Source organism: Cricetulus griseus, chromosome 5, assembly GCF_003668045.3.
Source record: "Cricetulus griseus strain 17A/GY chromosome 5, alternate assembly CriGri-PICRH-1.0, whole genome shotgun sequence".
NCBI classification, from domain to species: domain Eukaryota; kingdom Metazoa; phylum Chordata; class Mammalia; order Rodentia; family Cricetidae; genus Cricetulus; species Cricetulus griseus.
Genome location: NC_048598.1, coordinates 70,235,645 through 70,307,733, shown reverse-complemented (window position 1 = coordinate 70,307,733; position 72,089 = coordinate 70,235,645). Strand labels below are relative to the sequence as shown.

General features: G+C 44.0%; 1 protein-coding gene and 1 pseudogene across 1 annotated transcript; both read right to left on the bottom strand.

Moving 5' to 3' along the window:
- Positions 1 to 8,103: 8,103 nt before the first annotated feature.
- LOC100758922 lies at positions 8,104 to 9,214 on the bottom strand (annotated as a pseudogene).
- A 54,363-nt stretch (positions 9,215 to 63,577) lies between these two features.
- Positions 63,578 to 70,398, bottom strand: Tsn (translin). The gene is made up of 6 exons (NM_001246675.1): positions 70,276 to 70,398; positions 69,089 to 69,182; positions 68,080 to 68,176; positions 67,090 to 67,205; positions 66,668 to 66,747; positions 63,578 to 64,106 (listed from the first exon to the last, which is right to left on the bottom strand). Exons 1-6 carry the CDS (start codon positions 70,339 to 70,341, stop codon positions 63,873 to 63,875), a joined length of 687 nt encoding a protein of 228 aa, NP_001233604.1. The 5' UTR covers positions 70,342 to 70,398; the 3' UTR covers positions 63,578 to 63,872.
- Between the last annotated feature and the right edge of the window lie 1,691 nt (positions 70,399 to 72,089).

Below are 72,089 nucleotides of genomic sequence, written 5' to 3'. Positions count from 1 at the left end.
TGGTTAGACCACTAAAGAAAATGTCTCTTCCTTCCCAGCAATATTAAATGCCTTTAGAAAGGCAGAGGGGTGGCGCACCACATCAAATTTTTCACATCCATGTTCAGATTTATAGCTCAGTACTGTGCAGTACATTCATATGTGTACCCATCACTATCATCCATGCACAGAACTCTTTCTTATACATTCCATTTTAACCCCATTTCTCCCTTCTGCATCTCCTGGGAACTGCGCTCTACTTCCTGTCCTATGAGTTTGCCTGGGTTACCTCATATACATCAAATCCTATAGTATTGATTCATTTGTGACTGGCTTGCTTCACTTAATGTCTACAAGGTTCATCCATGTTGAGGCATGTATCAAAATAATACTCTATTGTGTGGCTGTAAAACATTTTGTTTATCCATTCATTCACCAACGAACATTTTGTTATATGAATAATGCTACATGAGTGCACAAATACCTCTTCGAGACTCCACCCTCAATTCTTTGAGTAAAAATTATTATGGGTTTTTGTAAGTTGTTAATGGAATCGTGGTTACGTCACTTAAAACAAGAGAAGATATAGCAGGTCTTTCTTTGGACAGTCAGAAAGACTTCTTATTAATTGTGAAAGCTTGGCCTAGGCTTGTTTCCCAACTAGCTCTTAAAACTTAAATTAGCCCATTTTATTAATATATGTTCTGCCATGTGGCTCATTACCTCCCCTAGGTACCATCCATCTGACTTACTCTGAGTTTGGCTGGTGAGTCTCCTGCACCTCTGACTCTCTCCTAGAGTTCCTAGCTCTCCCTGGAAGTCCCACCTTTCCTCTCCTGCCTAGCTATTGGCCATTCAGCTCTTTATTAAACCAATCATAAGGTGCCTTAGGCCGTTGAGGAAGAACAGAGACACATCTTCATACAGTGTACAAAAGGATTATCCCAACAAGAAGATCCCAATATCTTAGAAATACATACTAAAGTATTTGTGGGAAAATGTTATCTTAGATTTACATTTAACCCAGTAGGATGGGAGAATATAAAATTAAGCCGAATTGAGGGATAGGCAGTGGGAGTTCCTCATCTTGGCCTCTACTATTAAATATGATTGAATTGTGTTTATTTTAAAAGAGTTATAAATATATTCTTGTAATAAGTCCAAAGAGTATATTCATAGCAAAATGAGAAACAAACTAATCATAAAATAATGAGACTTTGTCAAATACAGGGTATTTGGCATACCCCTTTAATAACTGTAACTGTTACAAGAAAAGATACATATAATGTTATGTGCAATACTAGAAAGAAAGACTACAAAAAGATGTGGAACAGGCTAGCAAGATGGAAGGCTCAGCAGTCAAGAGTACTTGCTGCCCTTTCAAAGGACCTGAGTTCAGTTTCCAGAACCCACATCAGATGCCTCACAATAGCCTGAAACTGCAGCTCCCTGGGATCTGACACTCTCTTCTGGCCTTCATAGGCACACATGCACACAAATGCATATACAAAAATAAATAGATAAACTAGTATTTTTAATTGTGTGAAACATGTTACCACTTTTGTTTAAAAACAAGTATATAGGAACTATAGATATGGCTCAGGATTAAGATCACTTGATCCACAATCACAAGGACTGAGTTTGGCTCCCAGCACCCACACCACCCATAACTTCAGCTCCAAGTTAAAGCTTGCTAGTCTTCAGGTCAATCAAGAAAATGTGTTTCCCAAGTTCAGGAATGAGACCTTGCCTCAAAGGAATGGGTAGAGCATAACAGAGGACACCCAACAGACACAGTCTTCTGACCTCCATACATACAAATGCCCAGACACACACATGCACATATACTCATACACACAAAACACATTTGGTATCAGAAGTAGAGTTGTTGTTCCATTTTGTGTGCCTTGAGAAACTATTCCTCTAACAGCCTCCATGTGATCACCATGTGATCTTGAGTGATGTTAAGTGAAAGGAAGCTGCCTGCTAGTTTGGTAGGAGCCAGAGCACAGTGTCACACCTGACCTGATGGTGCCAGGTCCCATAATTTTAGGCATAGCTCCTTGCCTCTGGGCCTGATATGAACAGTAAAGAATTGAGACTTATGATCCCCAGGCCTCTCCATATCTAAAATGTACTAGTTCCAGTCTATGATTTTATAAGACCTGGAACTCAAGCCATTGTTAATAATGCTCTTCACCACTGTTGTATGTGGTCAGTTTGTCTCTACACACTGACTGAGGAGAGAAAGAAAACAGCATTCAATTGATTTTTGCAAAAAAAATCAATTGTAGAAAAAAATTAATAACAGCTTTCAAAACTGTGTAAACTTTCTAAAGAACTGAATCCAGCCAGGGGGTTTCTTCTTCTAGCCAGGCACCAGTCTGTCACTGAAACTCTACCAGGCTTTTGCATCCCAGGAAATGCCTCTTGCTTGCTATTAATGTATTTGCATAATCCCAGACTGGATGTTCATTTGTTAGTCCTCTTCCTCAGCTCCTGATGCCTCCCAGCTCAGAGTCATCTGTGCCTACATGGAGACCCATTGGCCTCTCCCTCCTTGATCATTAATAAAATCGTGTAAGGAAGTAGGATTCTGCAGCTGCACAGGAATGACATATGACTGCAAGTTTTCACCTTCCACCTCCATCTCTGTCTGTTCCTAAACTGAACTTTCTCCTCCTGCTGCCAGAGCCCATGGAAACCATCACTTCTCAAGGAGTCTCCACCTCCCAGCAGCATCTACTTCCTCCCATTATCTGTTTTCACCAGATATTCCATTCTGTAGTTCATGTTTCCACATCTCCCTGTCTTCTTTAATATGTGAGTGTGTGTGTGTGTGTATGTGTGTGTGTCTGTCTGTCTGTCTGTGTGAGTGTGTGTGTGTCTGTCTGTCTGTGTGAGTGTGTGTGAGTGTGTGTGTGTCTGTCTGTCTGTGTGAGTGTGTGTGTGTGTCTGTCTGTCTGTGTGAGTGTGTGTGTGTGTCTGTCTGTCTGTCTGTGTGAGTGTGTGTGTGTCTGTCTGTCTGTCTGTCTGTCTCTGTGTGTGTGTCTGTCTGTCTGTCTGTCTGTGTGAGTGTGTGTGTGTGTGTGTGTGTGTGTGTGTGTGTGTGTGTGTGTGTACATGTGGAGGCCAGAGGTTGATGCTGAATGTCTTCCTCAATTGTTCTCCACCTTATTTTCTATGGAAGTATTTTCTCAATTGAGAGACCCTTGATGCAAGACTCTAGCTTGTATCAAGTTGACAGAAACCTATCCAACACAACCTGTTTTTTTTTCTTTTAAGGCAGGATGTATAGGAGTGATAGTTCAGTAGTTAAGAGCACTTGTTGCTCTTGCAGAGGACCCAGGTTTGGTTCTCACAATCATCTGAAACCCAGTTGCAGGGAATCCATTATCCTCTTATGACCTCTGCAGGTACCAGGCATTCTTATGACACACACACACACATTCAGACAGACACACACACACACACACACACACACAGAGAGAGAGACAGACAGACAGACAGACAGACACACACACACACACACACACACACACACACACACACACACCACTCAATCACATAAAGCATTTGTTAAGCCACCAGATGTGGCATATACTTGTAATTCCAGCACTAGGGAGGAGACAGGCAGATCCCAAGGTCTCACTAGTCAGCCATCCTAGCTTGTTTGGTGAACTCCAGGTTCAGTAAGACACCTTATTTGCAAAAAGGGAGGTGGGGAGTCAGTTAGGCAGCTCAGCACTTGTCACCAAGCCTGATGATCTGACATGGATCCCAGGAACCCACATAGTGGAAATGAATGAACTATTGCAAGTTGTCCTCTGACCTTGACATTCACACACACAAACAAACCAATACATAAATAGACAATATTGTGAAAAGTAAAAAGATGGGTGTTACCTGAAGAACATACCCACAATTGACCTCTGGCCTGCACACACATGCACACACACAAACATAGGAGGCCCAATTGCATTTGAGTTTGCTTAGGAAAAACTTACACTATTTATTGAATTCTAATGCACCAAGTGTCCTTCCTTTGACCTGACAACCCTCATAGAGTTCTCAGTGCAAGGTGTTTTGATATTTTTTGAGTCAATTATGAAGGCTCCAACCTGCCCTCCATAGCAGAAAACATTCTGAAACTCTGGAGAGAGCTTCCCCCAACTTCTTTGTAACTGGGCTGGTGTGCAACCTAAGCACATTGGGAGTAAATATGAATCTTTCATTTTCCCAATACCTGCCACCAGCCAGGCTCACTCACAATCCTCCTTCCCATCTCCTGCTGTGAGGCAGCTCTCTTAATGACATCACAGTTGGATCCATACTCTTGTGATCATTTTTGGCTAATTAAAGCAATCCCATACTAGTTGCAAAGGCTTGATGCTACTCATTTTAGAACTTCAATCTAATTTTTAATTCAAGTTACAGCTCACTCTCAGCATAGGGCAAGTTCATGAGCCTTGGGGGAAGGCAAGCAGAATTGAGTGTTGGATTATTTTTCTGTTGCAATGAGAAAACATCACGACCAAAGCAACTTAGGGAAGAAAGATTTCCTTTTGACTTACAGTTCCAGATGGGTAAGAGTCCATTGCAGGGGAGCTGGCGCAATGGTTCGGTGTTTGAAAACACTGGCTGTTCTTGCAGGGGACTAGAATTCAATTTCCTGCACCTGTATGGAAGCTCACAACTGTTTGTAACTCTAGTTCTAGGGGATCCAATGCTGTGTTCTAGCTTCTCAGGACACTGCACACACATGCAGGCAACACACACACACACACACACACACACACACACACACACACACTAAAATAAATTTTTAAAGAGTCCATCATGGTGGGAAGACATAACAGCACACAGCAGGCATGGCTGTAGGAGCAGGAAGCTGAGAACTCATATCATCAACAGCAAGCAAGAAGCAGAAATAAACAAACTAGAAAGGGCATGAGGCTTTTCATCTCAAAGCCCATGCACAGTGGCATGTCCTGCAGCAAGCCACTCCTAAACAGCACCACTTGATGGGGACAAGTTTCCAATTGTCTGAGCCAGGACATTTTCCTTCAAACCACAAGTGCTAAACTCCTCCTGATCATCCCCAGTGTTTGTCCCTCTAGGGCTGGGATGGGAAGAAAGGGAACTCCCCTTGTGTGAGCCAGTCTCATGCTATTTTAGTTAGGAGTTGAACTCTCATGAAAAACACCAAACCTTCCAAATGAACTCCAGCTATGGATAGTCCTTCAAATTCATGACAACCCTCCCACTTATTCTTCAGATTGACATCCTGGGTCCATCCCATCAGTACCCAGGGGGCCTATTGAACACGAACAGCATCCAGTTCCCTTGTCTTGTGGGACTCAGACAACAGCTGTCTACCAGCTGTTACCCAATTTCTATGTGCCCATTTCCATCTACACCAGATGTCAATGTGACATCTAGCCACACAAAGCTGGGAAGAGATGCTGTGGTGGTTATTCTTCATTGTCAATTGTCTGGAGTTGGAGTCATCTAGAAGTCTGGTATAGGCAAACCCAACCCGTGTGCATCTGAGGGTGTTTTCAGAGATCATCTAGAGGGAAGTCCTGAACATAAGAGGCAGCATCCCATGTGCTGGGGTCCTAAGCAGAGGAAAAAGAAGGAAGTCACAAAGCTCCCAGCTCAATAGTCAAGCAGTGTCAGCCGCGGTTGTGAGTCGAGTTCCCAGAGATTTGCTAAGGATTTCTGAGCAAGAGAATTATAAAGAAGATGCACCTGTTGGGGTGGGGGAAGACAAAGAAGGATACAGACAAAATCAAAAGAAGGTCCTGTTTAATCAAGAAAACTAGGGCTTGGGAACCAAGGCCAAGAGCACCTTCCTGCTCTTGAATAACCCATAAGCTAAGAGTAATTTTTCAATCTTTACATATTACATGTGTGTAAAGCATATATTAGTAAACATATACATATAATAGTAATTAAACTTAACATATTAATTAATATAATATATGTAATATTTTAAAATCTAACCAAGTATGGTGGTGCACACTCTTAATCTCAACAGTAAGGATGCAGAAGCGGGTGAATTCTACAAGTTCAAGGCCTGTTTATTCTACATAGCAAGTTCCAGGCCAGCCAGGGGTTCACAATGAGATCTTGTCCACTGTCCCTCCAAAAAAATCCAAAACCTTCTTTAATTTTGAATGTTGACTGCAAACCCAAAAAAGTTGCTCCCTGGCCTTTTCTATAGTAGAAACCCTGAGCAACAGACTAGGATAAATTAGTAAGGTAAAAGTTTGTCACACAAATATAAGGGCCTGGGTTTAAATGCCCAGCACCCATATCAAAAATCTAGACACAGTGGCACACGTGTGTAACTTCAGTGCTGGGGATGAGCTAGAGACAGGAGAATCCCTGGGGTTATAGTGGCAAGCCAGTCTAGAACATTCCAGATTCAGTGATGCCCCATCTCAAAAATAGGGTGGGGAGTCCAGCAGGATACCCAGTGAGGAAAAAATGTTTACTGAGAAAGCCTGACAACCTGAGTTCAATCCCCAGAATCTACAGTAGAAGAAGAGAACCAACTCCCCAGATTTATTCTCTGAACTCCACATGTGTCACGGCATACAAGTCCCTGCATACATGCACACTAAAAATTATAACTAACATTTGTAAATTAATAATAAGATAGATTAAGACACCTGATGTCAACCTTTGGCCTCTACATGTATGTCCATACATATAAACACATGCATACAAACACACACACACACACACACACACACACACACACAAATCCCAAACCAAAAACAATGAAATATAAATGGTAAAGAGTCCTTGTCTGTTCCAGGTTTGAATGTTAGTAAAACATTTTGATAGTAATTTTGAAGATGTTACTATGAAATCATGTTGGCTACATTAGATAATCTGCTGGAGATGTGTGCTTAATTATTTAGGGTTGAAATGTCACAATGATTGTAATTTACTCTAAATGCTTCAATAAAGCAGATGAGGCAAACACGGAAGAATGTTAATGATCATTAAGTTGGGGTGATGGATCTCTCCCTACCAGTCTCATTATCATATGTGTAAAAATCTACAATTAAAATTATGAAATTAATGCTCATCTTTAATTTTTCACCTTCCACAGCTAATCCATCATCTAAGTCATGTCTGTCTAACTCTCTGAATTGATTCTCAAGCTCTCTTTTCCATTACAACTGCCACAGCTTTAGCTAAGCCCCCACCACAGATCACACAACCAGAGTTCAGGTTCCTAAAGATTTTACTTTATTTTTCATTGTAGTTGCATACATAAGTGCAGGTGTCTGCAGGGACCATAAGATGGCGCTGGATCCTCTGGAGTTACAAGTGGTTGTGAGCCACCCCATGTGAGTGCTGGGAACCAAACTCAGATCCACTACAAGAGCACCTGAACTGCGGAGCCATCTCTCCATGCCCAGCGCAGGCTGTTTTCTATGGCAGTAAAACTGCAGCAGCTTGAGTGAGGACTCCTTACAGCAATGACAGAGCAGATCCCAACCTTCAGAAATGGTGACATTAGTCCTGCCAACTTCATGGGATCTAGAATCACAATAGAAACACATCTCTGGGCATGTCTGTGAGGGAGGAGAGCACCCACTCTAAATGTAGGTGCCAGCATTCAGTAGGCTGGAGTCCTGGACTGTAAAAAGGAGAAATAAACTGAGCACCAGCGTCCATCTCTCTCTACTTTCTGACTGCAGATGCCATGAGAGCAGCTGCTGTATGGACTGTGACCTCAAACTGTGAGCCAGAATAAAACCTTCCTTCCTCAAGCTGCTTCTTAAAATAAAAAAAAAGAGGTGGGATCTTTTATTTATCTTTAAAGGCATTAATAAAAATCTTGACACAGTAAGAATGTTACAAGTCCACAATTGTGCTGAATCAGGATTCTGGCATATTGACTTCCATGCCCTCACATTTCCACCACCTGGTTCCTCAAACTGTTTATGCCCCACTGGTTGTTTAGGTACAGAAACCCAGAACAGGAAAAAGCTGATGATGGACCACTCAGCCAAGTGTCCACAAAGATGACAGTGAAACTTCTGTTCACATCAACAAGGGACACCAACATGCCACCTCCTTGGGAGAGAGCTGAACTGCTTAATACGAGCACTTGTTTTGTCTGAAACCCATATAATTATATAACCAGTGTGACAGCCACTCGTGTACCAAGAGATTAACATCCTTCCCAGGCATCGGTGCCATCCAGACAATCTGGAGCTATGGGAGGGAGTGGGAGAATTATTGGTGGTCCCAAAGGGAATAGAGGCATCCAACATAGTAGGAAGGGAGCCTGGAGGTGGTGGTAGTGATGAGCCACTGACCTGGCTTTCCTGGTCCAGGTCCTGACCCCGGCGTTGGGAGTGATGAAAGGAGGAAGGATTTCGGTGGAGCAGCTTTGAACTTGTGCGGTTTACTCCCAGGAGATCCAGAGGAAGCTTAACCTTCATTTTCATTTTCCTGAGTGGCCACCTCTGCATTAGTAGCTACTCCACAGGTTGGGGAAAGTAGATCAGACAGATCTTGCTCTGCTGATTCTCTGATTCCAAATCCAATATAAACCACAACACAGGCTTCTCTCTTTAATCAACTGAAGTGACAGTAGCTGAGTAAATGCAGTTGCCCTCTGACCGACAGTAGAACATTTATCCCCAACTTTCCACTGTTTGCAAGGGAGTTGGGACATTCTTCTCTAGGTTTTTGCTCTCCTTAGTGAGTTTTCTAGCTGTGCCTTTGGGTTTATCTGGTTTCACAAATGTCACCATTCTTTAGAGTACTTTCAAAGGAAGCCACAGCTTTATTGTAAGCTTTTATCAATGTTAATTCATCCCAAATGCTGACATCACTCTAGCCAGTGCCATGCCACAACAGCACCCCATATCCCTGTTTCAAGACCGCTCAGCCACTACCCATCACTGTGGCCCTTAAGTTGCTTCTTGTCAGGCATTTTGTCACAGAAACAAGAAAAGTAATGAATGAGAAACTGCAGCTAATCACTTCTAGACATCACGCACATCTAGAAGGCTATCTAGAATGGCTATCTCCCTGCTTCAAACCTAGGTTTTTGTCAGCCACCCCAGAAACAGTCTATTAAACATGCATTGTTTACATTGCCTACAGAAAGTGATACCCTTTCATCCTCCTTGAGAGGCTGATGTCAAGAGTCACCCACCAGGACTGTGCCCTCAGGTCCTCCCTCCACATGCCACATGGTTCTACACAGTGGTGGGCTAGTAATATTTTACTAGTGGCCTTTTGGGACTAGAGAGGGAAAAACACAACTTTTTTGTGTGTGAAAAGCAGAAAAAAAAGGAGATGTAATCAATGCACACTGGAAGAACAGAGAGAAGGGTGTGACAACTCTGGTTTTCTTCTACGAACTGACAGTAGAGAATTCCCCCATTTGTGTGTGTGTGCCGGTGTCTTTACCTCTCCGCCTCTCTTCCTCTCTGCCTGTCTCTCGGTCTCCCTCCCCTCTCTCTACCTCTCTTTTCTCTTCTGCTGCTCCTGTCCCTAGAGGCTTATCTTCTCTGTCTTCCTCCCCCTTTTCCCATTCACTTTCCCCTAATAAAAAAACCTTCCACCCAAGCTTTGTCCCATAGCATCTTTCTCTCGAAGGCTGCTTTTTAAATCACAACATATCATGGTCTGAATCTTCTGAAACCTTGACCCCAGATAGATAATGTCTCCATTATGATGTTTCTGTTAGGTGTTTGGTCACAGCAAGACAAAAAGTAACAATAGAGACCTGGAGGCTAGGGAGATGGCTCAGCCAGTAAAGTGCTTGCCATACAAGCATGAGGAGTGGAGTTAGAGCCCTAGGATCCAAATAAAAGCCAGGCATGGTATGTTCCCATGGGCAAACAGAGATAGGGCTTCCCCAGAACTCATTAACCAGGAAGCCTGGCTGAATGTGTGAGTTCCAGGACAGTGAGAGACCCTGTCTCAAAAAATAGAAAGGATGGACCTAGGAAACAACACCCAAGGTAGAACTGTGGCCCCTACACACATGGACACACACACACACACACACACACACATGCACACACATACTTACACAATGACTAGCATGAACAGTATTTCTACCGTAGAGTTATGGATGATGTAATAACCTCAGAGCATCCCTAATGTTAAAATAATCACAAATGGCGTGGCTTGAGTATTTATTACCTTTTTTAAATGTAGTATGTATAACTGAAGTTTATATCATTTGATTTATTTTGTTTTACTCATCTATGTATTTTATTCACATATATGCATACATATATATTCTATATTTTATATATACACACACGTATATTTAGAATTGAGGACCTTGGGCATACTAGAAAAATACCCAAGCTGTTTTTCTCTTTGAGACAGGTTGTCCCATTATTATAGCAAAATATCTCATTATTCTTCATTATGGTGACAACATACTCAACAAAAACAGTTTAAGGAAGGGAGAGTTTTGTCCAAAGCTAATGAATTGAGATCAAGGGTGACATGATCTGACAATCCAGGCAATGGTGGAGAGGACAAACTAAAAGCCCTTCCCCTAAAATGAGATTGATGACTACTCTTTATGCCATCCTAGAGCCCTCATCCAGTGGCTGATGGAAGCAGAGACAGACATCCACAGATATACACTGAGATGAAGTCTGGAATTTAGTTGAAGAGAGGGAGGAATGAAGATCAAAGGGGTCTGTACCAGGTTGGAGAAACCCACAGAAACAGTTGGCCTGAACAAGGGAGAGCACATCGACCCCAGATGCTGTCTGAGAGACCAGTACCCTGAACTGATCCAGACCTCTGAACATAGATGTCAATAAGGAGGCCTCTGCACTCCAGGGAGCTTCTGGTAGTGGATTAGTATTTTTCCCTAGTGTAAGGGACTTTGAGAGCCCATCCCACATGAAGGGATGCACTCTTGGCCTGGACACATGGGGAAGGGCCCAGGCCCAGCACAGGAAGATTTGGTGGACTTTGCAGAGCCCCTGTTGAGGGCCCTACCCTGCCTGGGGAGTGGTGGGTGGATGGGGTTGGGGGTAGGTTGGGGGTGGGGGAGGATGGATGGGGGTGAGGGGAAGGAGAGGGAGAAGGGACTTACATGTGAAACAAGCTTGTTCCTAACTTGAATTAATAAAAAAAAAATTTAAAAAAAGGAAGGGAGAGTTTGTTCTGGCTCACAGTTTGAAGATACATCTCATCATGGTGGAAATCATGGCAGCATGAGTTCGAAGCAGCTTGTCACATTCCATCCACAGTCAGGGAGCAGAATTGGAAAGCCCAGAAGATTGTGCTACCTAGACTCAGGGTGGGTTTACAAACCTCTGTTAACCCTATCTAGAAATTCCTTCATAGGTGTGCCAAGATGTTTGCTTCCAATGTGACTCTAGATCATGTCACATTAAACGATTATATTAACCATCACATTGTCTCGCTGTGGAGCCATCCCAGAATAGTCTAGAGCTCTCATCTGGCTATGCCACTTAATTTTTTATAATGGTCAAGCATAACAACTGACTTACAAAACAGCTGGCCCCAAACTCTCTATGTAGACCAGGCTGGCCTAGAACTTGGGGAAATCAGCCTGTCTCTACTTCCCAAGTGCTGAGATTAAAACATACACCATCACGCCCTGTGCTAAACTTTTACTAGTCAGCTCTCATGGGCTAGCCTGAGCCTGCTCCAGCATGTTAATGGAGTGTCTGAGGACACTGTAGACATAAATCCATGGAGTTTGCCTGCACTGGCATCTCTTTAGGTATCCCACTCGGTATCTTGGTCTTCAGTCTGAGCCAACCTGAAAAGCAGCAATAGCACAGGCCACTCTCACCCTGAGTCATTCTCTCAGGAGCATTCCTGAGGTCTGTAGCAGAGCAGTCCAGATTACTCCCATGAAGGCTGCTGTCCTAAGTTAGATGGTTTGGATAAACAGCTGGATGGTTAAGAGCATACTCTCTCCTCTTATAGAGAACCTGAGTTTAGTTCCTAACACCTATGTCACGTGGCTCACAACTGCCTGTAACCCCAGCACCTCTGGCCTCCACAAGCACCTAACATGCATGTACCCACACACATATATACATACATACATATAATTAGTAAAAAAAATTTTTTTCATTAAAATTTAAAACTTTAGACTGGGCTATGGTGGCACACACCTTTAGTCCCAGCACTTGGAAGGCAGAGGCAGGTGGATCTTTTGTGAGGTCAGGGCCAGCCTGGTCTACAGAGAGAGTTCCAGGACAGCCAGGATGGTTTCGCAGAGGAATCCTGTCTCAAAAAACCAAGAAAAAAATTTAAATGTAAAGAAAAAAAAGGCCATCCTCTGCAAAACCACACACAAACCCTTCTTTAATGGCTGTTTTTAGTTTTGTTTTTAAAGAAAAATAGGAGAGGAAATAGACCAATCAAAATCTAAGAATTATGGGCTGGGGAAACGGTTCAGTTGATAAAGTGTTTGCCACACACGCATGAGGAAAGCAGGAGGACCTGGCCTCAAACATACATAAAAATGGAGGGCGTGGTGGTGCATGCCTGTCGTCTCCAAGCTGGAGAAGCAGAAGCAAGTGCAGCCCTGGGGCTTTGCTGACCAACCAGTGTAACTAAATTGGTTGAGTTCCAAGTAAAAATGAGAACCTGTCTCAAAAAAAAAAAAAAAAAAAGGAAGACACTTAAGGAACAACATCTGGGGCTGTCCTCTGGCATACACACACCTGAAAGGAGGCTGGGAACCATATAACTAGAGCAACATGCAAACCAATGACAGCCTAGCAGACACCCCAGCCAAGATGTGCAAGAGCATCACTGGTGAGCCCTCCCTCACGCTGGTAAGCTCTGAACATCCACCTTCAACAAGTAGGTCTTGAGGGCTTCAGGTGTAGCTCAATGGTACAGCACCAGAACAGCATGTCCAAGGCTCTGCCCTCAATCTCCAGCCCTGTGAAAAAGACATAAGAGAGGAAGGTGGAGGAGGAGCAGGAGATCCAGGAAGGTGGAGGGAGGGGAGATGAAAAATGAAGGGGAGAAAGGAAAGGAAGGAGAGGAAGTGAGGAGGAGAAGCTCTTGAGCTGGGAATGTAGCTTAGTGGTGCAGCACTTGCCTGCCATAGGCCATCCCCAGCACTACAGACCAGGAGGCCTTTGAGAGCATTTCCTGACAGTGCACACTCTCTGTTGCATTGAAAACTCCCATCCTGATCTAGGCCACCACAGACTTTGTCTACTTTTTTGTTTGGGGGGTTCTAGGGGTTTTTTTGTTTGTTTGTTTGTTTGTTTTTTCTGTGGTGGGAGTTGCCAGTTTTCCTACAGCTCATAGCTTCAGAGGTTGACTGCTGTGTAGAAAGCATGGCCCTTGACCTGCCAAACCCCTCTCATTACTGTGGCAAAACACCCAACCAAAGCAGCTCTTCCCATCTCTGCCACTCCTGGGTAGCTACCTGAAGGAATCTGTGTTGGCAGAACACAGAAATGCTGGCACACCTTAATCAGTACTGCCTTTTTCATACTAATCACATACAGAGTCAGGCTGAACAGGTGATCATAGATGAACAAATCAATAAAGCCCCAAATTGAAGCCCCATCGCTTTGCTTTTCCATTACTTGACCAACGCCATGACCAAAAAGCATCTTGGAAAGGTATGTGCATGTTTCGGCTCATAGTTTATAGTCCTTCACCAAGGGAAAGCAGGACAGAAAATCAAGGAAGGAAGCTGGGGGCAGAAACCGGATAAGAGACCATGGAGAAACACTGCTTTACTGGCTTGCTCCCATGGCTCTCTCAGCTTGCCTTTTTAGACATCCAGGAACTCCTGCCCAGGGGTGTCACCACTCACAGTGGCTTGGACCCTACCACATCAATAAAGAAAAATATCACACTGACTTGCCTACAGGCCAATCTAATAGAGGCATCCTTGTAGCACAAATAATAAAAACAAGACAGACGTTGGGGTTCAGGTCAAAGATCAGAAAAGCAAAGCAGCCAGCTCATACCTCTACCAAGACTGAAATGGAGATTTTGTCTTCCCTATTGAAAGGTTCAGGCATTAATGCTGGCCTGCTTGTACCTCTTTAAGACAGACCCTGCTCCCTGATAATGGGTGGGGCATGCACAGTGACATACCACGTCATCACCACATCACTCATTACACATTATAGACCTGCATGAGGACTCTGCAGACTCTGCAAATTCGTGAAACCTCAGTGCACATGCTCAGCTTTCCCTTTAAAGCTCTGTACTCTCTCTCTCTCTCTCTCTCTCTCTCTCTCTCTCTCTCTCTCTCTCTCTCCCTCTGTTTCCGGTGAACGTTGACCACTAATTCTTCTCTCTTACTCTCTGCCCTGCTCTCTTCTTCCATTTCTGTCTCTCCCCCTCTCACTCTCCTGCCCTGTAATAAACTTTATGTTTAACGTGCTCTCTATGGTTCGTGTTCCATCTCCATCTCGAGAGTTCTAATTTAAGCAAAATAACAACACCTATAACTACTGAATCTCCCATGAGACCCTTTGCTTCTTCCTTATATATCTCTCTAGGGCTGAGATTAAAGGCAGTGTGAGCTCTGATTCTCTTTTAGACTGATTCAGTCTTGTGTAGCCAAGGGCGGCCTTGGACTCATAGAGATCCATCTGCCTCTGTCTCCTGAGTCCTGGGATTAAAGGTATGTGCCACCACTGCCCAGCTTCTATGGCTAACTAGTGTGGCTGGTTTTGCATTCTGATCCCCAGGCAAGCTTTATTAAATCATAAACAATATAACATCCCTCATCCTCTTGTTGTTGTTGTTGTGGTGGTGGTGGTGGTGGTGGCAGTGGTGGTGGTGGTGGTGGTGGAGGTGATTTCAAGACAAGATCTCACTATGTAGTTTTGACTGTCCTAAAACTATGTAGACCAGGCTCACCTCAAAATCAGAGATCTGCCTTCCTCTGCCTCCCTAGTGCTGGGATTAAAGGCATGTGTCACTACACTCAGCAGGAGGCATCTTATTGAGGTTCCTTCTACCTAGCTTTTATCAAGTTGACAAAACTAATCAACATGGGCTGCCTTTTTTTCCCCTTGAGCTTTTCTTACAGGCTGAGTCATTCCTCTTCAATATGATGTCCTGGAATGCCATCCTCCAAGCACCCAGGTACCTTACTCATCGGATCCCCTGTGCCTGCTTGCAAGAGACCATCAAAGCCTGTGGAGTGTTGACATTCTCTCGAGTAAGCCAAGAGGATCATTTCCTCTCAGAATCTCAGGAGGCCCTAGCGTATAACTGCTGTGGAAGGCTGATGAAGAAGGATCCATCTATTACTGTGGGGAAGCCATTTCCTGTGCCTGATAAAGACATCCCAATGCAGCTACTTTGGAAACCAACCACACTCCTGCCAGTAATTCCTCACCCATGTAAGCTCAGTGAACTCACTGGTTCCTCAGGGGGACTCAGGTGGAATCATACCTTGGTTTGTCACTGGGACCTTATAGGAAGATCATTTACATCTCCCCTGGGAAGAAATGCTCACATCAGTGGGAAAGCTTGCTCTTCTTCCCCTCCAGACTGCTTCAAGACTCAACACCCAGAAAGAAACATCCAGAGAAAGAGCTAGCCCCACAGCTTCCTGACATCAAGAGTGAGCCCCACAGCTTAATAACATCAAGAGTGAGCCCCACAGCTTCCAGTCATCCATGTCAAGCTCCTATGAATTCATTCAAATCTCAGAAACTTGTTCCAGGTTTGCCTTAGAAATAGTAGAGCAAAATGAAAATCACTCCTGCTCTCCCTTTCCTGTGCCCTGCATCCTCACAGTTATCACAGGGCAGGGGAAAGGGGTAGGGGAGGGAATGGATGCTAGAATCTAAAGCATAGCCATCTCTACTTAGCAAGACTCACCCGTCATTAAGCAAGACTACATTTAGGGCAGAACATTCTTCACAGAGAGTGTGGTCCTGCACCTGCTTGGCATAAAGAAATGTGTCATTCTCTTTTAGAAAAGGTCACCAGGCATTATTCTTGGAGAGAGAAATAAAGCAAGAAGGGGAGGGATCTCTCAGAGACATGCCCATTCACTTGTCTCTAGGTGACTCTAGATTCTCCCGAGTTGATAACTGATATTAACCATCATCTCTACCTTCAATATGAGTAAGAAGGAGAGGGCTCCCCTGTACAGACCATAACCTCTAAGAGGAGGCAAAAATAAAGCAAATTCCCAACAATAATAACCCAGGTATCAGGGCACAGCGGACATCACACTAGCAGGGCTTAAGATGGATGTTGGTACCATCTTGCACATTCCATTAGCATGAACCTCCATGAGCTCAGGGACCCCTCAATAACCAAGCTTCATTTGGGCTCCTCTGAGCCTTATTCTCAATTAGGTGTTCCCCTGGACTGCTGGGTCAATCTACCCTTAGTAAGAATCCTCTGAACCAATCAATTTATGAAGAATTTTCCACCCAAGATGGACAACCAAACTCCTTGTCCTCCGCCCTTGATATCTAATCATGCTTGTCTCAGCAGGTTTCCACTCATTGCCTGATCCTGACCACTGGCCCAAGTCATCTCTTGTCTCTGTTGTATTTAAAAATCCTATAGAAGACTGGGCCTGTTGTCAACAATCAATCATGGATCAAGGAGGGGCTCATGGGGCCCTACCCCTCCCTGCTGAACTACTGACAACTAATGGATTCTGGGGTAGGGAACCATTGCCTTCAGTAAACTAAATGGTGAGCCCATCAGGCTCTGATGGATAGTTCCAAGCCCATGGCCATCCTGGTTCAAATCTGTGGTCAAAAAACAAAATATAGAAAAGCATGAATGTGGGAAAGAGAGAGGGATGAATGACATGGGTGAAGGAAGATAAGATAGGGTGGGACAAAGTAAACAGAATGCACTGTGTACAGACATGAAATCATCAAATGTGATCAATAAACTGAAAGATTTTTTTAAAGAAGTAGGAATAGCCAGGCATTGGTGCTGCATACCTTTAATGCCAGCACTTGGGAGACAGAGGCAGGCAGATTTCTGTGAGTTCGAAGCCAGCCTGGTCTACAGAGCAAATTCCAGGACAGGCTCCCCCCCAAAAAAAAAAAAGAAGAAGAAGATGAAGAAGAAAAAGGAGGAGGAGGAGGAGGAGGAGGAGGAGGAAGAGGAAATGTCCAGGTAACCTAAGAAAAAGAAAGAATATTCCAAGATGAGAACATGTTCTACCTGTGTTATCACTACTCATAAAAAGCAGAAGCCTAATGTAAGGGTGCCCAAGAACACTGCCGACTTTACAATAAACACAGTGGGGACAGAGGCAGGTGGATCTTTGAGTTGAAGTCCAACTGCTCTATTTAGGAAGTTCCAGGACAGCCAGGGCTACACAGTAAAACCTTGTCTCAAGGGAGAGAGGGAGGAGAAGGGGGAGGGAGAATAAACACCATGAGGCCTGGAGAGTTGGCTGAGTGACTAAAGGCACTTGCTGCTCTTTCAGGGGATCAGAATTCAGCCCTCCAAACACACATTGGGCAGCTAACAAGGACTTGTAACTCTAGCTCTAGGGGATCCAATGGCCTATTGTGAACCCAAATGCACATGGGCACACGCACATGGGCACACACACACAACACACACACACACACACACACACACACACACACACACACAAATAAAATAAAAAATTTAAAAGAATGAACACCAAGAAATACTAGATGACTACATGAGCACCCCTTTCAATCACAATGGAGTCCTACAGAAGTGTGTGGTGCTTCCCAGAAGCCAAAAAACTCTTATTAGCTTTTACTGTGACCATGTGGCCAGGAGGATTGGGATTTGGTAAGCGCTATGAGAGCTGGGGCTTGATGCTCACAGAGAGTGAAATCTGACAAAGAAAGTACGAACTTGGAAAGAAAAATCTCTCACCAACTAAGTTGATAATAAAAAAGAAAGAAAACTTAGCTTTCACTTTAGAGGGGAAAATAAATAACTCAATTGATAGATAAACAGACACTTCCCTGGGAATTCATAACCACAAACCTGCATTCACACAGATTTGGGGCTCAAGTTTATATAATCCTTGTTGATCTGGGAAATCCCAAGGTAAGAAGAAGCAACACGCAACCTGGTTCTCAACTAATGATGTCCCAGGGGACTTGACCAAAGCCAACACTCGAGAGTTGGCTATGTTATAGAAAGACATAATATTAAAAACATATCTATCCTCTCGAAATAGATTCACAGAGCCAACAAATTCCATCAAAATCCTAGCAAGTGTTTTCATAGAAACCAATGCCTAACAACCTGAGGTCATTGCCACCATCACACAAGGTTGCAGGAGAGAAGAGACTCCCCAGAGTTGTACACACACACACACACACACACACAACACACACACACACACACACACACACACACGTGCACCTGCACATGTATGCACATAAATAAACAGAAACAGATAAATAAGAACTTTAAATATAAATCCAAAAAGTATGTGGAGAGACAGCTCAGTGGTTAAAAACACTTGCTGCTCTTGCAGAAGACCCAGGTTCATTTCCAAGCATCTACATGGTGGCTCACAACCATGTATAACTTTAGTTTCGGGCTGGAGAGATGGCTCAGAGGTTAAGAGCACTGACTACTCTTACAGAAGTCCTGAGTTCAATTCCCAGCAACCACATGGTGCCCTCTTCTGGTGTGCAGATATACATGGAAGCAGAATGTTGAATACATAATAAGTAAATAAATAAATAAAATCTTAAAAAAAAAACTTTAGTTTCAAGGGACCCAACACCTTCTTCTGACCTCCTTGGGCACCAGGCAGACAAGTGATATACATATATACATGTAGACAAAAGGCCCATATACGTACAATAGAATAAATATATAAATAGATTTTAATGTAAATGTAAGACAGCCAAAATACAAAATTCCAAGGTAGCCAGGTAGAAATGCCCAAGTAAAGAAAGACAACTGCACTCCTACACTTCAATGATGGCCAAGGGACAGCCAAGAAACCCAACAGGGCTGAGGCTGATAGCACAAAAAGAACACAGCCCATTGGCAACTATGACCCGGCCTCCCCAGCCAAGGAGATTTACCTCCTGGTTCCAGGGAAAAGGTTAAGCTGGGAGTCCTAGAAGATTCAATCACCACAAACACTGGCACGTGCTTAGTAAAAAATCCCACAGTCACCAGGGGCTTAGATCCCAGTTGTGACAACAGCCTTGAGTTTACACAGTAGTTTCATTTCAGAGAAGGAAGTCTCCCCATCACTCACCCAGTCACTAGACACCAAGCTGCTAGAACTGTGCCCTGAGAAGAGAAGCTGCTGTTGGAAACAGTACTGCCGTAAAGGGCCAAAGCCTCTGCATCCCTGTCCGGGGGCACAGATACCCTGCTACACTATCAAAACCCCTGTTTAGGAGCTAGAGAGACAGAGCCCAGACTATACAGTGCTTGCCATGCAAACATGAGGAGCTGAGTTCAGATGCCCAACACCCATGAAAAGCCAGGTGTAATAGCATGTACCTGTAACGCCGACGCTGAAGGAATACAAGAGGGGGTCCTGGGAGTTCACTAACCAGGCAGGCTAGCCAACCACAGTGCAAATCTACATCGAGGCTCCTCCGAGAACTAAGACTTGTATTACCATATGATCCACCTATGCCATCCTTGGGGAAATATTTGTGTTAATTAGTTTTTCAACTTGATGCAAACTAGAGGCGTCTGGGAAGAGGGAACCTCAACTGAGGATTTGCCTCCATCAGACTGGCCCATAGGGAATTCTCTTCGTTAATGATTGATGTAGGAGGGCCCAGCCCACTATGGGTGGTGATACCCTGTGCGTGTGGTCCTGGGGTCTACAAGAAGGTAGCTGACCCAGCCAGGGTAAGCGAGCCACTAAATAGCATTCTTCTGTGGTCTCTGCTTCCATTCCTGCCTTCAGGTCCCCGCCTTGGTTCTTGCCCTGGCCTCCCTCTGTGATGAGCTATAAAGTGTAAGTTGAACTCTTGTCTCCTCAAGTTGGCTTTGGTAAGTGTTTTATCATGGCAACAGAAACTTAACTAAAGGAATACCCAAAGAATTCTAAACAGGCAAACCTCAGGGATACCTACACGTCCATGTTTATTGCTGCTCTGTTCACAAAAGCCAAGATTTACAGAAACACCTTAGGTGCTCATTAGTCAGCAAGAAAATGTGAAAAATACACACAATGGATTTTTATCCTGCATGTAAATAATTAAATTACATCATATGCAAGAAAGTAGATGGACCTGTGGATTGAAATAGAGTATGTACAGAAAAGTAGAAGGGAAACTTTGCATGGGGAGGAAGGAATTCATGGGGGCTGAAGGGGAACAAAAGATAGTAAATGGAGGAGAAAACAGAAAACATCACAGGTTATCTCTCACTGAAAGAATATAGATTTAATTGGAAGTCAGAGGGTGGCCAGTGAGATGGTGAAGCTGCTTGCTGCCAAGCCCAACAACCTGAGTTTGATCCCAGGTCCCACATAGGGAAGGAGAAAACCAACCCCTGTAAGTTGTTCTCATCTCCACACATGCTGAGTGCTCTCTCAGAGGGGACTGTCTAAGGGGAAGAAAGGGACCAGGGATCTGAGAGGAGGGCAGGAGGAGGGGTGATGTGGATAAACGAGTGAAATACAATAATGTGTGTGTGAAAATATCATAGCAAAACCCATCTGGGGTATAGTAAATAGAACATAATAAAGAAGGGGCTAGCAAGACAGCTCAAAGAGTAAAAGAGCGTGTCATCAAGCCTGATGATCCAGTTAAATCCCAGTGAGCTACATGGAGAGAGGAAAGAACTAACTCCTATAAATCATCCTTCCACTGCCACACCCTTGTGAAGGCATGAAGTGCACGCACTCAGACACACATGAACACACACGCACACGCTCGCACATAAATAAGTAAATGTAGTAAGAAACCTTAATAGATTTCAAATAAACAATATTACAATTCAGTGAACTAAGAAAAAAAAAACATAACAAGCCAAAATTAAAATTAGTAAGTGAAATAATAAAAATGAAAGCAGAAATAAACTAGAAACAAAAGATCAATGAAACAAATAGTTGGGCTTCTCCTTTTTAATGATAAACATAATTGAAAATCTTTACCCTAGCTAACCTAGAGGTGGGTGGGAGGGACAAAGAAAGAGAACACAGAAATACAATTACAAGAGTTCATTAAGGACAATTACCAACAAACATACAGCAGCAAACTAGAAAACAGAAAAAAAAAAAGATCAATTTCTGGACATGTGTGATCTACCAAAACTGAACCAAGAAAACACAAGGCACTGGAACAGAACAGTAGTGAGCATCCAGGCTGAGTCAGTAATGAAGTCTTCCAGCAGAGAGCAGCCCAGGGCCAGATGGCTTCACGGCAGAATTATATAAAACATCTGAAGAAGAAACAGTGCCAATCCTTCTCCTACTATTCCAAAAATTTGAGAAGGGGGAAACTGCCAAAAGTGTCTGACAAGGCTAGTATTACTATGATCACAAAGCTAGAGGACCACATAATGAAAAGGCAAACGTGGAGAGTTGGCTCAGCTGAGTTTGGTTCCAGCACCCATGCTGGACAGCTTAAAATCACCTGTAACTCCAGTGCCAAAGGATCTACCACCCTCTTCTGCACACTATATACACACATACATGTGTGCATGTGTGTGTGCACACACACACACACACACACACACACACACACACACACACACACTTTAAAAAGGAAAATTATCAGCTAATACCCCTGATAAACATAGCTGTAAAAATTCTCAAACCAGGTGGTAGTGGCGCACACCTTTAGTCCCAACACTCAGGAGGCAGAGGTAGGCAACAGAGCAAGTTCCAGGACAACCAGAGCTACAACAGAGAAACCCTGCCTCAAAAAAACAAACAAATCAAAAATTCTCAACAAAATGCTAACAAACTAAAGCCAAGCATCGTGGTGCATGCACATCTTTAATCCCAGCACTCGGGAGGCAGAGGCAGGTGGACGGATCCCTGTGGAGTTTGAGGCAGTCAGAGCTACATACTAATGTCCTTTCGTCTTGGAGGAAGAAAGGAGAAATATCTGTGTGTGCATGTGTGTATGTACCTGTGTGTATATATGTACATATAAACACACATACTAAATCTAACAGCACACCGGAAAGGTTACATACCCTGGTCAAGAGATTTATCCTAGAGATTTAAGGATGATCAATACACACAAAACAACAAAAGCAGTATGTGAGATAGAGCACACCAGTAAGTTCAAAGACAAAACCTACATGGCCATCTTACAGAAAAACCTCAATAAATCAGGTCTCGGAGGAGTATACCCCAACACAAGAAAAGGTACATATGATATAACATTGCCAACAAGAGACATAAAACTTATTAAACATCTCCACTGAGATGCAGAACAAACACCAAGATTTCCACTTTACCACTCCTATTCAACAACCACTAAACATCTTCTACAAAATATTTAGGCAATAGAAATAAGGTGCATTCCATTCAGACAACAAGGACATCTGTTCAACCATGTCCATAGCAGCACTGTTTGTAATAGCCAGAAGCTGGAAGCAGCCTAGATGCCCCTCAACTGAAGAATGGATAGAGAAAATGTGGTACATTTACACAATGGAGTACTACTCAGCAGAAGAAAAAAAAAATGGAATCTTGAAATTCGAAGGCAAATGGATGGAACCAGAAGAAACCATTCTGAGTGAGGTAACCCAGTCACAAAAAGACAAACATGGTATGTACTCACTCATATGTGGATTTTAGACATAGAGCAAAGGATTACCATCCCACAATCCACACCGCCAGAGAAGCTGGGAAACAAGGATGACTCTAAGAGAGACATACATGGTCCCCTAGAGAAGGGGAAAGGGACAAGATCTCCTGAGCAAATTGGGAGCATGAGGGGAGGGAAGAGGAAGCTAGGAGAATGAGAAGGGGAGAAGAGGAGGGGTGAGGAGGACATGAGGGAGCAGGAAGTTTGAGTTGGGAGAAGAATAGAGGAGAGCAAGATAAGAGATACCATAATACAGGAGGCACTATAGGTTTAAAAAGAAATCAGGCACTAGGGAAATGTCTGTAGATCTACAACGATGACACCAACTAACAAACTAAGCAACAGAGGAGAGGCTAAATGCCCTCCCCTGATAATGAGATTGATGACTGACTTGTATGCCATCCTAGCGCCTTCACCCAGCAGCTGGTGGAAGTAGAAGCAGAGACCCACAGCTAAACACTGAACTGAACTGGAATCCAGTTGCAGAGAAGGAATAGTGATGAGCAAAGGGGTCAAGACCAGGCTGATGAAACCCACAGAAAGATCTGGCCTGAACAATGGGGAGCTCTTGGTTCCCAGACTGATAGCTGGGAAACCAGCATGGGACTGATCCAGACCCCATGAACTCGGGTGTCAGTGAGGAAACCTTGGAAATCTACGGGGCCTTTTGTAGTAGATCAGTACTTATCCCTAGCATAGGAATGGACTTTGGGAGCCCATTCCACATGGAGGGAGACTCCCTGAGCTTAAATACATAGGGGTGGGCCTAGGCCCCATCCCAAAGGATATTACAGACTCTGAAGACCCCCTATGGAAGGCCTCACCCTCCCTGGGGAGCAAAAAGAGTATGGGATAGGTAGGGTGTTAGTTGGGGGGGAGGGAGGCAGAGGCAACTGGGATTAACATGTAAAATAATTTTGTTTCTAATTTAAATAAAAAATGGAGCAAAAGAAAAAAAAGAGAAATAAGGTGCATTCAAATTCAAACCAGGAGTACATGAGCACCTGGTTTTAAATCTCCAGAATCCACATAGAGCAGGACATGGCAGCATGCATCTGTGTCTTAATTTGCTTCTCTGTGGCTGTGGTAAGACACGGATAAAAAGCAAGTGAGGGAGGAAAGGTTTCCTGGCTAGTTTATAGCAACTTGACACAATCTGGAAGGAGGAAACCTCAACTGAGAAAATGCCTCTTTAAGGTAAGGCTGTAGGTAAGCCAAGCCTGTAGATATTTTCTTAATTAGTGATCAATGAGGGAGGACCCAACCGCTTGGCTGGTGGTGTTGGGTTCTACAAGAAAGCATACTGAGCAAGCTAACAAACAGCACTCCTCCATGACCTCTGTATCAGCTCCTGCCTCCAGGTTCCTTCCTGCCCTGCTTGAGTTTCTGCCCTGACTGTTGTCAATGATGAACAGTGATGTGGAAGTGTAAGCAAAATAAACTCTTTCCGCCCCCAGTGACCATCGGCCATGTTATTTCATCACAGCAATAGCAACCCTAACTGAGACAGAGGATTTATCTGGCCAACAGGTTATAGTCCATCAGCAGAGTAGTCGAGTCAGAAACTGAAGGAGAAACCACAGAGGAGTGCTGCTTACTGGCTTGCTCCCCCTGGCTCAGCTACTTTTCTTACACAGCCCAGGATCATCTGTCCAGGGATGGTGCCACCCACAGAGGGGTTGGCCCTTCTACATCACCTGGATATCAAGAAAATGCCCCCACAGACATGCCTACAGCCAATCTGATAAAGGAAATTGTGTCTTCCTCTTGCCAGTTTGTGTCAAGTATATATATATATATATACAGATAATATATATATTATCTGTAACACAAGCACTCTAATGGAGAGACGGGAGGCAGAGACAAGAGAATTGGAAGAAGTCTGTGGGCTAGCTAGCCTGGTGTACACATTGGGGAACAACAAGAGACCCTGTCTCAAACAAGGTGGAAGGTGATGGCTGGCATCCAAGGTTGTCATCTTATCTCAATCACATGCTGTGGCATGTGTACACCTGCACTCACATACCATGAGCATGCACACACACACACACACACACACACACACACACACACACACACACACAGTGGGCTGACTGTGCAGCAGGTTCAATGAGAGACCCTGCCCCCAAAATAAATTAATTAAAATAACATGATGTGCAATAGAGGGAGACATCCAAGGTTGACACTTGTCCTCCATACACATAGGCATAGGAAAGTGCATACACACACACACACACACACACACACACACACACACACACACACACACACACACAATGAGTGCTAAAGATATAACTCAATGGAACAGCACTTCTCCAGCATGTTCACTGCCCCAGTCCCAAGCACAGAAAGAGAAAGAGAAAGAGAAAGAGAAAGAGAAAGAGAAAGAGAAAGAGAAAGAGAAAGAGAAAGAGAAAGAGAAAGAGAAAGAGAAAGAGAGGGAAGGAGGGGGAAAGAGAGATCACCAGTTTGTTTCTCCCCTGGCCTCTGGAGTGCCCAACCCAGCATCATCCAGGATGTCATCACTACCTGGCGGGATGCCCCACTTCCGTGGGGGTTTGGCTCTCCAGAGAGACACTAAGCCAGCATATAGAGCCACACTGCTCTTTGATGACACTTGCAGAGTTCAGTGACAGCCAACTGATTCCCTTGTACAATAATTTTCCCACTGATCGAGAGAAAGGAGCAGCCTTTGGCTTTCTCCTTCACTGACAGTTACTTAAGATTCAATGTACATGACACTGGGACCAAAAACAATTTCTTAATTTTCCTTGATTAGAAGTTGATGCACCTCTCTAGTTGTATCCCAAAAGTCTGTATTTTACCTACTCTGGATTTTGATGAAAGGAAGTGACTGTTTGATTTGTGGACTCATGCTGACAATCTCAACTGACATCAGGGGGAAGAGCAGGGATGCCTGCCTGAGAGCCAGTGTGAACTCTGTGAGTACCTGAGTCCCAGAAGGCTGCTGATTCAATATGCGAGGCTAGGAAGATGGCTCCTTCAGGAAAGTGCTTGCCAAGTGAGCTGTGGGGCCTAGGTTCAGTTTCCCATAACCACATAAAGAAGCCAGACATGGCTCACAAACCTGTAATTCCAACACTAAGAAGGTGAAGACAGGGCAATCCAGAGGCTCACCCACTAACCAGGGGAACCAAATCAACAAGCTCCAGGCTCAGGAAGAGACCTGTCTCAAAAAATAGGTGGAGGCTGCCAAGATAGCTCAGTGGGATGCTTGTTGCCAAGCTTGACAACCTGAGTTTGATCCCCAGAAACCACATGGTAGAGGGAGAGAAGCAAATCCCACAAGTTGTCCTAAGTTCCCCATGGCATGCTCCATCCACACAATAAATCAATAAATGTTTAAAAGTCTATAATTAATAAATAAGGTGGAGATCAATTGAGGAAAACACCTGAAGTTGACCGATAGCCCCCACAGGCATGCATGTGTACACAAATGCAAACACACACAAATACACATACAAACATTTTCATTATGACACTGTTGTCTATTTTATATTAAAGATTGTTTTTCAACTTGGATCCCTGTCACTTTGCCCTACTAGCCAGCTGGAAATGAGTATAATCTCTCAGCTTCAAACCATGTTGAACAAGGATCATATCTAGGGACAGAGATGGTCCTGTATGGATCACAGAACTCTAAGAAGAACCAGTACCAGGCAGGTGGTATACAGCTTTGATCCAAGCACTCAGGAAGCATAGGTGGGTGGATCTGTTGAGTTCCAGGCCAGCCATGGCTACACAGTGAGATGAAGTCATACACACATGCACACACACACACACACACACACACACACACACACACACACACACACACACACACACGTCAGTCCCAGATTAATAAGGGGGCCGACCTCTGCAAAGCCTCTCCAGGCCTCTTAGCTGTCTGCAGCCTTCTCTCTACTCAGACCCCACTGCTCCTGTTGGGGAAAAGTCACCCTGAAAGCAGGAGCATCCCATCTTGAATGGATGGGAAGGTTAGTCTCAACTTCACGACTAGTACTGTGGCTGGGGAGACAAGGTTCATTCTCCTCACCAAGCCTCAGTTCTACAAGAACAAATGCAACTCACACTGATATTATCTCATGAAGGGCTGTTGATGTAGCTCAGCCAGTAGTGTTTACTGGGTGTGCATGAAGCTCTGAGTTCAGTCCCAAGTACTGCATAAAACTGGGCATGGTAGTGTAATCCAGAGATGAAGGTAAGGAGAATCAGGAATTCAAGACCATCCTCAAATACATAGCAAGTTTGAGGCCAGCCTGAGATACATGAAACTTGTCTCAAAGTGTGTGTGTGTGTGTGTGTGTGTGTGTGTGTGTGTGTGTGTGTGTGTGATTTCTTAATAGAAGACCCACTGTATTTCACAAGCAATTAACACAATGCCTGTCCAGGAGGAAGACTTATTAGTTCACTAAGTTATTATTGCTGCTGCTGCTGCCAGGTATGAACAGTTTACCAGGTACATCTGAAAGAACCAAACCTCAAAAGGAATAAATAAAGATCATACTTAAGCAATCTCACCATTATCCCAAAGGGTGCTTTCTGCAAATTAGAAACAGGGTCCCACAAGACACACTTCCACTTGCCAAAAGATTGTCACCATGACTCCCAGACCTACTAATGGGGACTTCCAGAGTAGCCCCAGAGGCGTGCAGAAAGGCAGGCACACATGCACAGAGGCATGCAGAATAAGGCTGTGAGGAAACACGTGAAAAGAGTTCACTGCCAGGATAAAGGGTCATAGTCTCCCAGGGGAGCTCAGCTGCAGCCCAGAGTTCACAGAGGAAAGCTACATGGCCATCCACTGTGCTGGAACTAGAAAGCAGAGGAGTGTTGAGATGAGCCCCTCTCCAAGGGTCAGTCCACCTCTTTGAAACAGATTCTTCCTTTTTCTATTTGGCTATATAACATCAGAGAGGAAGAAAAACAGTAATACAGGTTGATCACCCCAAATATTGAGAATTTTCCCACCAAATGTTTTCTGTTTCTCTCCTTAGAAAAACAGAAACAGAGGACCAGGTGTGTGTCAGTTGGTAGAGGATCTGCCTACTATGTACCCAGCTCTGGGTTCTATTCACAGTATGTAAGAGTCATAGACATGACTGGCTGCAAACCCAGCCCTTGGGGAATGTGAAGGTAAGAGGGAAGTTAAAAGTCGTCCTTGGCTATACAGACATTTAAGAACAGCCTGAGTGAGGGGTCTTGTAAATAGATAATCAATGCAGAGAAATTAAAACCAAAAAAATAGGCAACTATTTTTCCCCCCGAATAATTCAGATCAACTGTAACTAGAAGGCCTGTTCTCAAATGATGCTTGGCAAGGACACGACAAGGAGAGATGGGTAGACACTCTGGAGGATCAGGACCCTGTTCTAAAGAACAGAGAGAAAACATGAACCATGTGAACAAGGCAGACAGTCAGGGTCCCGCTCCATTCTGCCAAAACAGCCATATAGTGAGACTAAATCTAAACAGAACCCAATTTGGCAGAGGCAGAGGCAACTAGATCTCTGTTTGAGGCCAGCCTGGGTCTACATAGCAAATTCAGGCCAGCCAAGGCTACATAGTGAGACCCTGTCTCAAAAACTATTTTTAAATAGAAGACCCACCATATTTCTAACAGGGTCCCTAATTTGGGAGAACAATAGAGAATGGATTGAAAGATCATCTATAAATTTCCCCATCTGGTCCAGCCTGTATTCCGCAATCTGCCCCCTTCTTGACCCTCACAATGGATTGTGGGTGTCATGCATGTCACCCACCAAAACTAAAACATATAACCAGACAGAAAATGGAGTCTAAAGGCCTTCATACTTGTGGTGGTTTGAAAGAAAATGGCCCCCAAAGCAAGTGTCACTATTAGGAGGTGTAGCTTTCTTGAAGGAAGGGTGTCACTGTCAAGACAGCTTTGAGGTCTCATATATGCTCAAGCCACACCCAATGTCTCAGACCACTTCCTGTTGCCTGTGAGTCAAGATGTAAGAACTCTCAGCTCCCTCTCCAGCATCATGTCTGCTTGCATACCACCATACTCCCAGGCGCCATGCTCCTCACCATGACAATAACAAACTGAACCTCTGAATTGTAAGCAAACCACCACAATTAAGTGTTTTCCTTTATTAGAGTTGCTGTGGCTATGGTGTCAGTTCACAGCAATAGAAACCCTAACAATACTCAAAAATCTCTCCACCACTAGAAAAACAGTGACCTGAAATTGTACCATCAAAGATTGATTGCTAGACCAGTAAGATGGCTGTCAGTTAAACATTTGTCTTACAAGCATGATCACCTGAGTTCAGTCTCCCAGAATCCATGGGGTGAAAAGGCCAAGTGTGGTAGCATGCTTGTAATCACACAGGTAGGAAGCACAGATAGATAGCTCTCTGGGATCACTGGCTAATCTCGCCCACCTGGCAGCTTCCAGACAGTAGAAATTCTATCTCAGAAAGCAAGGTAGGAAGGAGTGAGATGGCTCAGCGAGTGAAAGTACCTGCCACCAAGCCTGACAGTCCCTAGGTCCACATGGTGGAAGCTGTGAACTGACTCCCACAAGTTGTCCTCTGATCTCCACACACATGCCATAACATGGAGGTGTGCACACACAAATAAAATGTAAAAAAAAAAAAAAAGTTGTAAAGACAAAGTGTGCAATTCCTGAGGAATGACAACAGAAACTAACATCTGGCTTACTGGCTTCACACATTCACACACACACACACACACACACACACACACACAAACCAAAAAACTAAAATAAAATATATATTGCTTATTTTGGACACTAAAGGGAAATTCAGTAACCTGTGCTCATCGGGGCTGCAGAGACTGAATCACCAACCAGGGAGCCTGCATGGGACTGACCTAAGCCCTCTGCATACACGTGACAGTTGTATGGCTTGGTCTTCTCATGGGACTCCTAGTAGAGGGAGCAGGGGCTGTCTCAGACTCTTTTGCCTGCTTTTGGGACCCTTTCCTCCTGCCAGGTTGCCTTGTCCCACCTTAATAGAAGAGGAGGTATCTAGTCTTACTGATATTAGATATGCCATGGCTGCTGGCTGATATCCATGGGAGGCCTGACCTTTTCTGAAGAGAAATGAAGGAGAAGTGAATGGGGGGTGGGATGTACTGAAAAAAAAGGCAAGTTCAGAATAGACATGGGGATGGGGAGGCTGACCTTCCTCCGGCTTCAGAAAGGAGGAAGAGGGATGTAAGAGGGGACACGTGGATGCTGATGGCCTGCTCTGTGGGCTGTAACACCTACGGGGCACTGGGCTACAGACACATGCTAGAAAACCCTTGAAAATGAGTCCCAGAGAAGGGTATAAAGTCAGGGCCTAGAAGTAAATCAGCAAAGGGGGAATTAAGAGGATCAATAAAAGAGTTTAATGAAACATAAACAGGTGCAAGAAGGGCTTAAATAAATCCACAGTCAATCCATAGCAGGTACTTAAGGGGCAACTCTGCCTCTTGGAGGCTGATGCTGTGGAGAACAGTTGTGCCCTCCTCCAGGGCATCCCCAGAGACAGTACCAGAGACAGAAGTTCTGGCTGCCAGTCCTAGGGCAAACCGGCCTAGCAGAGTATCCTCTTGTTAATTTCTGAGTGTTGGGGCAGAATGGGAGCTGGAAGGCTGTCCCAAAAACACTGGCAAGCAACTCTTACCTGGCTAAGGGATTCAGAGCTTGCAGGAACAGAGCCAGCAAGCAGGACCAGGTTCCACTGGGATATACAAGCAAAGACTACAGTGCTGGAGGCAACACCCAATGTCTTGGGTGTTGGAGTATGTGTTGCTCAGCTGCCCTCCCATGGAGACTCAGGTCCTAGGGCCCCCACCACATCACATGGTTGTTCAAGCAACCCGGGACCCTCCTTCTGTGCCCTACACCATTTGTGCTCTGATACGATCCCCCCACGTTGGTGCAGGGAAGGGAGTCCCGTGAAGAGGTCCACACTAGACAGAACAGCAAATCCCTTCTGCTTCAGTGCTCCAGCTGTTGAACCCTGGTCCTACCCCTCACCAAGCCTGCCAGGGTTCCAGCTCTGTCAGTCACAGAAAGGCCAGCCCCCAATCGAACTGCTGCGTGCCTCTCTGCTGCTCCCCTAGATGGGAGGAAAAGCTAGCCACAGCTCTTGCATAGCTAAAGCTCTCTCCCAGCCGAGGCTCATGCCCATGCCACCCCACCCCAAGCAGCAAAGAAACCTCACCCACCACCTGCCCATCCTGATGAGAAAGCCATCGTTGCTTCTTGTGACATGAGGCTACAGCACTGAAACCGTGTACAGGACCCCAAGGAGGAGCCCACCAAGCACATCCACGTTCCCAGAATGAATGGGACAGTCCTCTAGGTCAAATGCCTCATGCATGCCTCCTGCTTCCAGGAGGAGCAGACCACCTGAACAAAGCGCTTCTCTCCCCAGTTCCCAGCATTGACACGGTAATCCAGTGCACGGTCACAGAATGTGTCACTGCGTGTGTTGCTAGGACAAATAAATGCCTACTTACTTTTCCTTCTCTTCTTCGGGGAGTCAGCAAGTGACCCATGTGCCTCAGGCGACTATAGAAAGTGACCCCTCCTCTCAACCAAAGTGTGCTTCTCCATCCACCTGCAGTTATAAACTTGGTCACGTCATCTGTCCAGGCAGACAGGTGGGTGTGTCAGGAAGACAGGAGGCTGCAAAGAACAGAGCAGTGCATGGAGACAATGCAACTTCCCAGCCTTCTTCCCTCAGAAATAAGGGCCCTTATATCATGGGACTTATAATTAAGTAAAGCCTGCCATCACGGTGGAATCTTCTAGATGGTTATTGTGCTGGATTTTCTGTGTCAATTTGACACCAGCTAGAGTCATTCAGGAAGAGCGATCCTCAATTTAGAGAATCTCCCCAGCAGAGGGTGGTGCATATACTTAATTAATGATTGATGTAGGAAGGCCCAGTTCATGTGGGCGTGCCATGTCTGGGTCAGTGGCTCTGGAAGAGCAAGCAGAGCAATCCCTGGGAAGTCAGCCAGTAAGCAGCACTCCTCCATGGCTTCTGCTTCAGTGCCAGCCTGGAGTTCCTGCCCTGACTTCCCTGGATAATGAACTCTATGATGACATAAACACACCCCTTCCCAAGCTGCTTTTGGTTATAGTGTTTTATCACAGCAGTGGATACCCTAAAACAATCACAGACCTCAAAGAGCTTCAATAGTCTATCAGCCCTGGAGACAGTAGAATCCAGCTCCCAAGGTTCTTGTGACAGATGAACATACAAAACTTAGCACAAAAACTGGCATGTGGCTCTTAAGTGATGACTGTCATTTTCATTATAGCCCTACCCCCACCCCCACCACCACCCAATCGAAGGTCCTAGGCCCTAGTGTAGAAGCTACTATTGTTATTTTGCTAAGTGGTCATGTGGTCAAATTGCCTTGGTCAGAGCAGCTTCTTCTCGCTGGGGGCAGCTATCAGCAGAAAGATGCAGAACTGATCACAGTACAGAGAATGAGATGAAAGCTCAGCCATAAATGAGATATCAACATACACAGGCACACACACAGGCACAGGCACACGAACACACACACACACACACACACACACACACACACACACACACACACACACACACAGAGCGGCTCAGGGAACATCAGGAGGAAGGGCAGAAAGAAGATGGGAGGAGTGCTATGAAATGTGGAAGATCAAACCAGCCACAATTCCAGCATAAATGGGGATGGCGTTCCCAGGCCCCACCCTTTACAGAGAATTACTGACAAGATTATTTTCAAAGAGAAGATGATGGGGGAAGTTGGATTAGAAGGAGGATGTGTTGGGGGGCAATATGGAAGGAATTGGAGAAGGAAATGGGGGTGGGTATCATATTACACTGTATAAATGTATAAAATTCTGAAAATAAAAGAGTCCCTCAGCCAGGCACTGTGGCACATGCCTTGAATTCCAACACTCAAAAGGCAGAGGCTGGTGGACTCTGAGTTCAAGGCCTGCCTGGTCTACAAAGTGAGTTCTAGGTCAACCAGAGTTACATGGGGAAACATTATTTTTTTGTTTTGTTTTTTAAAGTCCCATGCAATTTCTCATCTCCTAACAAACTGTGGTTGGCAGGAGAGAGGCCAGACTGTTGGAGAAACTGTGTGAAAGTACACTGTTTTCTCATCCTTTCAGCTAATATTCCAGGCATCTGCAAAAAGACTAAGAAAAGGATGGCTTTACAGTCAGCTCTGCCCTTTCCTGCCCCTTCTTCTCCCTGAGGAAATTTCTGGCCTTTGAAAGCTGGACTCGGTACCATTCTCCCATCTATTCCCTCAGTACCAACACCCTAAAGATTTCCATTTTCTTTATTGCTTTGCTCTCCTCCTCCGCAGCTTCCTATTCCTCCCCTGTGCCCATGCTGGGCTCCAGTGAAGACCTGAGCCTTATTAACACTGCTGGCAGCTTCACCATCCTCCACAGAGCGCCTGCGTACTGGAGATCATAACCAGAATGTCAATCAAGTCTGTGCCCCATGCCAGGCATCCCTCACACAGCCCTGAGAGATGCTAGAAACAACCAGGACTTAAGACGAAATCACCTAGGACGAGTGTGCACAGGGGCATGCATATAAGGTGCCAAGGAGGATGCACAGGGAGGCAGGGGTGCCCACTCTGGGCCCCAGTAAGTTCCACCAAGCCAAGACCATCACCTAAACCTCATTCCATTCCATTCATCTCCCCTTACCAGGAGACGACAGTGTGGTGTGTGTTTGTGTGTGATGGTTATCGATAGTATCAGCTTGATAGAATGTAGAATCTCCTAGGATCTGAATCACTGGATGGGGGATTACTTTGATCACCTTAATTGATCTCTTAATTGTGGATGGGGCCATCTCTGGACCAGGCATCTTGGACTGTATGAAGTAGAGAAATTGAGCGTGAACAAGTGTGTGTGCACAGCTCTCGGTTTCCGATTGTGGGTTTAGGTGTGAGCAGCAGTTCCGAGTTCCTGCTGCCTTGACTTCAGCACCGTGATGGATTGTCCTGCAAATTATAAGAAAAATAAACTTTGTCTCCCTTGTGTTGCTTCTGTCCGGTATTTTGTCACAGCAACAGGAAAATAAACTTTAAAAGTGTCCCACTGTGGACAGCGTTTTCAAATCAGAGTTCCTGCCCAGTTGCTTCCATTAAGCTGAAAAGTGACTGCCCCATCCCGCCAAGCACGCGCGCGCACGCGCGTGTACACACACACACACACACACACACACACAGTGTCCTTTGACACGCACGCACTCGTGCTTCTACGAAGAAAGCGCTAAACTGAGGTTTTCACAGGAGACTCATCCCTTGATGAAAACAAAGCTTGGCTCCTGACTAGCAGTGATGGCCTTGCCCCTGCTCTGCGGGAAAGAGAAGCTGGGGTGAAAGGGAGAAAGAAGTAAAAAGATAAAAAGAGAGGCTCCTGGAAGTGGAACTCCGCAGGGGGCGCTCCCACAAGCCATGCTTAGCAGGCAAGCCCGGGTGGTCCCTGAAAAATGGGGGCTGTTGTGCCTGCCTCCGGGGCTCCTTTGCCCTCTCCACAGCCCCCTTGCCACTTGGCTTATTTAACGAATACATGTTGACACTAGGACCGTCCCAGCAGCGCTGTCCCCATGTCCATCGCCTCCGTAGGAAGGGATGAGGACTCTGGGTATGCTGTAAGGTCCCCAGCCATCGCATTTTGTGAACGACCCAGTAGCGCGGAACCTTGAGTGGCTGATATCTGTTGAGAATCTGGGGCGGGAGCCCAGGGCTGAAGTGAAGGGGTACCAGCTAGACTAGAGTCAGAAGAGGCGACAGAAAAAGATGCCCTAGTCACCAGGGCCAGCCTCGGGGAGGGTGTGTGACAGGCCCTAACAAAGGTATCTCTGGGACTAGAGACAGCAAGCACAGTCTTGCTTAGGAGACCGGATTGAAAACACGTGCTACCCGCACCCACTGTGATGTCCTAAACGTCTGGCTTGAGGCCCGGCAGCCGGCAGGCTTGGCTTCTGCACCTACAGCTAGCCAGCCCCCTTGACACAGCGAAAGGACTCTGTTGTCTCTTCCCTATTGTTGCTTGTTGGCTTGCTTTCACTGCCCACCACCACCACCACCACCACCCCAACCCCCGCCCCGGCTTTTTGGCTTTCTCGTTAACATCGTGTTCTGCGGAGGATTAAGTGCTTCAGAAGCTTAGGAACAGGCCAGGAGGTTCGGCAGAATCCCGGTTTTGAGGTTTCCCGGCAAGGCGCCAGCACCCTGGAGCTACGTGGAATTCTTTGTGTCTTGTGCCCTCTTTCGGTCATTTTGGAGAAGTGCAGTTAACGGAGCTAAGGCACCGGGCCTTCAAGACTGGAAAATCTCGTGTAGTCTAGCAGAAAGGCTTAGCGGTGTAAGGAGAAAAGAAGAGGGAGAGAAAGGGGAAGAAAGAGGAAGAGGAAGGGAAGGAGGAGGAGATGGGGAATAAAAAAGGGGGAGGGGAGGGGAAATCTGAGATTTCATTTCTGAAATTTTAGGCCAGCAAGATGGCTAAGTAAACAAAGGTGTTTGCTTACCCCATGCAGGCTGGGTGGAGACATCCCAGTGACCATCTACTCTCTGAGACGCTGAGAACACGGTAACTGCTCGACCCATGAAGCTGCTGCCTCATCAGAAGGTTCCTACTTGGACAATCAACAAAGTCCCTCACAGGCGTGCCCCACAGCTTGTCTCTGGTTGATTCCAGATCCAGTCAAGTTGACACCCAGGATTAACCCTCACATACTTATTGGCAATTTTAATACGGAAATTTAGAAAAGACCATCAAAACTGTGGCTCCAATGAGCTTTCCCCAAAGGCCTGTGTTAAAGTCCCGATCACCAGCCTGTGACACTGTCAGATGACAGTCCTTTAAGAAACAAGGTACATGGATGGCTTTGCAGTTAAGAACACGGGTTGCTTTTCCACAGGACACAGGTTCATCCCCAGCACCCACGTGGCAGCCACAACCACCTGAAACTACAGTCCCAGGGGATCCAACACCTTCTTCTAGCTTCCTCAGGCACCGCATGCTTGTGGTGCTCAGACATACATGCAGACAGAAAACCCACACACAAAAATAAATAAATAAATAAATAAATAAATAAATAAATAAATAAATAAATAAATGGAGAAAGTGGGAAACCGTGCAGAGAGCTCGAGCCAGTGCGTAATGCAAGGTCCTTAGTTCACAGGGGAGTCTGAAGAGGACCATGCGATCCATCTCCTGTCTCATTCTGTTTCCTGTTCACGATGTAAGGAATTTTCTCCACCACACACTCCCCAGGAAATGGGGCAGAAACCAAAATCCATGTGTCCATTCTATCTTGGATTGGAACTGTGAACTTTTCTCTTTATAAGTCAGTTGCTTTGGGTATTTCATTACAGTGATGGAACAATGACTCATACATTTCTCAAGAGAGGAAGTCTCTCCTCCAGATGTTCCTCTTCCAGAAAGAAGGGATAGAAGAAAGCAGGGAACAAAGGAGAGAAGGAAGAAGGAAAATCCAAAATGCTGACACCAAATATCCCAAGATCAATTAAAAAAACTGCAGAGTGGGAGAGAGCTTTAAATGCTGTGAGTTTTGCCTTTCAAGACTGTTTTGAATATTGGATGCATCCCTTTTTAGGACAAAAATAAACACTTCTGGAGAATTAAGAGATGATTTTCCATAACATGTTTTAAATGTCAGGGAAAAAAGCATTTGTATTTGGTCCTCTCCTAAGTGGCCTGGGAGATTTTCACTCAACTTGCTGAGGGTGGCTTTGCTTCAGTTGAAACAATGGGGGAGCGGATTCAGGGCCCTGATGGCCTCTGGCTAGCAGCCCAAGCAGCAAAATTATGTCACCCACCCAAAATGACAGGGGCATCCTTGCTTTCAGAGAGGACAGAGAGAGGGAAGGAGAGAGTGAGGGGAGGGAGGGAGGGAGGGAAGTAATATCTAGAACCAATAAAGAACTCAGATCATCCAATTAATAATTGAGCAAATGAGTTGAACAGACATTCTCCTGACCCTCTCCATCTGGAGTCAGGTTTGAGATTGACACCATGGTGACACACATACAGGGACATGAGAAAGCCAGGTGGGGGAGAGTCAGGGACCCATCACCCAGACTCTCCTGGCAGCCTTCTGCATGTCTCCTTCCAGGTTTACTAGCCCCATCCAAAGCCCAGAGTTCATAAAAAGTGACCCCCTGAATTCTGAGATACCATTCTGGGGGGAATTTATAGCATTATTAATATGGAAATATGCAACAGCACCTCTGTAAGCCACTCACTCTTTTATTAATAATGGTTATTCACAGTCCAGGAGTCAAAGGCTTTTCTGTATGGATGTTAATTAAAACTGGCCCTATAGAGAATGGGAGGATAGCCACAATAAATCTGCCATGGGTCTGACTATCTTGTGTCAGTGGGGTAGAGAAGTTCATCCATCACCAGAGTGGAGTGACTAGCAGGGGTAAACCTGGAATTGTGGTCACTGTGCAGCATCCTAGGCAAACTACTTTCCTGCCATCACCCAAATGTCTGCTGCTGGGAAAGAAGCTCTGTGTACCAAAATTACCCACCATCCCCAGACTTTGCAGCCATTCAGGGGTGAGGAGAAAGAATTCCACAACACCCACCAAATTCTGATCTTGGCACGAGACCAGGTTAAATCCCTGAAGAATTCCTATGTTCATAGGTGGGAAGGTAAGTATGGATTGACTTGACTCATATTTCTCCAGGAAGAATGGGACCTATACAGCTTTCTTCTTCGGTGTTTGTATAGGAAAACATGACACCAGCTTTGCATTAGACCTGAAGAAATGAGATTAACATACCAAACAGAGATGAGTTATAGGAGATGATGGGAAACTGGCACACCAGAAAATGAGGCCATCACTAGACCCAGATGTAAATCCACCTGCCTATGGACACCTGGTTTTTTATAAAGAAGCCAGAAATACATGATGGGTAGGAAAAAAGCATCTTCAGCAAATGGTGCTGGTCTAATTGGATGTTGTCATATAGAAGAATACAAATAGATCCATATCCATCACAATGCACAAAACTCAAGTCCAAGTAGATCAAAGACCTCAATATAAAGTCAAATATACTGAACCTAACAGAAGAGAAAGTGGGGAATAGCTTTGAACACATTGGCACTGGAGACAGCTTCCTGAACAGAATACCAATCATGCAGGCACTAAGATCAACAATTAATAAATGGGACCTCATGAAACTGAAAAGTTTCTGTAAGGCAAAGGACACTGTCAATAGGCCAAAACACCAGCCTACAGAATGAGAAAATATTTTCACCAACTCCACATCCAACAGAGGGATAATATATCCAAAATATATACTTTTTAAAAACTCAAGAAAGTAGATATCAACAAACCAAATAACCCAATTAAAAATGGGGTATAGATTTAAACAGAGTTCTTAACATAGAAATCTCAAATGGCTGAGAAACACTTAAAGAAATGTTCAACATCCTTAGCCATCAGTGAAATTCAAATCAAAACTACTTTGAGATACCATCTTATACCTGTCAGAATGGCTAAGATCAATAACACAAGTGACAGCTCATGCTGGTGATGATGTGGAACAAGGGGAACACTCCTCCATTACTGGAAGGAATGCAAACCTTGTACATCCACTGTGGAAATCAATATTGTGGTTTCTCAGAAAACAATGGGAACAATCCACCTCAAGTCCCAGCTATACCTCTCTTGGGCATATACCCAAAAGATGCTTCATCCTACCCCAAGGACATTTGCTCAACTATGTTCATAGCAGCTTTATTTATAATGGTCAGAAACTGGAAACAATCTAGATGCTCCTCAATCAAAGAATGCATAAAGAAAATTTAGTACTTTTACACAAAGGAGTATTACTCAGCTACTCAAAACAATGATGTCATGAAATTTGCAGGCAAATGGGTGGAACTAGAAAAAAAAAAAAAAAACATCCTGAGTGAGGTAACCCAGTCCCAGAAAGACAAACATGGTTTGTACTCATTTATAACTGGACATTAACTATTAAATAGTGGTAAATCATGCTACAATCCACAGACTCAGAGAGGCTAAGTAACAAGAAGGGCTGGGGCGAGGAGGTGGTGGATCTCTCTGGGAAGGGAAAATAGAATAGATTTTGCCAGTGGTCTGGGGTGAGTGGAGATGGGAACAGGAAGGATCAGGTGGTGGGTGGAGGGAGATGTACTAGGAGAGACAACTGGAATTGGGGGGCACTGGGTGAGGGCAACAAAGAAACCTAGTGCAGTGGAAACTCCCAGGAATCTCCAAGAGTGACCCTATGGAAAACTAGCAATGGGGGATATGGAACCTGAACAGGCCATCTTCTGTAACAAGGCAAGGCTTCCACCAGTGAGACGGGGACACCAATGCAGCCAGAAAACCTTTGACCTACAGTCTGTCCTGCCTGCAAGATGTGCTGGGGTAATGGTGGTGTAGAACTTGAGAGTGGTCATCCAATGACTGGTCCAACCTGAGGCTCACACCACAAGAGGGAATCCACATCTGTCTGGATGTCTAGGAACCAGAAGCAGGAAAGTGCAGAGACCCAAGTTAGAATCAAATATGATGGGGCAGGTAGGATTTTTTTCAATGAAATAATTACTAATGATACTCTGCTCTACTCATAGATTGGTGCCTAGCCCAACTGTCACCAGAAAAGTGTCATCTAGCAACTGATGGGAGCAGAAGCAAGACCCACAACCAAACATTAGGCAGAGCCAGGGGACTATCCCAAAAAGCAGGGAGGATTGCAGGAGCCAGAAGGGTAAAAGACACACAAGAACACAGCCCACAGATTTGACTAAGCAGGGCTTATAGGGGATCACAGGGACTGAGACAACAATCACAGACCCTGAATTGGCATTCGCTGAGCCTCTGGGAGTCTGCACTAGGTCCTCTGCATATGTTATAGTTGTGTAGCTGGGTGTCCTTGTGGGACTCCTAACAATGGGAGTTGGGGTGTCGCTGACTCTTTTTCCTGCTCTTAGGATCCTTTTCCTCCTACTGGTCTGTGCCTAGTCTTATTATAATTTGTTATGCATTGTTCAGTTGATATCCCTGGGAGGCCTGTTCTTTTTATGAAGGCAGATGCAGGAGGAGTGGATCTGGGGAAGAGGGGAGGAAAGGGGAGGACTAGAAACTGCAGTGGGGGTGTAATTTATGAGAAGAATAAAAGGAAAAAAAGAAAGAAAGTGAAGCCATCGCTTGTGAGGTGCCCTCATGGCCCAAGTGTACAACAGAAACAGCAAATCTTACTTTTCATAAAAGGAAGTTTTTAGGGGGTATCAAGGTGGCTCAGTGGGTCAAGGGAGGGCCTTGCTGTTGCCTATGACCTCCTGAGTTTGATCCTCAGGACCCACATGGTGGCAGAAAAGAACCACTCCCAGAAGTCATTCTCTGACCTCCACATGTGCTGTAGCATAAACACAGGCATGCATGCACATACATGCATGCACTCACGTGCACACATAATAAATAAACATTTTCTATGGACATTTTTAAAGTATTACAAACCAAGCGCTTTCATCCAGAGCCCCATCTGTTGCAGCCAGCCCAGCCTCCTCACAGTTCCGGTTTCCTACTGTCCACCACCAGATCCAGCCCCTCGCACAGCAGCTTGAGATAGTTTCCTTTGCTTTATCTTCACTTCAAGTGTCAGAAGTTTAATTTGCACATTCCACACGTGTCGAACCCAGAACCCTGGCCCTCTACACACTGTGATCTCAGCCAGCTGTTCTGAGGATGTCTCTAGACCAGCACCTGGAAGAGCCCATTAGCTCAGGACTGAAACAGTTATGGATGCAGTTCAGGCTGCTGTGGGCAGTGTGCAGCCAAGCATCTACATCAGAGTGCACAGAGTAGGGTCCTCATACTTATGTACTAAAAAAAAAAAAAAAATTCCTAAAGTATAGACTTGGGATCTTGGCATTAACTTCAACCCCTCCACCTAAAGACTCAATGCACAGTGTATTCCATCCCGTCTCCTGCCCCCATGAAAGGTTGCAACTTCCTTTAACTGAATCAGAGCCCCTTGTTGCTACTTGCTGAGATCCACAGGAAACTGCTAAAGCTGGAGCTCAGGACCCCTGCTTGCCAGGGATGTTATGCAACTATAAAGCTAGGGGCCACTTCCTCTAAGAAGCCATGCTCTCCATCTCCATGTTTCCTAGGGGGCTGCCTACTCCTGCCCCTTCTGTAGCTTCATGACTACGTATTCTTGCATTCTATGCATGGGGGGGTGGGAGGGTCTAAAGTTGTGACTCTCTTGATAGCTAGTCAAAGGGGACTTCCAAATTAGGGTTCAAGGTTAAGATGCCTCCTCTTGTGCCATCTCTTACTGCTTTTTAAATATCACATTTTTGGCTGGGCTCATGATGTTGCATGCCTTTAATTCCAACACTTGGGAGCCAGAGAAAGGCACATCTCTGTGAGTTAGAGGCTAGCCTAGTCTACATAGTGTGTTCCAGGACAGCCAGGGCATGTAGAGAGACCCTGTCAAAAACAACACATTTTTTAATTACTTGTATGTGCTTATATTCATCAACCACGAAATGTGTACAGAACTCAGAGAACAACCTTTGACAGTCTGTTCTTCCTTCAACCATGTGGGTCCCTGAGATCAACTCACTAACAATCTCACTATCCACACACAATCATTGTCCATACTGTTAGAGCTTCCTTCTGTTTATACCTAAACTTTGATCTTTCACGGAAGGAAAGACCACCTTCTGCTCCTCCTCCCTCTACCCTTACTTAAAAAAAAAAAAATAGTGGTAATTTTGGGATTCTGTGGCTTTCGACTAGAAGGCCCATTGAAGGATCAAAAAAAGTTGTTGCTGTTGCCATGGAGGAGGGGTTCTCAAGTCTCTCCCCATCCCTGAATACTTAAGGCAGTTAACAGTTGCTTAAGAGAGAGGCTTATGCCAGGCGGTGGTGGCACATGCCTTTAATCCCAGCACTCGGGAGGCAGAGGCAGGCGAATCTCTGTGAGTTTGAGAACAGCCTGGTCTACAAGAGCTAGTTCCAGGACAGCCTCCAAAACCACAGAGAAACCCTGTCTCAAAAAACCAAAAAAAAAAAAACTAGAGAGAGAGAGGCTTACAAGGCCACATCCCCCTCTGAGATAGATAGATAGATAGATAGATAGATAGATAGATAGATAGATAGATAGACAGACAGATAGATAGATAGATAGATCCTCCAAGTTACTTCCTGCTGAAATGGGATGATGGTGGCCTTGTGGGGTCCTGTGGGAAGAAAATGTTAGTATAGTGAAAGTCTCTAATGGATTATATCCAGTCCATATTAGATGGGATTTGCTTGATTAACAATCTAGTTTGAAATCCTCAACTTGATTGAAGTCAGTACTCGAAGCTCTGGTCGGAGTGTCAGTTGAAACAGAGTAAGTTGGATCCAGTGCAGTTGAGGAGGTATGGTCCAATTTCTTTTCCGGAGCGTTCAGGGATTGCTGTCAGGCGGGTCTTCATTGGCTGTGTGTGGGACTCAAACATAAGTGTTAGCAGAGAAATGTTTGCTTGTATATGTATGCATGCTGGAAAAAGCAATCGTGGAAAAATAATGATTGTGAGACAGTGTACACCCTGAAGGAAAGAGCCAAGAAAGACAAAGACAGTCCCCAAATTCCTCTCTTGTTCTGTATTACATCAATTGGCTTCTTAATATAATACAGAAACTCTAAAGTTTAGTTAAACAACATGCTTGGATTTTAGGGGAGGAAAGCCAAATCCAACTCTAAATCCAGCATTGATTTACAGCCCAACAACTAATAATCTTTAAAAAGTCTAGCATTCAGAAGAAACAAGCAGATTTCTGTGAGTTCAAGGCTAGCCTGGTCTACAGAGCTGGTTCTAGGCTAGCCAGCAGCTACACTGTCATACTGACTCAAAAAAGAGAAGGAGGGAGGGGAGAGGGAGGGAGGGAGGGAGGGAGGAAGAAAGGAAGGAAGGAAGGAAGGAAGGAAGGAAGGAAGGAAGGAAGGAAGGAAGAGTAAAAGGTTTAATGAAAGGTTTAAAATAAAGAAACCCTAGCATATTCTATCAAGGTGAGAAAAAGGAAACTAAACATCAGATGTGCTGCTGATGGGGCCTGTCCTTTTGGCTGTGGAGCATCTAAATTTGCTTCCAACTCGGCTCTTGGCACTGTAAAGTCAGCTGCCAATTTCTGCTCTCCACTTTCCCTTGTCCCTGACCATTCTCCAGTCTGTTTCTCCTTCAGTCAGCTTAGTGTTTGCACGGTGGCCTTTCAAGAACACACTTTGACTACGCTTGACCAGAGTGTGAAGAGTAAAGTGACCCAGCCACCAGAGGTGTCCTGGCTATAACACAATACCTGCACTGGGTGATTTATAAGAAAAGACTCTTCCTGCAGTCCTGGAGGCTTGGACACCCATGAGTGGGTGTCTGATGCGGATCTTCTTGCTGCATCATGCAACGGTGGAAAGCAGAGGCAGGTGGACTTCTAAGCACCTTTAAACGGGACCCCTAGTAATCACCTACTCCCTTAACTTTTCATCTATTTGCAAGGTTACCTTATCACCCCCTAGAAGCCCCACTTCTCAATGTGGTTGCATTTGGCTTAAATTTTTCAAATGTGAACTACAGAGGAACAAAAGCCACGGAGGCAAGGCCTGGTTCAGGAAACTGAGGCAAAGGGGTAAAGGAGAGACTGGAGAGAACGGGCTGGGTACGGTGCTGAACGGGGAGACCAGGGCAAGGGGAGATGGTAGATTTGGGAACTGAACTCATTTTACAGTACGCAGGTCTCAAGCCCAGCCCACTTAAATTCTCAATACTACCAATCTGTCTTCCCCTTCTATCATGCCCCCTTAGCAGTGTGAAAACAGCTTAGTGGGAGAGTGTGCTTAGCAGGCAAAGGCTCTGAAGGGCCAGGGAGAGATAGAGGCAAGAACCTCACTCTATGCAGTGTCACTGCTGGTGTCTTTGCCCTACTCCCCTGCCTGTCCAATCTTGTTTTGAGACTGCCAAGTCTCCAGGAAACAATCCATATTAAGAATACATTTTTTTCTGTGTATGTTTGTGTGTGGATGCTCATGTGGGTATACATGTGTACAGGTCGATCATCCCTCAGACTCCTTCGAAGCACTTTTCATTTCAGATTAGGTCAATCCTTGGCCTGGAATGTCTCCAAAAAGGTTTGACTAACTAGTTTCAAGGATCTGCCTATTACTGCCTCCCATCTCATCACTGGGAATATGAGAGACAGCCACTGTGACTGACTTTTTACATGGCTTTGGGGGAATCACACCTGGGTCCTTATAATTGTGAGACAGGCGCTTTTGCCAACTAAGCCATCTCCCCAGCTCAAAACCTTCCCTTAAATGTACTACATTGTTTGGGGGCGGGGCTGCATAGCATCATACATGTAGAGAGCAGAGGAAACTTTTTACAAGCTGGTTTTCTCCTTCCACCATATAAAATCTAGGGATCAAATTCGGGTTGTCAGGCTTGGCAGCAAACACCCACTACACCATCCCATAGCTCCCAACCCCCCACTTCAAATTTGTTTTTATTTTATGTGTATATTTTGTCTGCAAGTTTGTCTGTGTACCATGAGCACGCTTTCAGTTCATACAGAAGCCAAAAGAGGTCATTGGATCCCCCAGAACTGGAATTGTACATCACTGGTACCGGATGGAACTCAAACCCCACCATCTGGAAGATCAGCCAATACTCTTAACCACTGAGCAATCACTCCAAGCCCTAGACCCTGGCTTTTCAAGCAGCAACTCTCTGGGCCCTCCCAGTGGCCAGCAGCAGCCATGCAATTGCTCCAAAGGGCTGAGCATGTGAGAAAGCTGGCCACTGTGTCAGCAAAAACCAAGGCAACAGAAACAGCCCTCCTTCTCTAGCAGCCTCCCGGGCACAGTCACCCCTAACATGGCATTTTGTCTGAATGACTTACATATATCTATAAAATTGGAAGGATGCTATAAATAAATAAATAAATAAATAAATAAATAAATAAATAAAATAAGAGATTCAAAAGAAGTCCCTGAGGTGACAAGGCAGTAAAATCCTTGTCTTGCAGGCACAAGAACTGTAGTTCAATCCCAAGAAAACAAGCCAGACATGATGAGACTGCTTGCACTCCCAGAGTTCAGGAATCAAAAACTAGCTGATCCCTCAAGCACGATGGCCCTCCAGCATAGCCAAAAACAAAGAAAAGAAACAAGATGGATGGTGCTTGACAAATAACAGCTGAGATCTCTGGCCTCTGCATGTATAGCATGTATGGCATCTATGGCATGTACAGGCACCTGCACAGACACATACATACACAGAAAAAATAAATAAATCAGGAGGCCCAGCAGTGGTCCACCCCAAGGCCCAGCCACCCATGCCTAAGGAGTCCTGTTTGAGCAGGGCATGTGCCTCTTTCCCTTGGATGTGAGACTGACTGCTGCCATTGGTCGCCTCGGTAGCTAAGCTGTTCATCACCTCTGTCATCTGCTGCTCTGGGAACACTAAGAATAATGAATATGACCCACAAGGGTAGGCCATGAGCAGCTCTAAAGCAGTTACTTCTTCACATTCTTAAATCTTGGTAACCTACCATTTTCCACTTACCCACGGGGATGTCAGAATCCAGCCTCATCTGCAAGACAAGCTTCTGGCCACACAGTGAGGGACTGTTGACTAGGTTAATTGAGTTGGGAAGATCCTGAATGTGGGCAGATCTGATCCTGGGTTGTGTAGTGGAGGACACAGCGGAGAACCAGCATTCATTCCCATTTCCTGATGATGGATGGATACAACATAACTTCAAGCTCATGTAAGCCTTGACTTCCCACCATGATAGACTGTGCCTTGAGCTGTGAGCTAGATAATCCCTCTGGGCCAGTGAGATGGCTCACCAGGCAAAGGCACTTGCTCTGGGCCTAGTGACCAGAGTTCAAGCTTCTATTCCTGGGACCCGCATGGTGGAAGAGGGAACTGACTCCCAAAAGTTGTCTTCTAACCTCCACATGTGTGCCACTGTACACACACACACACACACACACACACACACACACACACACACACTATATCCATATCCATATCCATAGACAGACAGACAGACAGACAGACAGACAGACAGATTTTAAATTTTTTAAAAAGCCCTTTCTCCCCTAGGTCACTCCTTTCAGGATATTTTATCATAGCAACAGAAAAGAAATTAAGACCCCAAATCACAAGAGCAATGAGTAATGAAACAGCATCAGCCAATGAGAACTCAGAGTTATCAAAATGCCCAGGGGCTGAACTCAGCAAAGCCTTACTCAGCTTTTCCTGCCTGTCAGACCAGCTCTCCACATGGCAGTCATTGTCAGCTTTGCTGATGCTGGTGCTCCAGGCTGTTCAGAATTCCAGGAAATGACAAAGGCACTGATCCGAGGCTGGCAGCAGACATAGGTCTTAATGAGCTCCCTTTGTGATTGGTCTTTATGTTTGATGCACTAGGCAGTTGCTTCTGAATCCTGATCTGGAAAAAGCTCACTAATTCAAAAACAAAAGTCCTTTTCTCTTCCTCCATTGTGTGGGAATAAGCCTTTCAACACCATTCAGTGTGCATTTCCATACCTGTAAAACATTTATTCATTCAGTAGGCAACCGTTGAGTATCTACTGTGAACAAGAGGCCTTCCCTAACCTTCCTTTGATATAGGCAAACTACAGAAATATCACACAGGGGCTGGGAACGGCTCAGTTGGTGAAGTGTTTGCTACACAAACATAAGCACCAGAGTTTGGATTCCTGGCACCCACATGAAGATGAAGATGAAGTTGATGATGATGATGAGGAGGAGGAGGAGGAGGAGAAGAGGAGGAGGAGGAGAAACAGAGGGGGGGGGAGGGAGGGACAGAATCATGTTGGGCACTTGTAGAATATTATTTTAACTATGGAAAGAGAGGCAAGACCATCCAGAGCTGCAGACATTGAAGTCTAGGTCCACACACACTATCGAGTGACAAAAGGAGATAGAGAGACCCCACCTGCACCCACTAGAAGAAGACATGGGAAGAAGACTGAATAAGAACACACTCAACAACAGAAAGACCAATATGACACCACCAGAATCTAGGGACTCCACACCAGCAAGATCTGAAAAGCCCAACACAGAGGATGAAAAAGAGATGGACCTCAAAAATTATCTTAGGAAGATGATAGAGACCTTTAAAGAGGAAACAAGAAAATCCCTTAAAGAAATAGAAGAAAAAACAAGCAAAATATTACATGAAGTGGAAGAAACGACAAACCAAAAAATTCAAGAAATAAACAAATCTCTTCAATAATCTAAAGAAAACCAAGAAAAAACAACCAAACAAGCGAAGAAAGCCCTTGAAACAGTTCAAGGCATGAAAGCTGAAATAGAAACAATAAAGAAAACACAAAATAAGGTGATGCTGTAAAAACAAAGGCTGGATAAATGATCAGGAACTAAAGATGTGAGTACAACCAATAGAATTCAAGAGATGGAAGAGAGAATCTCAGTTGTTGAAAACTCACTAGAGGATATACAGTCATTGACCAAAGAAAATCTCAAGTCCAACAAATCCCTAACGCAAAATACCCAGGAAATATGGGACACCATGAAAAGGCCAAACCTAAGAATAATAGGTATATAAGTAGGTGAAGAAATACAGCTCAAAGGTACAGAAAGCATATTCAACAAAATCATAGAAGAAAACTTCCCCACCCTACAGACGGATATGCCTATGAAAGTACAAGAAGCTTACAGAACACCAAACAGACTAGACCATAGAAAGAAGTCCCCTCAACACACAATAATCAAAACACCAAACCTACAGAAAGAATAAAGAGATAATATTAAGAGCAGCAAAGGAAAAAGGCCAAGGAACTTAAGACAGACCTATCAGAATCACTCCCAACTTCTCAGTGGAAACTTTGAAAGCCAGAAGGTCCTGGATAGATATCCTACAAACACTAAGGGAGCATGGATATCAACCCAGACTACTGTACCCAGAAAAACTTTCAACCACTATAGATGGAGAAAACAAGATATTCCATGACAAAACCAGACTTAAACAATACATATCAACAAATCCATCACTACAGAAAGTTCTAGAAGGAAAACTCCAACCTAACGAACATAACTACACTCACAAAAACATAGGCAATCAATAATCCAATTTTACCAAACACGAAAAGAAACAGGAGAGTGAAATCCACAAACAATGACACCACCAACAATAAGTCCAAAACAAACAAGAACCAACAATCAATGGACATTAATATCCCTCAATGTCAATGGTATTAACCTGCCTATAAAAAGATACAGGCTAACAGAATGGTTATGAAGACAGAATCCATCCTTCTGCTGTATACAAGAAACACACCTCAACTTCAAAGATAGGCGTTACCTCAGAGTAAAGGGTTGGAAAAAGATTTTCCAATCAAATGGGCCCAAGAAACAAGCTGGTGTAGCAATCCTAATATCTAACAAATTAGACTTCAAACTAAAATCAATCAAAAGAGATGAAGAAGGCCATTTCATACTCTTCACAGGAAAAGTCCATCAAGATGAAATCTCAATCCCGATCATCTATGCCCCAAATACAAAGGCACCCGAATTTGTAAAAGAAACATTACTAAAGCTCAAACCACACAGAAAACCTCACACATGTATAGGAGGAGACTTCAACACCCCCTTTCACCACTAGACAGGAACACCAGACAGAAACTTAACAAAGAAACAAAGGATCTAACAGAAGTTATGACCCAATTGGTATTAACAGACATCTATAGAACATTCCATCCAAACACAAAAGAATGTACCTTCTTCTCAGCACCACATGGAACCTTCTCTAAAATTGATCACATACTTGGCAACATAGCAAACCTCCACAGATACAAAAAAAAATTGAAATAACCCCCTGTATCTTATCTTTAAGATTAGAATTCAACAGCAACACAAATTGCAGAAAACCTACAAACTCATGGAAATTGAATAGCATCCAATTGCACCATTCCTGGGTTGAGGAAGAAATAAAAAAAGAAATTAAAGACTTCCTAGAATTTAATGAGAATGTAGACACAACATATCCAAACTTATGGGACACTCTGAAAGCAGTGCTAAGAGGAAAAGTTCATAGCACTAAGTGCCCACATAAAGAAACTGGAGAAAAGTCACACTAGAGAATTAACAGCACAACTAAAAGCTTTAGAGCAAAAGGAAGCAAACTCACCATGGAGGAGTAGATGCCAGGAAATAATCAAACTGAGGGCTGAAATCAATAAAGTAGAAACTAGGAAAACATTACAAAGACAATTAAACAAAGAGTTGGTTCTTTGAGAAGATCAACAAGATAGACAAACCTCTATCCAAACTAACCAAAAGGCAAAGAGAGCACACTAATTAACAAAATCAGAAACAAAAAGGGGATATAACAACAGACACTGAGGAAATCCAGAGAATCTTCAGGTCATACTTTGAAAACCTGTACTCCACAAAATTCGAAAATCTAAAGGAAATGGACAACTTTCTGGATAGATATCACTTACCAAAATTAAGCAAAGAACAGATAAGCAGTTTAAATTGACCTATAACCCCTAATGAAATAGAAGCAGTCATCAAAAGCCTCCCAACGAAAAAAGGCCCAGGGCCAGATGGCTTCACTGCAGAATTCTACCAGATATTCAAACAAGAGTTAATTCCAGTACTCCTCAAATTGTTCTACACAATAGAAGCAGAAGGGACATTGCCAAACTCTTTTTACAAGGCTACAATCACTTTGATACACAAGCCACACAAAGATAACAACTAAAAAAGAGAACTACAGACCAATATCCCTCATGGACATCAATGCAAAAATACTCAACAAAATATTGGCAAATCGAATCCAAGAACAAATCAGAAAAATCATCTATCATGATCAAGTAGGCTTCATCCCAGGGATGCAATGATGGTTCAACATATGAAAAATCCATCAATGTAATCCACCATATAAACAAGCTGAAAAAGAAAAACCACATGGTCATCTCACTAGATGTTGAAAAAGCCTTTGACAAAATCCAACATCCCTTCATGATAAAGATCTTGGAAAGAACAGAAATAACAGAAACATATCTAAACATGATAAAAGCAATATATACCAAACAACAGCCAACATCAAACTAAATGGAGACATTCTTTTAAATGATTAAAAGAATCAAAGCAATTCTTCTAAAATCAGGAACAAGACAAGGCTGTCCACTCTCTCCATATCTCTTCAATATTATACTTGAAGTCCTAGCTAGAGCAATAAGAAAAGAAAAGGAGATCAAAGGGATAGAAATTGGAAAGGAAGAAGTCAAACTTTCACTATTTGCAGATGATATGACAGTCTACATAAGTGACCCAAAAACTCTACCAGGGAACTCCTACAGCTGATAAACACCTTCAGCAAAGTAGCAGGATACAAAATTAACTCAAAAAATAAATCAGTAGCCCTACTATATACAGATGATAAATGCAATGAGAAAGAAATCAGATAAACATCACCCTTCACAATATCCACAAGCAACATAAAATATCTTGGGGTAATCCTAACCAAAGAAGTGAAAGACCTGTAAGAACTTTGAATCTTTAAAGAAAGAAGTTAAAGAAGATACCAGAAAATGGAAAGCTCTCCCATGCTCTTGGATAGGTAGAATCAACATAGTAAAAATGGCAATCTTGCCAAAAGTAATCTACAGATTCAACGCAATCCCTATCAAAATCCCAACACAGTTCTTCACAGACCTTGAAAGAACAATACTCAACTTTATATGGAAAAAAAAAACCAAAAAACCCAGGATAGCCAAAACAACTCTGTACAATAAAGGGTCTTCTGGAGGCATCACCATCCCTGACTTCAAGCTCTATTATAGAGCCATAGTTCTGAAAACAGCTTGGTACTGGCACAAAAATAGACAGATAGACCAATGGAATCGAATTGAAAACCTGATATTAACCCAAACACCTACAAATACCTTATTTTTGACAAAGATGCTAAATCTATACAATGGAAAAAAGACAGCATCTTCAACAAATGGTGCTGGCACAACTGGATTCAGACATGCAGAAGATTGCAGATAGATCCATATCTGTCACCATGCACAAAACTTAAGTACAAACGGATCAAAGATCTCAACATAAATCCAACCACACTGAATCTTCTAGAAGAGAAAGTGGGAGATACCCTTGAACGAATTGGCACAGGAGACCGATTCCTGAACATTACACCAGTAGCACAGACATTGAGATCTGCAATTAATAAATGGGACCTCCTGAAACTGAGAAGCTTCTGTAAGGCAAAGGACACAGTCAGTAAGACAAATCGACAGCCCACAGAATGGGAAAAGATCTTCACCAACCCTACATCTGACAGAGGGCTGATTTCCAAAATATACAATGAACTCAAGAAGCTACCCACCAAAACACCAAACAATGAAATTAAAAAGTGGAGTGCAGAACTAGAGAGTTCTCAACAGAGGAGTCTGAAATGGCTGAAATACACTTAAGAAAGTGCTCAAAATCCTTGACCATCAGAGAAATGCAACTCAAAACAACTCTGAGATACAATCTTATACAGGTCAGAATGGTTAAAATCAAAAACACCAATGACAATCTATGCTGGAGAGGATGTGGAGAAAAAGGAACACTCCTCCATTGCTGGTGGGAGTGCAAACTTGTAAGAACACTTTGGAAATCAGTATGACAGTTACTCAGAAAAATGTGAATCAGTCTACCTCAAGATCCAGCAATTCCTTTCTTGGGCATATACCCAAAGAATGCACATCCATGCAACAAGGACATATGTTCAACCATGTTCATAGCAGCATTGTTTGTAATAGCCAGAACCGGAAGCAACCTAGATGCCCCTCAACTGAAGAATGGATAGAGAAAATGTGGTACATTTATACAATGGAGTACTACTCAGCAGAAAAAAGCAATGGAATCTTCAAATTTGCAGGCAAATGGATGGAACTAGAAGAAATCATCCTGAGTCAGGTAACCCAGTCACAAAAAGACAACATGATATGTACTCACTCATATATGAATTTTAGACATAGAGCAAAGGATTACCAGCCTACAATCCTCTTCACCAAAGAAACTAGGAAACAAGAAGGACTCTAAGGGAAAAATGCATGGACCCCTGAGAATGGGAAGGGGCAGGAACTCCTGAGCTAATTGGGAGCATGAGGGTAGGGGACAGGGAGCTGCCAGAATGAAAGGAGGAGAAGAGAAGGGGAGAGGAGGAAATGGAGTAGCAAAAATGTTCAGTTGGGGGAAGAATAGAGGAGAGCAGGATGAGAGATACCATATCAGAGGGAGCCATTATAGGTCCCAGGAGAGATCTGGCACTAGGGACATTTCCAGAGATCTACAAGAATAACACGAACTGACAATCTAGGCAATGGTGGAGAGGATAACCTAAACACCCTTCCCCTATGATGAGACTGATGACTACTTTTTATGCCATCCTAGAGCCCTCATCCAGTGGCTGACGGAAGCAGAGGCAGACACCCACAGATATACACTGAACTGAACTCTGGAACCTACTTGCAGAGAGAGAGGAATGAAGATCAAAGGGTCAGTACCAGGCTGGTGAAACCCACAGAGGCAGCTGGCCTGAACGAAGGGGAGCACATCGACCCCAGACTGCTGTCTGGGAGGCCAGCATGGGACTGATCCAGACCCCTGATCATTGGTGTCAATGAGAAGGCCTCTGCACTTTAGGGGGCCCCTGGTAGTGGATTAGTATTTTTTCCTGGTGTAGGAAGGGACTTTGAGAGCCCATCCCACGTCTTGGCCTGGACACATGGGGGAGGGCCTAGGCCCAGGCCAGGATGATGTGGTGGACTTTGGGAAGCCCCCATTGAGGTCCCTACCCAGCCTGGGGAGTAGAGGGTGGGTGGCAGGTGGGAGGTTGTGGAGAAGGGCTGGGGGGAGGGGAGGGAGGAGGAGGAGGGATTGACATGTGAAACAAGCTTGTTCCTAATTTTGACAAAAAAAAAAAAAAAAAGAGCTAGCCAGAAAGGAGTCTTGTTAGGAATGGTTCTTTTGCCAGCCTGGTCCTACAGCCACATCAGCCCCAAATGAACACACAAAGACATATTAATTATAAATCTGTTGGCCAATGACTAGAGCATCTTATTGGCTATCTCTGTCTTAATTATTAGCCCATAACTACTAATCTATGTATTTCTACACAGTCTTACCTTAGCGGAGAATACCTGAATTGAGTCCTGTCTCCCAAGGCTCACATCACAACTCCTCTCTGCCTACACTTTCCCAACTTCTCCTCTCCTAGTCCTGCCTAATTTCCTGCCTCATTGGTCATTGGCCCAACAGTGTTTTATTCATCAACCAATAAAAGAAACATATACACAGAAGGACAACCTCATCAGAGTCTAAGCTAGGTTGAGCATTCATAAATAATAAGAAGTCTCCATGTCATGATTTGTGAGCAGGCTGGTGACCCAAAAGGAAAAGCCGGCTACATTTTGGCATTACAACATGAGGCCCATATATCTACATAAAGCCTAAGAAAGTTGGGGGAAAAAATGCTTACCACTCCTTTATGAGTCTCTGCTGTACAACCAACCCTTGAGCAGCCAATGCCTTAAGTAGAAATAAAAAGCTAAGTAAAAACACCTGCCACAGTGTAGGTACCCACTTCCTAGAGCTAGGGGATTGAATGCAGTTCCCAGTCATACAATACACCTCAGGACAGGCCCTGAGAGCTTAAGGATCGGTTCTCAAAGACCCAAGAGTGGTGTGGAGCTGACTGCCAAAGCAGTGACAGAGGACCCAGAAATAGCTTAGCAATTTAAGATTTTGCTCATGAATACAAAAAAGGCAGTTAAAGCAGGTTCAGATGGGAAAAGGTTATAGTGTATTTAAAAATATGCATAGGCTTAAGAAAATGGGCACAGAGAGTCACAGAAAAAAGTAAATAGTTTATAAATAATTTAAAAAAAAAAGAATAAGCCACATGGAGATGGAAAATACACAGAGAGTTTGGATCCTGTATGGTGTTGTGTTGACTTTGAATGTTTGAATGACAATGAGGAACAATAGCTGCTTGGAGACATGGGATTGTGAAAGGGACTGCTGAATTAAATCAGCCTAGATACTTTAGGCATGCCTTAACTTTAAAATGAAAGTCAGGAAATGTATTGCTTTGGGGAAGAGGATATGCGTTTGTTTCCACAAGAAATGAAAGGCTATAGATTTATTCAAGGTTAACGGATCAGATTTGATCAGGGAAGAACCCCCCCCCCAAAAAAAAAGAATTCTGGCTACAGACATAAAGAAATAAACCAAGAAAAACTACTAGATGACCTATATTTAACCTGCTGAAACATAAAACAACAACAACAAAAAATCTTTGGCTGTGCACAGTCCATATTTGTGTTGATGCAGATATGTATGTTACCTTTAGAAATGTGTTTTAACAAGGGAATCGGACACCACGGAAAATGGGTGACTGAGGTGATCCAGCCTCTCAAAGTGCCTCTGTTGCAATTCCCTGAGTTCCACTTCCAGAACAGCTTCAAGGCTGCTGGTTGAGATGGTCCAGGCTCACTGACTATGCCAGCCAGGACTGCAGCTAAGGCTTGTGCTTATTGCACAGAGACTAGACAGCAGATGTTCTAACTGGTTTTCCCAGGACTTTATCATTATCTCCATTTTCTCGTTCCCTAAAGATGCCTTAGTTCACAAACAACAGGAAGCAGTCTAGAAAACACAACACCTACAGTCCCAAAGAGGTAAGGTGGTGTTTTTTGTTATTAGGTGGGTTATAGATGTTTGTTATCATTTAGGGGAATGTAGAAACATAGGATAAAAAGACAACTATTAACCTGAAATATTTTACATTGGTATACTGATACAAATTTAAAGTTATTTTTATTATATTTAATGTATGTTTCTACTCTTGGTTTCTAGTATTGTACTTATGCAGCTCATTTAAAAATATATAATTAAGAAATGCAGGTTAGTAGTTAGTCATCTATAATAATCAAACTTGTAGTCATATTAAGTACATTTTCAAGGTTAAACAGATATATTTAGAAAAATGGTCTTCAAACACTTTAAAGGCCTCAGAATTTGATATTTAAAATGTTTGTTAATGTAGGGCTTTTCATTGACAGTAAGACATTAACTGCTCCTGGCAGCACCAATTTACTTCAAAAAGGATGATGTGATGAGGTATGTCCTTCTGTATATATGTTTCTCTTATTGGTTGATGAATAAAACACTGTCTGGCCAATGAGGCAGGAAGATAGGCAGAACTAAGAGATGAGGAGAATTCTGGGAAAGGTAGGCAGAGAGAGGCCCACCAGAGACAGTCACCAGGTAGGCCGCCAAAGGAATAACAGATCCGAACCCTTCTCTTGTAAGACCACATGGAACTACTTAGATTAATAGAAATGGGCTAATAATTAAGACAGAGCTAGCCAATAAGAAGCCTTTGCTTTTGGCCAACCGTTTTATAACTAATATCGCATCTGTGTGCTTATTTGGGGCTGAAGGGGCTGTGGGACCTGGCGGGACAAAGAATCTCCCGAAACAATGATGGGCATCAAAGAACCTCCATGGAGTTTGCTTTCTATGTGACAAAGGTAGCCATATGGGCAGGAAACTGCCTTGCCTCAACTGCTGACAGTATGCTATCAAATTGGATGAGCAGGATACAAAAGAAGGTGACTGCTGAACTTTGCCAAGAAAAGACAGTAATTAAGTTAGGCACTGTCTTAGTTTGGATTACAAATGCTATGAATGATACACCATGACCAAAAGCAAATGGAGGAAGGGGTTTATTTAGCTTATGTGTCTACATCATAGACCATCATTGAAGGAAGTTTTTCAGAAACTCAAACAGGGAGAAAACCTGAAGGCAGGAGCTGATGTAGAAGTCATGGAGGGGTCCTGCTGACTGGCTTGTTCCTCATGGCTTGCTCTGCCTATTTTCTTATAGAACCTAGGACCACCAACCCAGGGATGGCACTACACAGAATGGGCTGGGCCCTTCCATGTCAGTCACTAATTAAGAAAATGCTCTACAGGTTGCCTACTCAATCATATGGAGATATTTTCTCAACTGAGTTCCCTCCTCTCAGATGACTCTAGCCTGTGTCAAGTTCACATAAAATTAGCCAGCACAGATCATAGTAGCACTCATATTTTATCTGAATACTGAATCTCTTACTTGTTTCAGCACCCGAACATCTTTGTGAGGGTGGGGTACACATGTATGCAGATATATTTGCATATGTAGAAGTCAGTGCATAATCTCAGGTTTATTTCTTAGGCACTATTTTGGGGGGTAGGAGGCAAAGACAGGATCTTTTACAAACCTAGATAGGCTAGGCTGGCTAGCCAGTTGGGGTGGAGGGGTAGATGGCCTAGCCTCCCCAGCACTGGCTACTGTAAGTATGCATTGACAAGCCCACGTTTTTTTTCAATTAGTTGAGAATGAGCTCAGGTCCTTGAGTTTGCCAGGTATGGTAGTTAATGTTAGTAATCAACTTGGCAGAATCTAGAATTTCCTGGAAGATGGGCTTCTGAGCATGTCTGTAGGGGTTATTTTGATTGAGATGAGGTGGGAAGATTCACCCCTTTTGGATGGTTCCATTCAGTGGGCTCTGATATTGGACTGAATAAAGGAGAAAGCCACTTGAGCACAAGCATGCATTCATTTCTGTCTCCTAATGAGACACAAGCAGCTGCCTCAAGCTCCTGCTACTTTGGGTTCCCCACTATGATATATGAACTCTTGACTTACCAGCCAAAATAAACTTTCTATTTCAGTTACTCTTATCAGGGTATTTAATCACAAAGAACAAGAACCATAAGACACAAAGCCCTAACATCTTAAGGAAAAGCCAAATCTTCCCCTTATTTTCATGTTAATTATAAAGATGACTACAACCAGCTCAAAGTTATTTGTTGAGAGCTCACAGCTGTTTCTGGATTTTTCTCTTGGTCTCCTTGGGCTAGTGAGTAATATCACAGATCAAGGGAGAAATGGTCTACACCAAAGCTACAGTTAAAGGAGGCACAACAGCACATGCCCACAGCCCAGCTACTGGGAAGGCTCCAACTGAAGGATCCCTTGAGCCCAGAGTGCAAGGCCAGCTTGGGCAACACACCAAGAGTCCATCTCCTTAAATCATTTCAATACAAACTTAAAAGGTAATTGGCTTTGCTTCACAGCTCAGAATATGGAGTTAAGGAAAGTTCCTTCCGGAGCCAAGCACATACAGATCACTGAATATTGGCTGGAGTGTATCTCAATGGACAGAGTGTTCACTACCAGGCACAAAGCCTTGGGTTTCATCCCTAGCAAAAAAAAAAAAAAAAAAAAACAAGTATGGTGGTGAAAGCCTGGAATCCCAGCTTTGTGGCAGGTGGAAGCAGTGTTAGGAGTTAGAAAACATCAGAGACCACCCTAATTCTATAAAGCTGTAATTAGCCAGATGTTTATTTAAGCACAGGTCTCCCTAGTTCCCATGGTTGGCTTTGGAATTGAGTCCTAGCTAAAAGGGGAGGGCTGGTATTAAAACCGAAGGCAATAATTCACTCTTGCAAGTGTGAGAGAAAGGTCTTTTGCATTCCTGGAATTCTTCCTGGTGTTGCCTCCACAACCTCAAAATTTGTAAGATTTGGAGTTCTCAGCTGTTACACTCCCTACTGGCTCTAGCTCCTATGAATCCAATCATTTATGTAAGTTCACATTTATGTAAGTCTAAGGCTGGTATTTAACAGTGTTGGCTCTTCTTTTTCTATGTACATAGCCAGTTTATGATAGGACCTACAGTAACAACCAGAAGCAAGATAGGATTTTTAGTTGACAAGTAATGTTTCTTCCTCTTTATCACACATATATGGGGAATGGGGAGGCCACAGACAAGACACAAGGTTCCCCATGGGGTTCCAATTCCAGATATTTAGCAGGCAGTTTTCCTTAGCTATCGTAGCAGGAAGATGAAATAGTTCAAGGTCATCCTTGGCTAAAAGCAAGTTGAAGACCAGCATTGGATAGATGAGGTCTTTTCTCAAAAAAATAAAATAAAATAAAATAAAAAGTTACAAAACCCCATACAAACCCAACAGATGCTAGCTGAACTGCTATCTATCTCACAAGCAGAAACCTATAGATCTCTTCTTGTCATCACAGGCAAGTGTGGCCCTGGGACCCAAATCCACTGGCACTCATGTGTGTCCAGAAGCACACTGATTAACTGTCTCTCCCACCCTCATATTATCAGCTCTGACTCCCATCCTACACCACACAATTTCACTTCCTGGCTTTTTATGGTTTAACAGAGCTATGAGTGTAGTTCACAGGAACAGACTCTAAAGGTGATGTGTCATTTCTAAACCAGAGCGTGTGTGTGGGTGCGAGAACTTGCACAGCTTTTCACCTCTCCCTGTGACCAGCCTTTGTCAGGTTTGTAGCTGTCAGCCTTGGGAACAAAAGAAGCAGATCCCCAGCCAACCTGAACCACACAGGGACCATGAGTCAGATTGAGACCACCTACAGGCAATGCCTGCAGACTGGCAGTGTTAGTACAACATAGCCCACCTAACATATCCTAGAGATAAAAAATCAAGTGGTTCTCAGGCCGTGAGATGCCACATTATAAATCTCTCAACCTGAGTTTGATCCTCAGGTGCCACCAGTGAAGAAAACTGGCTCCTGCAAGTTGTCCTCTGACGTCCATGCAAACCACCGCAGCACACAATCCAGGCAAGAGAACAGAACAGCCAGAAGGGCTGTGAAGCACTACCCTGGGGGCAGGACAGCCCAGGCAATAGTGATGCCACAGCAGCAGCTGCAGCTGCTTACAGTGGGCCTGTTCAAGACAAGGTCTATCAACAACTCCCAACATCAAGCCCATGTGTCCCAACCCTTCCCTGCCAAACTCGACACTATTGATGGATCATAAGTGTGCTGGCTAGTTTATGTCAACTTGACACAAGCTAGGAGTCATCTGAGGAGGAAGCCTCAACTGAGAACTCCATAAGGTCCTATAGGGCATTTTCTTAATTAATGATTGATATGGGAGGGCCCAGTCCATTGTGGATGGGCTGGGCTGACAGTCCTGTGGAAGTATAAACCATATGAACCCTTTCCTTCCCAACTTGCTTCTGGTCATGGTGTTTCATCACAGCAATAAAAACCATAAGACACTAGGGGAGGGGCAGACATGAATCACAAAACAAAATAGGAACTTGGGAAAAGGACTTGTGGGGGTAGGGTATTAGGGGTAGGAGGGAGACAACAGGCAAGAAGACAGTTATCAAAATGCACTACATACATAGGAAACTGTCAAAAGAACAAATTTAACTGTTAAATAAAATTTAACTCTTATCCCAAACCCCTGTAAGACTATCTTCTACTGGTTTCTGTGACAACCACTCCCACTTTTCTGCCAACCTCTCTGATGTAGTTCCTCTGCCTAATGGATTGGATTTGGGTGTTTTGTTTGGGGGGTGGGGTACAGCATCTGTTCACATGCATACCCCGGTATGTGCACCCGTGCACAGGTGGAGGCCTAAAGAGAATGTCAAGTATCCTGCTCCATCACACTCCCCTTCCCCAGAGACAGGCTCTCCCATTGAACCTGGAGTTGGCTGGCAGGCTGCAGGCCCCAGCAATTCTCCCATTTATTCCCAACGGCTAGAGTGACAGGAATACACAGCCACACCCAGTTTGAAGTTTGTGTTTTGTTTTTTTTTGTTTTTGTTTTTTGGTTTTTTTTAACTTGATCCTGGAGATCTGAATTCAGGTCCAAAGCTCATGCAATGTGTGCTCTTAGCCCGAGCCAGCCCCTGACTCATTAGATCATGCCCTTAACTGAGGTTTCTGCCCTCAGCTTGTGTTCTCCATTTCACACATTCTCCATGGAGCTTGCCCACTTCTGGCCAACCAGCCAGCTGCTACACAGCATCATCCCAAAATATCTGAGGGTAACAACTTTTAACTGTCAGTGGCCCCTGCAGATGAGGGTTCCTCCTCCACTCCCCAACTGAGTTAACTGCACTCTAGTCTAAGTTACCCAGCCCATCCTCAACCAACCAACCAACACCTTCAACAGTGTGGGTGTGCAGCGTAGGTTATTGTCTAGTGATGAAATTGTTTTTATTTATACAGTGTGCTTAATATAATGGCCTTGACAGTTAATGTTAACCTTGGTTGTCAATTTGATTGGACATGGGATCAACTGAAAAAGCACATCTCCAGTTGGGTCCATGAGGGTATTTCCAGGAAGGATGAACTAAGGGGAGAAGACCCTCTCCCAGAGTGTCAGTGCCTTCTGGCAGCAGCCCTGCCAGCCTTCATTCCCTGCTGGGAAGTGAGTGCATTGGCTCTGCTGCTGCCATCAGTGGTCACCTTTCACTGAAGTCAGCCTCTTCTGCTTTCTAACTCATACTGAAGACCAGCAGCTCTCCAGGAATCCTCCAGGCCTTTGGTGCCAAAGCATCCAAATTTGGGAGACTAAGCCTCAGCCTCTGCACTGTGTAGACAGCCACTATTGAATTAAGCAGTCCGTATTATACAAGTAAGCCAATCTAATAAATCCCCTTTTATAATTTATTCCAAGAGTCCTGTTCCTCTACAGACCCCAAATACAACTGTATACTAAGAAAAATTATTTCAGGCTTGGAAGAAAATAGTTCAGTCCAAATAAAGAAAGCTACAGTAAAGCTCTTCAGCCTACCCAAGAGCTAGGATATGCCTTTCTGGTGCCTCTTTCTCTTTTTAAAAAACTTTTATTACAGCTTATTTATTTTATATGTGCACATTAATGTATAAGTCAGAGGACCACTTGTGGGAGTCCGTTCTCTCTTTACACTATATGGGATCCCGAGGTCCTGAAGATTAAAGTCAGGTTACAAGGTTTGGTGGCAAGTGCCTTTCCCCACTGAACCATCTTGCTGGGTGGGCCCTATCTGGTTTTTTTAGTTTTGTTGTTTTTTTAGGATATTTAGTTTTAATTATATGTATGCATGTGTATCTATGTGAGCACATGAATGTGAGTACAATTGCCCAAGTAAGCTAGAAGAGCACATTGCATTTCCTGGGGCTGCAGTTAAAGGGAGTTGAGCCACCAGACTGACACTGGTGCTGGAAACCCAATTCAGGTCTCTGAAAGAGCTGTGAATACTCTTAATCCTGAGCCATCTTTTCAGTTGCCCTATCTGGTTTTCTAAAACTGAGAAACAGTTGAGGCTGGTGCTATACATCAACTGGAGTAGTGTTTGCCTAGCATAAACAAAGTCCTGGACTTGATCCCCAGTGTATTATGTATTGTGGATCACACCTGTAAGCCTGGAACTTAGGAGCTAGAGACAGGAGGATCAGAAGTCCAAAATCATCCTCAGCTACACAGCAAACTGAAAGCCAGCTGGGCTACATGAGACCCTATCTCAAAAAATAAATGAATAATTCTGGGAGTTATGTATCTCAGAAGTAGAATACATGTTTAGTATATGTGATGCCCTGGATTTAATCCACAGCTCAAAGAAAAAGATATTCTAAAACCAAAGGCAAGGTTTCTTGACATCTTCAATTCAAATACCTTTAATTTCCTTGTAGAGGTAGATCACAGACATTACCTGTGATTTACATTAAAGTCCTGGGAGTGGTTGGTGTCTTGGTTAGTGCCACCATCACACAACAGCACATGCTTATCACTCTAGGCTTCTTAGGCCTCGAGGGAGCATTAACAATTAATTCTCCAGGGAAAAGTTCAAACAGCAGCACACTAAGTTACAAAGAGACCAAAAACAGTTTTATTGCTTTACAAGCCAGCAAGGAACACAACTAATTATCAACATGACACTTCTAAACTCTCAAATGGAATTACAACACCAGATCTAAACTCTCAAATGGAATTACAACACCAGAACGTACTCCTTTGCTTTAAGTGCAATTTCATTGCATTTGTTAAAACTGGAGTTCAAGAGTTAGATAAGGTACAGTGGCACTGGCCGAGAATCCCAGCTGCTTGGCAGGTTGAGGCAGGAGGAGGGCTTGAGTCCAGGAGGTTGAGACCAGTCCACACAACACTACAGGTGGGACACCACACCCTGTCTTAGGAAATTCTGAGACATTTGCCAAGAGCTTTACTGTGTCCAGCAGAACCCACACTTAACCAACAAAACCAGGACCTGTGGAACCTCCTGTCACTGTCTGAGCATGCAGTGAAAAGCCTTCTACTCGGTCCAGTCTGTGCTACCACTGAGCACTTTAAACAACCTTCCCAGACACTTTCAAGAGCCTAAACCTGTACTCACGAGGTGGAAACAGAGGTTTGAGTCCCAGGCCAGCCTGGACTATTAACAAAACTCTGTCTCAAAGGGCGAACTAACAAACAAAGAATAGCCTAATAATTTAGTCTAACTCTGCAAAAAGAATCATGGAGAAAGCTGGTCTACATGTCCAACAATACACAGCAATCACTCCTCATCCCTACCTCTTCCCTCTGATGAGAAATTAAGAGTCAGCATCACCCCACCCCACTGCAGAGGGGCTGAACCTAGGGCTTCAAACGTGCTAGGAAAACACTGTCATTGAAACACTCCTCTGGCCTTTTTGTCACAAGGTCTCACTCAATTAGTCAAGCAAGCCTTGAGGCCATGAATTTGCCATCCTCTTGCCTTAGCCTCTTGTGTACCTGGGAGTACAGGCCTGCACCTTCAGTCCCCACTTTCCAGTCAGTCTTTAGCCACAGCCTGACAAAAATCCCACTGCACAAACATGCAGCCCATAATAACATCAAGCAAGAAAGGGTGACATTCCTAAAAACTCCCTATTACACTGGAGATACCAGCAGCTTCCTCTCAGAGGGTGCAAAAAAACTGGGGTATTTTTGGATTGGGGGGGGTTGTTTTGTTTTTTAAGTCCCAGAGATGGACCGGGTGCCTCACACCTGCAAGGCAAGTGCTCTACCACTGAGCAATATCACCAGCCATGACTTTAAAACTTCAGTCCTGCCCCAAGAATGGCCATAGATGCATTCCTCTTATACTGTCTGAAAAGGAAAAGGGTGACAGGGGCCCACAAAGGTTACATGACTACCCTGAACTGTACTTTAAAACATACTGATAGCATCAAAACCTGAAACTTCTTATTCCAAAGAAAAATAAATACTACCAATCACATGGATTGTTTTAAAGCCAAGTTTTACTTTCTTCCACACCAAACAGCACTGTTTTCTGTAAGAACACATTCCTCGGGTACAGCTAATGAATGAATGCATGAGGATGGCTTTCTACCCCAGACCAGGACTAGCTGAAAAGGTCTCAGGGTTTACAAATACAGCACATGGGTGTTAGCTCAAAACAGGTGTGGCGACTCTAACTGCTATGGCAGGCAGGACATAAGGTGACCTCAGAAAACAAGATGCTCTAACCAAACAGAGACATCACTTAACAGAAGATCTTTCTAAACTGGCCTTGCTGAGTTGGACTGTATAATTTCATCTACTGTATTATGATGGCAGTGAAAGACTTGGGGCCAATTTCCTTGGCCAATTAAAAAAAAAAAAAAAAAAAAAAAAAAAAAAAACCTAATTTACAAGGCTTAAAATAAGAAGGGGGAAATAAAGTTCCCTCACTTGTCAACCATTCTCACACTGTATTCAGGCTAGGACTAGAAATGGAGGACTAACTTGGACCTAAAAAACATCATGGGTCACTTCTGGAAGAATCACGAACAAGACAGTAAACTTGTCAATCAGTATATCAACAGTCAGGTAAGCAAGAAAAGGACTTTTACCAAGAGACCAACATTTACACTTTTGACAAAATGATACTACAACAAATTACACAGCAAGTTCACTGAAACGTCAACAAAGAAAATCCTATCAGTGGAAAGGATTTTTTTTTTTTAGATCCAAAAAGTATCTCAATTCTGATATTCACGCCACACAGCTGGTTACGAAAATAAAGCGCAGTGTTTAGCAACTGGCGTGCTAACTAGAGGAGAGGCACTGTGCTAGCCCTCCCTGGCAAATGCCTAGTCGGCAAGGCCAGCCACAGGGAGAGGCTCCTATTTTTCACCACAAGCTGCTGCTGTCTCCTTATTGAAGCCTCGGATGGAAAGATCATAGACCACCTCCTCTACTTTCTTCACATCGTACTTCAAGCCGTCGTAGCGCTTCCTCAGGGAGTCGTTTTTCAGATTGAGAAGGCGGAAACCTGAATCCAGCTCATTGATGAAAGTAGAGATGTGAAGGGGCCGAGAGTAGTCTCCAGCAGTCACACTGTTGACAGACAGCCTCGACTGCACAAGGAGAAGAAATCAAGTGCATTACTATGTGGTTTCTCCCTTGGCACCTCATCCCCAATCACAGCTAGAACCTCAAATCTAGACACCTACACTGAACTGATGCTCTGTATGCAGGTACACGTAAGCACATTAAAACAGAAGGTTCTCTGAAACAAACCCCACCAGAACTGAGACAATGTCTGCTACAATCGCTAGATATAATTAGCATCTTCTAAAATCTCTCTAATGCCTTTAGCTTATGTGGAATAAAGTTATGTTAAATTAAGCAAATGTCAACTTCACAGCTCATCAGCTACTGTACAAAACAGAAAAAAAGTCACAGCAATCAGTGACTCTGTTATCTTTGCAAAACTAGGCCAAATGAGCACATGTCTTATCTATATACAGCCCACTACTCGGGGCCCATCTGGTCACTTAGAATCAGTAACACAGACAGCAAGTTAAGATGCCAAAATTAAGTCACTTCAATATCATCTTGAAGGACAGGTAAGATTTCAAGACTCCAACTCAAGAGCCTCTTCCCCATGAAGACCTATCCATTCTGACAGGCTTATCAGTACATGCCTAACACACAGTAGTCAAGACACTTCACCCTGGCCACTACCAGTGACTCAGTGCTCAGATTCAATTTGCTGATGAGCTGCCTCCCACAAACCGAGCTGGAGATGCAACTTTTCAATGGGTTTCAGTATCCTCTCTCCCCATTTCCATATTGAGAATGTTTCAAATTCTCACTGCTCTCCACATACACCAAGAGACACCAAAACTGGCCCCAGGTTAACAGCCACAGAATGGTTGCCTTTGTTTTGTTCCATATGTTCCATTTTTGCAATGCTGTGAATGGAACCTAGGCATTCTACATGTTAGGCAAGGGTTTGACCATACAGTCACACCCCAGCCTAGCTTGGGGTAGTTTTTCAAAAACACAGACAGTGGGGCCAAAGAAACAGCTCAGTGAGTACAGCATACAACCTGAGTTCCCCCTGCAAAAAACGCATGTAGACTGAGGAAGAGCAGACTCCACACAGTTGTCCTCTACCCTCCACACAATGCCACAGCACCCCACACACCTGCACTCACACAACACAGTAATAGCAAATCAACAACAGTAGGCTACAGAGAAGGCTCAGCAGTTAAAAGCACTAGTTGCTCTTCTGGAGAACCTGGGTTTTAGTCTCAACACCACCCACTGATGGCTCACAACTGTCTGTAATTCTAATTCTGGCCTTTTGGCATGTAGTGCAAAAATATACACACAGGCAATGCACCCATACACATTTAAAAAAGCAAACATTTCTACCTCTGAAGGTTATGAAGGCTCTATGGCAGACCCGTGTTGTCTACAGAATTATTTTTACAGAACAATTTCAAACTAAGGCAGATTAATGGAATAAAAATTAAGCATCCAGGGGCTGATGTGGAAGCATACTCCTGGAATCCTACACCCAGGAGGCTGAGGGGAATCACAAGTTCCAGGGCAGTCTGGACAACATAAGACCAGTCTCAAAAATAATAACTCCCATAGTCAAATTATTCTCTAAAACTACTCTATGAATTACTACAGTTGTCAGGAATACATGTCTTGACACTTCTAAAAGAGGTACTAGCATATTTTAAATTGAAACATCACATACCACACCACTTGGGAGGCAGGGGCAGAAGAACCAAGAGTTCAAGGTCATCCTCAGCTGTATAGCTGTACAGTGAATTCAAGGCCCATCTGGGTTCCATGAGATCTTGTCTCAAGAAAGGTGCCCATTAGCAAATGTGCTCAGTTCCCTCACTCAGCATCTCAACTGGCATTTTTGTTTGTTTGTTTGTTTTTCGAGACAAGGTTTCTCTGTGGCTTTGGAGGCTGTCCTGGAACTAGCTCTTGTAGACCAGGCTGGTCTCGAACTCAGAGATCCGCCTGCCTCTGCCTCCCGAGTGCTGGGATTAAAGGCGTGCGCCACCAACACCCGGCTCAACTGGCATTTTTCTGACTCAACCAAACAGTTAACTGTGACCTATAAAACAGCAGTCAATGACTACCCCATGACTGCTAGAAGGCTTAAAAAGACTCCAAGACTTCCTCGGTTCAGACAGCCACTTTAAGAACTAACAATGAAACAGAAGCAGGAAGTCCAAAAAAACACCTGGTGGATTGGAGAGATAGGACAATAATCCAAGTGGCTTGCCTTGCAAGCTTTTGATCCCCAGAATCCATGATTAATACAAAAATGAGGTGTGGTGGCATATACTTGTAACACCAAGTCTGGGGAAGTGCACACAGGCAGATCCCTGAGCGCTGCCGGCCAGCCAGCCTAACCTATTGGTGAGCTCCAGATCAGAGACCCTATCTCAAAACAAGGGAGAGCATACAAGACAGTTCAGTGTGTAAAAGTGGTTCCACCAAGCCTAATGAAGTGGATAGCACAAGGAATGACAGCAAGATTGTCTGTCCTCTGACCTCCACATGCACCTTCACAGATGTGCACCTGCACACACACACACACACACACACACACACACACACACACACACAGGACTACCCCCAACACACACACACTCCTTACCAGCTCACTAGCAAGAATTAAAACTCCTGAGAGATAATCTTCCACATCCAGATGAAATCCTTTTTCCCGATCCGGTTCAACTAAAAAAACACATCAAAATAAAAGACAGTCGTGATAAGATAGCAATGTAAGCCGAAGAATAGAATATACACATGTACACAATTAAATGAAGACATGAAAAATCTTTCTAGTTTCTTAGGGTGTTCCCACATGAATGTCACATGTTCTGTACAGAGGCAAATAATTCAATGCATTAGTTTTTTTGCTTTTTTTAAGTAGGCAGTGCTTAAGGAAGAACACCCAGGGTCGCTGCTCTGACCCACACACTCATTCACAGTTACAAACACAGATAGAACTAGTTCCCCACACACCAAAACCTAAGCTAATGTACATGACTCTACAGACCATACAGAGGTACTTACTGCCAAGAATCTCTGTAACCGCCTCTCGAGTCACCAGGGTCTCTGTTTCCAAATATACTACAAAGGCCGCCAGGAAGACAAGACGCTGGAGCACAAACCGCCAGTGCTCATGAAACCTGCAGCAAAGCACAGCAGGTGGCCAGGTTAAGGACTGCCACAAGGATGCACCCAACAAGGCTCATCCAGCAGACTAGAAATGGGGTTCTTCTACAAACAAAATCTACATGCAACCCCAATATTTAAAACAGACAGAAGTAGTCGGGCCTTGGCGGCACGCACCTTTAATCCCAACACTTGGGAGACAGAGGCAGGCGGATCTCCCGAGTTCACAGCCAGCCTGGTCTACAAAGCAAGTTCCAGGAAAGGCTCCAAAGCTACAGAGAAACCCTTTCTCAAACAAAACAAAAAGAACAGACAGAAGCATCTCAGAACTCAAATACATTAAATGGATTTGGCATAAATGTGACAAGTTCAGATTTGTAGTATTTACTTGTAAGTTTAATCAACAAAAAGCACAATCCAATTTTTTATTAATATGAAAATTAAAATTGAAGACGGCTCAGGTGGTAGAGTGTTTGCCTGGTACATACAAAGCTCTGGGTTCTGCTCCACACACACAGCATAAACCAGACCTGGTTGCACACATATGTAATCCCAGCATTCAGGAGGTAAAGGCAGGAGGAGAGATACTCAAGGCCATCATCCTTTAGTATACACCAAGGCTGTGGCCAGCCTAGGCTAAAAGGAAAGAAAGGAGGGGGGAGGGGGAGGAATGTTTCAATCAAATTACAATCTCAAAAAATAATAAATTTTTTTAAAAGTAATGGTTTCCTTAAAAATTGTTTGAAAGCAAACAATAAGGAAATATGAGAACAACAGCATGATTCTTTGCGCTCCTTCTACAAAGAAGGAATCATTCAACACCTATTTTTCTCCTGCCTTTCCTTAAAAAGCCTCATGTTATAAACTAGTGATAGTTTTCTTACAAACCTGTAATACTGTTCCGCAGGGAACTTGGTCTTCAGAGATGTGAGGTGTGTCTTCACTGTACCAAAATGTTCTCGAGCTTTCAAGCACCGCTTTGGAACTAATCAGAAAAGAATCAAATTTAATAAGGAAACACCAAGTTGCAACTACAGTTCTTGCTTAATAATCTATGTAGTCTTTCTGAACATTAATCAACTTAAAGTCAGAGACTTATTATTCCTCAGCTGCTATTCCCACTGGTCCTCAGCTACCCAACTGTTTCTACCTCCACTGTGATCAGAAAGAGCTCTACTGATTAGCCTCAGATGGGTAAACCCCACCCACATCATTACATAAATGACTCGCCTTGGAGACAATCATTCCAACTCTTAACTGTGCTGGCTGCTTCTTACTATAAGGGCTTCCATGTAACTATAAACCTATGAATTTTACAACACTTTATACTTGCCACCTCATATCTACAAATGTATACTAATCATCACTTAATCATTACAAGTGTACATTAACACATGCACACAGACTCGAATGTGCTAACTACAAGGATGATCAGTGGAGTTTGAGGTTCAGGTTAGAGGAACACAACTCAGTATCAGCCGAAGCAACAAAGCAAGACTCCCGACAAACAAACACACACACACACACACCTGTTCACCAAATAAAAGTTCTTAGATATACAAGGTGGTTTTGTTTTGGGAGGGGGGTGGTTTTGTTTTTTGTGGGGTTTTTTTGGTTTTTTTTTTTTCTTTTGGTTTTGTTTTGTTTGGGGTTTTTTTTTGTTTTTTGTTTTTTTTTTTTTTTTTTGGTTTAGCTGAAAAGCAATCAAAAAACCAGGAATATCGCAAATCCATAAAATGATCAAACTTCTATTCTTTAATTTTTACTACTATAAAGAAAGCATAATGGACATTTGACACACGAAGATGACACAGATGCACTAGGTATATCTTAATGTAAACTAATTTAGAGACTGAGATTGGACAAAAACCTTCAAAAATCAAAGCAAAGCACTTACTGTCCTGAAACCCAGTGCCCTGATGGACCCCTTGAAGCAAGGTCAAAATCTCTCGAGCAGTTTGTTCTAAACTCTGCACAACTTTTCGGATTTCCTAGAGAATTATAAATAAAAATCAGATAAGGTCAGTGTAATCATTATCAGTCATACAAACATGCTACCAAACCTTATATTCAGTCACAACCCTCTGGACCCGAAGTCTTCCACTGATTTATTCTTGTCACAACTCAAGAAGTCATAGAATCCTAAGGTAGCCATAAAAGAAAAATGGCCATCTCCCCAAGTACCCATCTGAGACCCTATAAAAATGAATAGTTGGCAATATGAATGTTGTCTCTAGAAAAAAGACTTAAATACAAATGTTGGGTGGTTTTCATTCATTCAATTTACACTCACTGAGCACATTTTAGTGACGAGCATTATGCAGACATTCAAGAAGCAAACATCCCTTCTGGCAATTTAAGAAGTAGGACAGGAAAACATTTTTTTAATTTTTCATGATCTTAAAAACTAGCAGAAAAACAATCCTTTATGTTGTGAGGCCAAGATGAGAACTGTAAATTGTGCTCAGGTGACACCCATCCCTGTAATATCAGCACTGAAGACACTAAAGACTAAAGGTTCAAGTTCGAGGCCATCCAGAGCTCCACATCAAGATCCTGTCTCCGGTACAAAAGGAAAGAGCGAAAGCAGGAGATAAATTCCAACAAAAGCAGACAGTACATTCAAGAGTCCTCAAACAGGGCAATATCTGAAGCACTAGAGAAATTAAAAGGTAAATTTGAACACACACACAGTAAACAAGTGTAAAATGAGATCAGAGAGAGAGAGACCTTATGAGTCACAGCAAAATATAGCCTTTTGTTTTTTAATTCCATGTGCAATGAGAAGCTATAGGAGAGTTTGTTTTCGTTTTGTTTAAAGGAACTCAAGTACTTAAAAAGAAATCAGCAACCAGTACAAAACAGGTGTGCTGGATGATAGCCCCAGGCGTTAACGGAGCCTGGGACGGGAATACTGACATAGTGGTATTTCAAAGTGGCAGGAAGGGACAGATGATGTAGAGGAGCAAGAACCCGGAACCGAGAGGCGGCCTAACCTGAACCCATCGGCCCGAAAACAAGAAACCGAGCAGGGCGGGACCTCAGCCTGGCAAGGAAAAGGGAAAAAAGGATGGGGAGGCTCGCCTCTCGGATGTCCTGCTCCGCAGCCAAAAAGCCCTGCAGCTCCACGAAGATCTCGCTCACAGACATGGCGCCGGCCGCCCAACAATCAGCCAGCGCCGGGGCACGGCCGAAGAAGCGCGTCTCACAGACAAGCAGCAAACTCGCTCGCAACGCCCGTCGCTGTCGCTACCGCCGCGTCCACCGGCTCTGCGCCACCGCTGGCGCCGGGGTCTTCCTACGCCCGCGGCGCACCGGAGCCCGGGCTGCCCGCCGCAAATGCCTGAGGCGCCGCGCGCAGAGTCTCGTGCCAGGCGCGTGTCCGGATGCCGGGCAGCAGCACCAAGGGCGGACCTCAGCGCCGCCCGTAGATATAGGCATCTCCGGAAACAGCCCCACAGAAGGGGCTTCGGGAGGCACGTGGCCATGGGCCGGCTGATAGGCAGCTCCAACTGAGGAGGCGGGGCCGAGGGCGGGGACAAGACTAGGCTTGCAGATAGGCATCTAGGGAAACAGCAGGAGGAAGGGAGGAAGGGAGGGAGGGAGGGAGGGGGGTGAACTTCAGCGGCACGTGGCTCAAAGCAGGCGGGGCCAGCGAGTGGGGCTGCTTGCTTAAGCTTGTTATTTGCGTACTTCAAGGGAGAAAAAAAAAAATACTTCACGACAAAGAGCATGCATAAACTGAGACTGAAAGAATGTCAAAAGAAATAATCTGATAAATAAAAGTAATAAAAGAGCAGAGTGTGGTGACTCACGCCTTTAATCCCAGCACTCAAAGGCAGAGGCAGGACGATGTCTTTGGGTTCAAGACCAGCCTGGACTAGAAGGCGAGTTCCAGGGCGCACAAATGAAACCCTATCTCGGGAAACCAACAACAAAAACAGTAATAAATATGTGATCTAATTAGATATTGATAAATAAACATGTTGTCCTCAAAAAATGTTTGCTAATTGGTAGAAACACTTCAGCTGTGAAAGTACTTGGGGTTTGAAATCCTTGTACACGATCTGCCCCACCACTATCCTATCCTCCCATTGAGTCTCTTGAAAACCTGGTCTTGAGCAATCTTGAAGCACCCAGAGTTCACCTTGAAGCTCCTCTACCTGGTCAGCGAGTCCACTTACTGTCTGAATGAGCTTGGGTCAAGTTATCTGAGTTGTTTCTTTGAAAGGGCATCTTCAGGAGTGGAGTGGATGGCTCTTAATCATTGGGAGATGGCTTAGCAGTTAAGAGTTTGTCAATAGCCTGACAGTCGGATGGAAGGAAAGAATCACCTCCCAAAAGCTGTTTTCTGGCATCTTCAAACACACACACACACACACACACACACACACACACACACACACACACACACACACCCAAATAAATAAATGTTTACTCTTTAGAGGGCACTCTGAAATTCTCCCCCCAAACCAGCAAATCTATTTTAACCTCAAAAGAGCCATTCTTTGAAGGGGCAGGAATTAGCCAAGACACCACAGTCCTCTTGTGCAGGAACTGGTTTTGATCATGTGATGGTCCCAATTACCTCCTAACTTAGATGGGAAGAAATATTCCAAGTGCCATTTACCCTCAAAATTTACCTTTCCTTGGAATCTGTGGCTGGGACTTAGACACCTTGCTGGAGCATGGGAGAGTTGCTGGTTCTTTTGATCAGAAAGCGTCTCTATTCCAACAATCTCTCTTGTTTTCTTCCAGTTTTTTGTCTTGTTTTGGTAAGGTAGGTAGGTGTTAGGTCTCAAAGAAACCCAGGACAAGTCTCACTTGGGACTACTCCAAGTACTTCTTCCCTGCCCCCAGCCCTAAACCCTCTAGCTCTCCCCACCCCCACCCCACCC

Excerpts from the sequence above, each read along its gene's own strand:
- Tsn (NM_001246675.1), bottom strand. The coding sequence starts at position 70,341 with ATGTCTGTGAGCGAGATCTTCGTGGAGCTGCAGGGCTTTTTGGCTGCG. Across the intron at positions 69,183-70,275 it reads CGGAGCAGGACATCCGAGAG|GAAATCCGAAAAGTTGTGCA; the intron begins GCGAGCCTCCCC and ends ATAATTCTCTAG. Across the intron at positions 64,107-66,667 it reads TAATTCTTGCTAGTGAGCTG|TCGAGGCTGTCTGTCAACAG; the intron begins GTAAGGAGTGTG and ends CTCCTTGTGCAG.